We start from the raw sequence: 72089 nt of genomic DNA, 5'->3' as shown, positions 1-72089 counted from the left end.
TCTCTCTCTCTCTCTAGAATGGCTGCTGACTGAACTAAATGGTGTTTCTGAGCTGTCTTGTGTTCTGACAGGGAGAAAGTGAATGATACAGTCAATGATAGAAACAATGACATGAAAAATCTACTATGAGACATAATGCTATAATAATCTAGTATTTCTCTCCCTCTCTGGAATGGCTGCTTGCTGTCAGGATACAGTGGTGACAGTGACTGCATTCCTTTAAATGCTGTCCTGACCTTCATTATCTAATCTCTCATCAGCTACTCATCTGTTTGACAGTCAAGTTGATGTCTCTATTGTTCCATCTCCACACCTCACAACATACCCACGCATGGAATCACAACAATGTTCCAAGACTTCCTCATCAGCATAGAATACCTGTTTACCTGAATGGAAAACACAACTATTAAAGCTACCGCTTGCCAAACATAAAACTAGTTTAGTTGGTACAACTTGATCTCCTCTTGCCCTCAAGTAACCCCGTCCTCTGTAAAGGCAGCCATCTGTACAGTATATAATATCATATAACATATAATAAGCACTCAAACACCTTTTTAACATTTACGCTGAGTGGGCTTTCTATCTGCTCTATGTACATAATTATGTAGGCTAAGCTAAGTCATGAACTTCATAAAAGAGTGTCTCTATCAAGAGTCGACATGACTCCATTCTGTACTCAGCAGTCAGCAGTGAGTGGGTGGAGACACATTTCATGTTGGTGTTACAAGTAAAAGAGTGTCCCTATCAAAAGTCGTCATGACTCCATTGTATTCTCAGCAGTGAGTGGGTGGAGACATTACATTTGTATGCCTCTGCTGGCAGACAGCCATGACCAGAGGCTGCCTACCTGCCTGTCTGTCTGACTCCTTCTAAATCCTAAACTAAGTTTTCATAAAATGTTCTACTTTGTATTCAAAACATTTAAATAAATACATTCCTGTTGCTACATATCAACATCTAAAATGACACAGATGCTTTCCTGGTTTTAAAAGGTATAACATACCTTTCCCGGTCTTAATGGGTTTAAAACCTGAAGCTGATGAGTGAAACAACAGGGACGTGCAGACAGAGGAATTTGGAGAAAAGGTTTCATTGCGTTGCTTTAATGTCCTCAAAGTCAAGCCCCCAACAAGCTCTGAACCTAGTGTCCCATTGCTGTGAAAGGCCTAAGAAGAAACGCCACCCTTTTCACATTGGCCTATTATAGCGCCACCAGGAGGCCACAGTAACCTACCTGACCTGGTGGAGACCTGTGACCTACTTTTTTCTAGTTTCATGTAGTTTTTTTTGTTTTCTTTTTGTTACAGGCAGCAGGAAACCTGAGAATTAACTTATGTACGCTATAGGTGGTCAAAACATTAAAAACATAAATATGAATGTAGCCACAAGGGTCATTTAATGTGTCCTATGTGTCTTTAATACTGTGTTTGGTATGTGGGTCAGGTCAACAGAAGTATGTAATGGGTGTGGTGGTGTACAGCATGCCAGCGTGGGACTGATAGGACACTGTTTTAGTTAGGTTTTTACATTCAAACTATAGCCATGATATATGAATAATTATTATTCTATTATTATTCAAGTTGTCTGCCATTCAAACATATTCTCAGTGGTGGAAAGTAACTAATTACATTTGCGAGTACTTCCTGTAGTGGCCTTTTCATGCACTTTGTTTTTCTTCTAAAGATTCACAATATGTTTTTGTTTGTATTGATTTATAAAAAGCCATTAAAGTGTGTTTACAAAACAATCACAATTATTTATTGTTACATCCATTGATAGAAGACAATGAGAGTAAAATGATTGGGTTTTGTCTCCTCAGCATTGTAAGGAAAACATTGTATTTGTATTAAAAATGTATAATTTGGGGAACTGTAATGAGGCCCCTGATTGTTGGGGCCCTACGTTTCCTAATAAATCCTCCTCTACACTGTTCCATTCATTATGTACTGTGCAGTGAGCGGAGACACATTACATGTTGGTGTTACAAGTAAAAGAGTGTCCCTATCAAAAGTCGTCATGACTCCATTCTGTATTCAGTAGTGAGTGGGTGGAGACCAAGCCCCCCAAGCCCCCCAAGCCCCCAGAACAGTAAAGCGGCCGTCGCCTGGTGGTCAATCTGAGAATGCAACACTTCTGCATTTAAAAATGCTTCTACCGTTTGTGGTGCCTGCTCATAACTCTATGGACACGCCTTTTCCACACAATATTGGTACTTCCGGCACACAGATTCTATTAGACCCAATGGACCCAATTTTAAACTTCCGGCAGACTTCCGGGTGCTTCAAACGCCACTGAGCAACTTTCATTGAAATGAATAGGTGGGGGCGGGGTAACCCGCCCTCTAGATATATTATAACTCTATGGTGGAGACACATTACATGTTGGTGTTGCAGGTAAAAGAGTGTCCCTATCAAAACTCGTCATGACTCCATTGTATTCTCAGCAGTGAGTGAGTGGGTGGACACATTACCCCTGGGCCACGGCGGCCCAATGGCTAATACAGCCCATAGCACCGTGCTGTCGGGTCGGGACTTCTACAATACCGTCGATCAACGACCAAGCAGGTTCTATATCGATTCACCAAGTCCATCTTGTGTGAAAATGGTGAAACACATTGCAGTGTCCAAGGCACCTCTGAGACCAGGTTTTCCCCTGGAAACCACTGGCCCCAGCATACACACACATAAACATGCAAACAGATGCCATGATGCTGCATGCATGCACAAGAACAACCAAGTACATCTGCATGTAATACTTGCAGGCTTTGTGCCCTGGGTGCTTTGCCAATTCAGTTTGACTCAGGCCAGGTGTGACTCCTTCAATCGGCCATCAAACAGTATGGTTTTCACCAGAGCCATTTATTACAGAGTTACGCCACCTCGGTTCACTTCATCAGGCCAGGTCTTCTACAGCAGTGGTTCTCAACCATTTTAATTTCAAGGACCCCCAGTTTGACATGCATTAGGGCTACGGACCCCCATTTAATGGCATTTCTATCTCTGGGAACCCAATTTATATTGCAAAATCAATGTTAATATATAACTCTGAGAGTGTACAAATGGAACCAAATGGACCCTAACGGGTCCATTTGGTTCCATTTGTACACTGTCAGAGTTACAGACCCCTAAGGGTCCATTTGGTTTCTATCCATCATTTAGCTGGGGACCCCCTGGAACCCCCTCAAGTACCCCTGGGGGTCCCCGGACCCCACTTTGAGAACCAATGTTCTACAGAGCCTTCTATTGGTAAATAGTGACAAAGAGTGTTTGTCAGGAGGTTTGCGGAATGCACTGGAGTCTATGAGCGTTTGTCACTATTTAGAGTTACACAAACCATGTGACCGGTGATGTTTTCTGAGCCCGGGTTGGCGTAACTCTCTAATAAATGGCTCTGGTTTCCACTACACAGAAAGCACTGGTGTTGGTGTTCAATTTAAAGTTATTTTGGTTTTCACTTGACAGTAGAAGCACTATTATTTATGCGTTTTGTGTTTGTTGAGCTGAGGAGTCAAGACAAAGTTAATACATAGTATTAGAATATGTTAGAAATGTGAATAGAGAAGTGAATCAAAGCACGAGTAGAGAAACGGTTGTTGCCCCTTCCCTAGCCACTGTAATTAGTGTTGCCATGTCGGCTTATTATAAGCGACTTTGGGCTTCTTTTTCTGTAAAGTTGCTCGTAAAAGAATTGGTAGTTGCGGAATGCGTTTTTTTGTGTAGTTGCTTATGTGTTGCTTATTTAGGCTCGTTTCCAAATGTTTTAATTGTTATTTATATGTTTTGGGCATTTGTGTTGTTATAATGTTTCAAAAATATTACAGATATTCCACATTTTATTTCAAGACTTTTTGAAAATAGCAGAGCTTGCAGATCTGTTATTTTCAAATAGCCGATGCATATAGGTGCTCATGTGGCCTACGTTGCTTCTTATGGGCTTGTTTTCCTAGACCTGGTTGCTTATTTCTCTCACAAAATATGGCAACACTGCCTGTTTGTCGTCATTAACGTCAGCCGACAGTTTGTTCTGAACGAAATGCCAACTTTTGCCTGAAGTAGTCTGTTTGGTGGAGAGTCACCTTAACATTTTGGTTCACTGCAAGTCCCGTTTTGGGTGATAGTAGATCACGATGAGACATTATGTTATAATAACCTAGTATTTCTCTCTCTCTCTCTCCACCCTCCCTCCCTTTCTCTGGAATGGCTGCTGGCTGTCAGGATACAGTCGTGACAGTGAATGCATTCCTTTAAATGCTGTCCTGACCTTCATTATCTAATCTCTCATCAGCTACTCATCTGTTTGACAGTCAAGTTGATGTCTCTATTGTTCCATCTCCACACCTCACAACATACCTACTCATGGAATCACAACAATGTTCCAAGACTTTCTCATCAGCATAGAATACCTGTTTACCTGAATGGAAAACACAACTATTAAAGCTACCGCTTGCCAAACATAAAACTAGTTTAGTTGGTACAACTTGATCTCCTCTTGTCCTCAAAGTAACCCCGTCCTCTGTAAAGGCAGCCATCTGTACAGTATATAATATCATATAACATATAATAAGCAGTCAAACACCTTTTTAACATGTATGCTAGAGTGGGCTTTCTATCTGCTTTATGTACATAATTATGTAGGCTAAGCTAAGTCATGAACTTGATATTTGAAGAGAGGATAGACAGCTCCATACTTTATTTACTGTTGTTATTTTGGTTTTCTTTTTGTTACAGGCAGCAGGAAAAAAAAAGAGAATTAACTTATGTACGCTAGGTGGTCAAAACATTAAAAACATAAATATGAATGTAGCCACAAGGGTCATTTAATGTGTCCTATGTGTCTTTAATAGTTTGTTTGGTATGTGGGTCAGGTCAACAGAAGTATGTAATGGGTGTGGTGGTGTACAGCATGCCAGCGTGGGACTGATAGGACACTGTTTTAGTTAGGTTTTTACATTCAAACTATAGCCATGATATATGAATAATTATTATTCTATTATTATTCAAGTTGTCTGCCATTCAAACATATTCTCAGTGGTGGAAAGTAACTAACTGGCTTTTACATGCACGTTTTTTTTCCTTCTAAAGATTTCTTTTTTCTTTTTTCATGGCATATGATCGGTTATTGATTTATAAAAAGCCAAGAAAGTATGTTTACAAAAAAAAACACATCACAAACATCTATTGTTACATCCAATTATAGAGAGTAAATTATTGGGTTTCGGCTCCTCAACATTTTTTAAATTTATTTTAAAAACTAATAATTTGGGGAACTGTAATGAGGCCCCTGATTTTTGGGGCCCCAGGTGGTCACTTATGTTTACTAACGTGTAAACCCTCCTCAACACTGTTCTATTCATTATGTACTGTGTAGTGAGTGGAGACACATTACATGTTGGTGTTACAAGTAAAATAGTGTCCCTATCAAAAGTCGTCATGACTCCATTGTATTCTCAGCAGTGAGTGGGTGGACACATTACATTTTGATGCCTCTGCTGGCACACAGCCATGACCGCGGGCGGGCGGGCGGTCGGTCGGTCGGTCGGTCGGTCGGTCGGTCGGCCTGCCTGCCTGCCTGCCTTCCTGTCTGTCTGTCTGCTTAAAAACTAAAAACCAACATTAAAAGGATGATTTAACTCATTTAGACCTGAGACCGATTTTAAAAACACCTTCTAAATCCTAAACTAAGTTTTCATACAATGTTCTATTTTGTATTCAAAACATTTAAATAAATACATTCCTGTTGCTACATAGAAACATCTAAAATGACACAGATGCTTTCCTGGTTTTAAAAGGTATAACATACCTTTCCCGCTCTTAATGGGTTGAAACCTGAAGCTGATGAGTGAAACAACAGGGACGTGCAGACAGAGGGATTTGGAGAAAAGGTCTCATTGCGTTGCTTTAATGTCTTCAAAGTCACCCTGACCCAACAAGCTCTGAACCTAGTGTCCCATTGCCGTGAAAGGCCTAAGAACAAACGCCACCCTTTTCACATTGGCCTATTATAGCGCCACCAGGAGGCCACAGTAACCTACCTGACCTGGTGGAGACCTGTGCTCCGAGGGGAACTTTTTTATAGTTTCATGTAGTTTTTTGGTTTTCTTTTTGTTACAGGCAGCAGGAAACCTGAGAATTAACTTATGTACGCTATAGGTGGTCAAAACATAAAAAAAAATATATATGAATGTAGCCACAAGGGTCATTTAATGTGTCCTATGTGTCTTTAATACTGTGTTTGGTATGTGGGTCAGGTCAACAGAAGTATGTAATGGGTGTGGTGGTGTACAGCATGCCAGCGTGGGACTGATAGGACACTGTTTTAGTTAGGTTTTACTTTCAAACTATAGCCATGATATATAAATAATTATTATTCTATTATTATTCAAGTTGTCTGCTATTCAAACATATTCTCAGTGGTGGAAAGTAACTAACTGGCTTTTACATGCACGTTTTTTTTCCTTCTAAAGATTTTGTTTTCTTTTTTCATGGCATACGATCTGTTATTGATTTATAAAAAGCCAAAAAAGTATTTTCACAAAAAGAAAACATCACAAACATCTATTGTTACATCCAATTATAAAGAGTAAATTATTGGGTTTCGGCTCCTCAACATTGTAATGAAAACATTTTTATTTATTTTAAAAACTAATAATTTGGGGAACTGTAATGAGGCCCCTGATTATTGGGGCCCCAGGTGGTCACCTATGTTTCCTAATGGATAAATCCTCCTCTACACTGTTCTATTCATTATGTACTGTGCAGAGAGGAGACACATTACATGTTGGTGTTACAAGTAAAATAGTGTCCCTATCAAAAGTCGTCATGACTCCATTCTGTACTCAGCAGTCAGCAGTGAGTGGGTGGACACACATTTCATGTTGGTGTTACAAGTAAAAGAGTGTCCCTATCAAAAGTCGTCATGACTCCATTGTATTCTCAGCAGTGAGTGGGTGGACAGACATTACATTTTGATGCCTTTGCTGGCAGACAGCCATGACCAGAGGCATTATGCTGTCTGTCTGTCTGTCTGCCTGTCTGTCTGTCTACTTGCCTGACTGTCTGCCTGTCTGCCTGTCTGTCTGTCTGCCTGAAATGTACATCTTAGTTTAAAGTAGTGGGCCAACAGGGTTAAAATTAATCTAGGTTTACTGTGAAAACTAAAACCAACATTAAAAGGATGGTTAACTCATTTAGACCTGAGACCGATTTTAAAAACACCTTCTAAATCCTAAACTAAGTTTTCATAAAATGTTCTATTTTTTATTCAAAACATTTAAATAAATACATTCCTGTTGCTACATAGAAACATCTAAAATGACACAGATGTCAGGTCAGGTCAACAGAAGTATGTAATGGGTGTGGTGGTGTACAGCATGCCAGCGTGGGACTGATAGGACACTGTTTTAGTTAGGTTTTTACATTCAAACTATAGCCATGATATATGAAAAATTATTATTCTATCATTATTCAAGTTGTCTGCCATTCAAACATATTCTCAGTGGTGGAAAGTAACTGATTACATTTGCGAGTAGTTCCTGTAGTGGCTTTTTCATGCACTTTGTTTTTTTTCACAATATTTTTTTGTTCATGGCATACTATCTGTTATTGATTTATCAAAAGCCAGCAAAGTGTGTTTACAAAACAATCACAATTATTTATTGTTACATCCATTGATAGAAGACAGAATGAGAGTAAAATGATTGGGTTTCGTCTCCTCAGCATTGTAATGAAAACATTTGTATTAAAAACTAATAATTTGGGGAACTGTAATGAGGCCCCTGATTGTTGGGGCCCTACGTTTCCTAATGGATAAATCCTCCTCTACACTGTTCCATTCATTATGTACTGTGCAGTGAGCGGAGACACATTACATGTTGGTGTTACAAGTAAAAGAGTGTCCCTATCAAAAGTCGTCATGACTCCATTCTGTATTCAGTAGTGAGTGGGTGGAGACCAAGCCCCCAGAGCCGCGGTAGAACAGTGAAGCGGCCGTCGCCTGGTGGTCAATCTGAGAATGCAACACTTCTGCATTTAAAAATGCTTCTACCGTTTGTGGTGCCTGCTCATAACTCTATGGACACGCCTTTTCCACCCAATATTGGTACTTCCCTCAGACAGATTCTATTAGACCCAATGGACCCAATTTTAAACTTCCGGCAGACTTCCGGGTGCTTCAAACGCCACTGAGCAACTTTCATTGAAATGAATAGGTGGGGGCGGGGTAACCCGCCCTCTAGATATATTATAACTCTATGGTGGAGACACATTACATGTTGGTGTTACAAGTAAAAGAGTGTCCCTATCAAAACTCGTCATGACTCCATTCTGTAGTGAGTGGGTGGAGAAAGTGACACATTACATGTTGGTGTTGCAGGTAAAAGAGTGTCCCTATCAAAACTCGTCATGACTCCATTCTGTAGTGAGTGGGTGGAGAAAGTGACACATTACATGTTGGTGTTGCAGGTAAAAGAGTGTCCATATCAAAACTCGTCATGACTCCATTGTATTCTCAGCAGTGAGTGAGTGGGTGGACACATTACCCCTGGGCCACGGCGGACCAATGGCTAATACAGCCCATAGCACCGTGCTGTCGGGTCGGGACTTCTACAATACTGTCGATCAACGACCAAGCAGGTTCTATAACGATTCACCAAGTCCATCTTGTGTGAAAATGGTGAAACACATTGTAGTGTCCAAGGCACCTCTGAGACCAGGTTTTCCCCTGGAAACCACTGGCCCCAGCACGCACGCACACGCACGCACGCACGCACGCACGCACGCACGCACGCACGCACGCACGCACACGCACACGCACACGCACACGCACACGCACACACACACACGCACACACACACACAGGCCAGGTCTTCTACAGCAGTGGTTCTCAACCATTTTAATTTCAAGGACCCCCCAGTTTGACATGCATTAGGGCTACGGACCCCCATTTAATGGCATTTCTATCTCTGGGAACTCAATTTATATTGTGTACAAATGGAACCAAATGGACCCTAACGGGTCCATTTGGTTCCATTTGTACACTCTCAGAGTTACAGACCCCTAAGGGTCCATTTGGTTTCTATCCATCATTTAGCTGGGGACCCCCTGGAACCCCCTCAAGTACCCCTGGGGGTCCCCGGACCCCACTTTGAGAACCAATGTTCTACAGAGCCTTCTATTGGCAAATAGTGACAAAGAGTGTTTGTCAGGAGGTTTGCTGAATGTACTGAGTCTATGAGCGTTTGTCACTATTTAGAGTTACACAAACCATGTGACCGCTGATGTTTTCTGAGCCCGGGTTGGCGTAACTCTCTAATAAATGGCTCTGGTTTTCACTACACAGAAAGCACTGGTGTTGGTGTTCAATTTAAAGTTATTTTGGTTTTCACTTGACAGTAGAAGCACTATTATTTATGCGTTTTGTGTTTGTTGAGCTGAGGAGTCAAGACAAAGTTAATAAATAGTATTAGAATATGTTCGAAATGTGAATAGAGAAGTGAATCACAGCACGAGTAGAGAAACGGTTGTTGCCCCTTCCCTAGCCACTGTAATTAGTGTTGCCATGTCGGCTTATTATAAGCGACTTTGGGCTTCTTTTTCTGTAAAGTTGCTTGTAAAAAAATTGGTAGTTGCGGAATGCGTTTTTTTGTGTAGTTGCTTATGTGTTGCTTATTTAGGCTAGTTTCCAAATGTTTTAATTATTATTTAAACCAGTGGTTCTCAAATATATTTATGAAAATGTTTTGGGCATTTGTGTTATGTTTCAAAAATATTACAGATATTCCACATTTTATTTCAAAACTTTTTGAAAATAGCAGAGCTTGCAGATCTGTTATTTTCAAATAGCCGATGCATATAGGTGCTCATGTGGCCTACATTGCTTCTTTTGGGCTTGTTTTCCTAGACCTGGTTGCTTATTTCTCTCACAAAATATGGCAACACTGCCTGTTTGTCGTCATTAACGTCAGCCGACAGTTTGTTCTGAACGAAATGCCAACTTTTGCCTGAAGTAGTCTGTTTGGTGGAGAGTCACCTTAACATTTTGGTTCACTGCAAGTCCCGTTTTGGGTGATAGTAGATTGTCTTTTTCATGTCATTGTTTCTATGAGACATTATGTTATAATAACCTAGTATTTCTCTCTCTCCTCCCTCCCTTTCTCTCTCTGGAATGGCTGCTGGCTGTCAGGATACAGTCGTGACAGTGACTGCATTCCTTTAAATGCTGTCCTGACCTTCATTATCTAATCTCTCATCAGCTACTCATCTGTTTGACAGTCAAGTTGATGTCTCTATTGTTCCATCTCCACACCTCACAACATACCCACTCATGGAATCACAACAATGTTCCAAGACTGTTTACCTGAATGGAAAACACAACTATTAAAGCTACCGCTTGCCAAACATAAAACTAGTTTAGTTGGTACAACTTGATCTCCTCTTGTCCTCAAAGTAACCCCGTCCTCTGTAAAGGCAGCCATCTGTACAGTATATAATATCATATAATATATAATAAGCACTCAAACACCTTTTTAACATGTATGCTAGAGTGGGCTTTCTATCTGCTTTATGTACATAATTATGTAGGCTAAGCTAAGTAATTAGCTTATATTTGAAGAGAGGATTGATAGCTCCATACTTTATTTCATGTTGTTATTTTGGTTTTCTTTTTGTTACAGGCAGCAGGAAAAAAAAAGAGAATTAACTTATGTACGCTAGGTGGTCAATACATTAAAAACATAAATATGAATGTAGCCCCAAGGGTAATTTAATGTGTCCTACTGTATGTGTCTTTAATACTGTGTTTGGTATGTGGGTCAGGTCAACAGAAGTATGTAATGGGTGTGGTCAGGGGCGTAGCACCAAATTCTGGGCCCTGGGGACAAAGATTCACTGTGGGCCCCCCTATGATTTTTTTCTTTAAAAAATACAAAAAACATACTTTTTTTTTTACTTTTTTTTTTAGGGGGCCCTAGTAACTCAGTCCCACTTACACCCCCCCTGTGACGCCCCTGGGTGTGGTGGTGTACAGCATGCCAGCGTGGGACTGATAGGACACTGTTTTCAAACTATAGTTCTGTATTCAAACTATATAGCTATGATATATGAATAATTATTATTCTATCATTATTCAAGTTGTCTGCCATTCAAACATATTCTCAGTGGTGGAAAGTAACTGAGTATGTTTACAAAAAAGAAATCACAAACATCTATTGTTACATCCAACTATAGAGAGTAAATTATTGGGTTTTGGCTTCTAAACATTGTAATGAAAACATTGTATTTATATTAAAAACGAATTATTTGGTGAACTGTAATGAGGCCCCTGATTGACGGTTACCTATGTTTCCTAATGTGTAAATCCTCCTCTACACTGTTCTATTCATTATGTACTGTGCAGTGAGAGGAGACATATTTCATGTTGGTGTTACAAGTAAAAGAGTGTCCCTATCAAAAGTCGTCATGACTCCATTCTGTACTCAGCAGTGAGTGGGTGGAGACACATTTCATGTTGGTGTTACAAGTAAAAGAGTGTCCCTGTCAAAAGTCGTCATGACTCCATTGTATTATCAGCAGTGAGTGGGTGGACACATTACATTTTTATGCCTCTGCTGGCAGACAGCCATGACCGAAGGCATTATGCTGGCTGACTGAAAAGTAAATCTTAGTTTAAAGTAGTGGGGCAACAGGGTTCAAATTAATCTAGGTTTACTGTGAAAACTAAAACCAACATTAAAAGGATGGTTTAACTCATTTAGACCTGAGGCCGATTTTAAAAACACCTTCTAAATCCTAAACTAAGTTTTATAAAATGTTCTATTTTTTATTCAAAAATGATGTAATGAGGCCCCTCGTTGTTGGGGCCCCAAACGGTCACCTACTTTTCCTAATGTGTAAATCCTCCTCTACACTGTTCTATTCATTCTGTACTGTGTAGTGAGAGTAGACACATTGATTACATGTTGGTGTTACAAGTAAAACAGTGTCCCTATAAAAAGTCGTCATGAGACTCAAGATGCCATTCTGTATTCAGCAGTGAGTGGTTGCAGACACATTTCATGTTGGTGTTACAGGTAAAAGAGTGTCCCTATCAAAAGTCGTCATGAAAACATTCTGTAGTTTAGTGAGTGGAGACATATTACATGTTGGTGTTACAAGTAAAAGAGTGTCCCTATCAAAACTCGTCATGAGACTCATGACTCCATTCTGTATTCAGCAGTGAGTGGTTGCAGACACATTTCATGTTGGTGTTACAGGTAAAAGAGTGTCCCTATGTCTGTCCCTCCTATGTGAAATGGATAAGTCAATGAGGGTTCAGACAGAGTCCTTTATGCTCTCTCTCTCTCTCTCTCTCTCTCAATGAGGGTTCAGACAGAGTCCTTTATTCTCTCTCTCTCTCTCTCTCTCTCTCTCTCTCTCTCTCTCTCTCTCTCTCTCTCTCTCTCTCTCTCCTCTCTCTCTCTCTCTCTCTCTCTCTCTCTCTCTCTCTCTCTCTCTCTCTCTCTCTCTCTCTCTCTCTCTCTCTCTCTCTCTCTCTCTCTCTCTCTCTCTCTCTCTCTCTCTCTCTCTCTCTCTCTCTCTCTCTCTCTCTCTCTCATACAGTCGTGACAGTGACTGCATTCCTTTAACCCATTAAGACCTGAAGCCAATTCTAAAAAATGTCTTCTAAATCAGGGGTCTTCAACAGGGGGTCTGGGACCCCTAGAGGGTCCTCAGAGTTACTACAGGGGGTCCACCAAGTCTTTGTGTGATATGATTAATATTTTTTTTACCTTAACCACTTGAACCCTAGCATCCCTTTTCTGAGAACTTTAGCCAAAAATTGCAGATCTACAAGCTCACAACGCCTCGCGCTGCGAGGCGTTGTGAGCTTGTAGATCTGCAATTTTTTTCAAAGAGGTGTATAGGTGTAGAGGGAAAAAAGAACAGTAAAAAGAAACAAATTTAATCTGAAACACAATTGTAGGCCTACACAATATAGAGGGGGTCCCTGCTTCATCTCTGTCTCAGCTAGGGGGTCCTTGGGCTGAAAACGTTGAAGACCCCTGTTTTTTGAAAAAAAAACTATGTTTCTATGTCAGTGGTTCTCAATCTTTTTCGTGTAAAGGACCCGCAAAATGATATGTATTTGGCCGTGGACCCCCATCTCAAAATATCTAGTTCCAGGGACCCCCATGAAGCAAAGATTTGAGTAACAAATGTTCGCTTAAAAAATATATATATTCAAAGATTTGCACAAATTTTCACGATAAAAAGAAAAATAGCAGATCTACAAGCTCATAGCGCTGCACTCGGTGCCGCGCTATGAGCTTGTAGATCTGCTATTTTTAAATAGCCAAAGTATAAAATAATGGTTAAAGTGGTTACACAGATGCGTTCCCGGTTTGAATGAGTTAAATGCTGTCCTGACCTTCATTATCTAATCTCTCATCAGCTACTCATCTGTTTGACAGTCAAGTTGATGTCTCTATTGTTCCATCTCCACACCTCACAACATACCTACACATGGAATCACAACAATGTTCTAAGACTTCCTCATCAGCATAGAATACCTGTTTACCTGAATGGAAAACACAACTATTAAAGCTACCGCTTGCCAAACATAAAACTAGTTTAGTTGGTACAACTTGATCTCCTCTTGTCCTCAAGTAACCCCGTCATCTGTACAGTATACAGTATAATATCATATAACACCTTTTTAACTCAAACACCTTTTTAACGTGTACGCTAGAGTGGGCTTTCTATCTGCTTTATGTACATAATTATGTAGGGTGAGTCATGAACTTCATAAAAGAGTGTCCCTATCAAAAGTCATCATGACTCCATTGTATTCTCAGCAGTGAGTGGGTGGAGACATTACATTTTGATGCCTCTGCTGGCAGACAGCCATGACCAGAGGCTGCCTGCCTGTCTGCCTGCCTGCCTGCCTGCCTGCCTGCCTGCCTGCCTGCCTGCCTGTCTGCCTGCCTGTCTGTCTGCCTGCCTGTCTGCCTGCCTGTCTGCCTGCCTGCCTGCCTGTCTGTCTGTCTGTCTGTCTGTCTGTCTGCCTGCCTGTCTGCCTGTCTGTCTGTCTGTCTGTCTGTCTGCCTATCTGTCTGTCTGACTACCTGTCTGCCTGTCTGTCTGTCTGTCTGTCTGTCTGCCTGACTGCCTGACTACCTGTCTGCCTGCCTACATGTCTGTCTGCCTGTCTGTCTGTCTGTCTGTCTGACTACCTGTCTGCCTGTCTGTCTGACTGCCTGACTACCTGTCTGCCTGTCTGCCTGTCTGCCTGTCTGCCTGTCTGCCTGCCTTGGGGCCCTACGTTTCCTAATGGATAAATCCTCCTCTACACTGTTCCATTCATTATGTACTGTGCAGTGAGTGGAGACACATTACATGTAGGTGTTACAAGTAAAAGAGTGTCCCTATCAAAAGTCGTCATGACTCCATTCTGTATTCAGTAGTGAGTGGGTGGAGACCAAGCCCCCAGAGCCGCGGTAGAACAGTGAAGCGGCCGTCGCCTGGTGGTCAATCTGAGAATGCAACACTTCTGCATTTAAAAATGCTTCTACCGTTTGTGGCGCCTGCTCATAACTCTATGGACACGCCTTTTCCACCCAATATTGGTACTTCCGGCACACAGATTATTTTAGACCCAATGGACCCAATTTTAAACTTCCGGCAGACTTCCGGGTGCTTCAAACGCCACTGAGCAACTTTCATTGAAATGAATAGGTGGGGGCGGGGTAACCCGCCCTCTAGATATATTAACTCTATGGTGGAGACACATTACATGTTGGTGTTGCAGGTAAAAGAGTGTCCCTATTAAAAGTCGTCATGACTCCATTCTGTAGTGAGTGAGTGGGTGGAGACAGTGACACATTACATGTTGGTGTTACAAGTAAAAGAGTGTCCCTATCAAAAGTCGTCATGACTCCATTGTATTCTCAGCAGTGAGTGGGTGGACACATTACATTTGTATGCCTCTGCTGGCAGTCAGAGAGCCATGACCAGAGGCATTTTGCTTGCTGGCTGGCTGGCTGGCGGGCTGGCTGGCTGGCCTGTCTGCCTGTCTGTCTGCCTGCCTGTCTGAAATGTAAATCTTAGTTTAAAGTAGTGGGCTAAAACTAAAACCAACATTAAAAGGATGGTTTTACTCATTTAGACCTGAGGCCGATTTTAAAAAACACCTTCTAAATCCTAAACTGAGTTTTCATAAAATGTTACATTTTTTATTCAAAATAAATTAAACAAAAAACAATTACAATTTATGCCATGACCGGAGAGCGGAGGCTTTATGCTTTCAGGTTGTCTGCCTGTCTGTCTGTCAGTCAGTCTACCTGTCTGTCTGTCTGTCTGTCTGTCTGTCTGTCTGCCTGCCTGTCTGACTGCCTGCCTGTCTGTCTGAAATCTCAGTTTAAAGTAGTGGGACAAGAATCACAATATTTTTTGTTCATGGCATACTATACGTTATTGATTTATAAAAAGCCAGTAATGTATGTTTACAAAACTATCACAATTATTCATTGTCACATCCATTTATAGAAGACAGAATGAGAGTAAAATTATTGGGTTTCGGCTCCTCAACATTGTAATGAAAAAACAAAACTTTGTACTAAAAACTAATCATTTGGGGAACTGTAATGAGGCCCCTGATTGTTGGGGCCCTACGTTCAGGGGCGGTTATTTGCACTACGTAGGGGGGCCCCTGGACTGCCCCCTAAAAATCAACGATTTAGTGCCCGTTCCTTAAGCAGTTGATTTTATCCCAATTGCATGAAGTAGTTTCAACTAGGCTACCTAGCTTCTTCTATTTCCAGTAGTACGATTTCAAAATAAAACATGGGTTGAATTATCACATTACAAGTATAGAAGTATAACTCTTATTTTGAGATTTGCACCGTTTTGAAAGGAAACAGATTTCCATGGAGGCCCCTTGACGACATTCGTCAAGCCTGCGTTCTTCCGTGCATAAAAACAACACAGACATAATGGAATATAAACACAAGGCTTTGGGGCAAATGTAAAAAAGAGTACTTTTTCCACCACTGAATGCTGGCTAAAGTTGCCTACAGAAGGAACTGTTACTGTACAGTATACATTCTGCACTGCACGCAGTGATGCGCTGTTGACACGTTGTCTCAATTAAACTGTCTACCGTCACAAATGTTAAAATGCTCAAATATTGATAAGGCTTCTATTGTTGCAGAAATGTAACGTGGTCTACTGTACTCAGCACTGAAATGTTTGCAAATGCAGGCTATATATTTTGTCATGAAGGCATTAAAATATGATGACCATAGATGCTGAGCCTGTAGAAAACCATATTTCGTGAAAATCTCCTGGCAAATTCATTGGAATGTGGAATTATATTCATTTCATTGATAAGATGGGGGAGGGGGGGTGCATTTGGGGAAGGGGGAGCCCCAAACTTGAGCTTTGCTTGGAGCCCCGAACAATCCGCCCCTGCCTACGTTTCCTAAGTGTAAATCCTCCTCTGCACTGTTCCATTCATTATGTACAGTGCAGTGAGTGGAGACACATTACATGTTGGTGTTACAAGTAAAAGAGTGTCCCTATCAAAAGTCGGCAGAGACAGCCATAACCGAAGGCATTATGCTGTCTGTCTGTCTGTCTGTCTGTCTGTCTGTCTGTCTGTCTGCGTCTGTCTGTCTGAAATTGTAATAGTTTCAAGTAGTGGGGCAATTAATCCAGGTTTAATGTGAAAACTAAAACATTAAAAGGATGTTTTAAAACTAAATCTGATTAGTGAAAACTAGGTTTAAGCTTTTGTGCAGCTGGAGTTAATAGATAAACCTTGATTAACCACGTTAAAGCTTAAAGGAGGAGTTCACCCAAAAAATGACTTATTTTCTATCAATTGCACACCCTATGAAGCCTTGAATCCATGGATTCTTTTTTGTTTTTGTCGCATTCCTAAGCTAATAATTTGATTCCCGTCTCCTACCGGCTAATGTATCCGGTAGGAGACACAAAGTAGATTATTTGTGTCTACTACCGGAAATACACACGGTCATCAAATTATTGTTTTAGGAATGCCACAAAAACAAAAATAAATCCATGAAATCAAGGCTTCATGGGGTGTGTAATTGATAGAAAATAAGTATTTTTTTGGGTGAACTCCTCCTTGTTGGTGAAACCTGGCCTTAATGTCCAAGTTAGGGTGGTCACTGTGCCCACCAAGAGACTCAGCAAGGACCCCCACATTTATATGTATTTAGTCGTGGACCCCCTTCTCAAAATATTTTGTGCCAGGGACCCCTCAAGATTATTACAGATTTTTCAAAAACGTTAAGAAAATACAAACTATGAGCTTGTAGATCGGCTATTTAAAAAATATATATATATTGTCAAATAGGTTTAAAGAGGTTTAAATGTTGATGGTCTATTAACTCATTTAGCTGGGGACCCTCTTTATTTATAGAACCAAAGACCATTCATGAATGACTGTATTTTATAATATCTTTCTTAACTTGTTTTTGTTTTTTCATGTTTAGATTGTCTTTTTCTTAGGTTTTTGTTGAATTAATTGTTCCTGAGTTAAATTGTCCCAATTTAGATCTAATCCATACTGGCATATGTGAAAGAATAAAACAGAGAGAGAGAGAGGAAGAGAAGAGGAGACTCATGGACATATATGGTACTGGGTAGATCTGCTGCTGTTATTCTATCTGACAGGGTGGGAAAAAGACAAGAGGGTAGTCCTACACCTGCACTTCTCACATTGACTTATTATTGCTTGTCACTCAAAGCATGGTGTTTTATGGCACCTTTCTCTTTGCTGACTGTGTGATGTTACTCATGACTGCCCTCTACTGGCATAGCATACGAATACCCCAAAAACTAACAAGTCTTTAAAAAATAAACTGGACATGAATAGCTCCAACGCCTCTTATTGTGACAAACATTTATCAAAACAAAGAGTCAATATTAAACATCTCTGCTGCTTCTTGCAGTATACTACACACATGTTTAATGCCTCAATGTCAGATGTTTTTTTTACTCACTGTTTGATGATGTTGATTGATGATTGTCTTGATAGAATCCAAAGCAGGTTGATTTAGGAGTTTGTTTATGTGTGAAAAATCTAAGTTTCAAACAAAATGAGTAAATGAAAACAACACAAGTCATACAAAATAACTCCAAACAAATACATGTTTTCATTTGCCAATCAATCTGTGCTCTTCTGGGTTCTGCCCCCCCCCACACACACACACACACACACACACACACACACACACACACACACACACACACACACACACACACACACACACACACACACACACACACACACACCTGTAGCTTGATGAATGTAAACTATGGTGCCATCCTCCCAAGGCCACCAGTAGGGGGCAACAATGAGTAAAAAAATATGAGGTGGCTGAAGGTGTCAGGAAGGGGTTAAAGGGAGAGTGAAGGGGGGTCCAGTCAAGTCACAGTGTCCCTGACATCAGCCAAAGACAGTGGATGACAAGGATTCACAAACTTTTCAGGCCGTGACCCCCCGAAATAATATTTTAACTGGGGACCCCACAAAATAATCATATTTTAACAAGGGACCCCCCAAAATTATCATATTTTAACAAGGGACCCCCCAAAATGTTCATATTTGAACTGGGGACCCCCCAAAATTATCATATTTGAACTGGGGACCCCCCACCCTGATGAGCACTTGGAAATGTAGGTTTGACTCGGTTCAACAGATAAACATTATGAAAATAGATGATCTACAAGCTCACAACGCCTCGCAGTGCGAGGCGTTGTGAGCTTGTAGATCTGCTATTTTCACAATGTGTGACTCTTTCTTATGAAATATTTGACAATTTGGTTTTAAAAACGGTCCTTAAATTGTCACTTTATAAATGTGCAGACAGACAGACAGACAGACAGACAGACAGACAGACAGACAGACAGATAAACATATTCTTCAAGGACCAAATCCAAACCTTATTTTACTGCATGAAAATATTGTTTATAATTAAGTGCAGCATTATCTGTAGTATCTATAGTAATCTAACAACAGTAACAGAAGGGCCCACCCACAGTACAACTTTGACACAAGTCATTCAAAGGCCCAACTCAAAACCTTACTTTAACAACTACACTATAAAACAATAGAAAATAAATAACATTATTCATTTATTTATAGCATCACTAAAACTGTTTTTTCTTTATAACACACTTTACATTTGCAGATCTCAAAGTGCTACAGGGTTTAAAAACATGGCATAAAACAGCAAAGGCAACCAAACAATTAAATGGGACCCTACTAGGCTAAAGGGTCAAATTAAAAACTAGGTCAAAAACAAGGACGTATGACATAAGATGTCATGTGTAGATGGGTGACAGTGTGAAGCAGGTCAGTCCCTGTACGCCTGTAGGAGTTTTTTTTTGTTTGTTGCGAGGTCAGGAATGTAGTGGATAGTGGGATGTGTGATGCTTGTGTTTTCTGCCATGTAGTTGATTGATTTGGCCAGCATTGGTAATGCAAGACATGAGTTACAAGAATATGTAGTCAATTGTTACCTGATAAGAAGTTGTTTAGAATTTGTTATTACATTTGTAATGTTTACATTACAATTGATTGGGATTCTATTTCAATATTTAACTATTAAAGGGTCTACACCATGAAAATCACTTTTTTCTTGTTTTTTTGTATTTTTTGGGGTCCCCAGTGTCTCTTGTACCCAAAAAAATGTTTTTTTTTAAAATTCAGTCATTCCTTCTCATTTCATGGATTTCCAGAATGGGCGTGTCTGAACAGGCGATCTCAGAATGGAAATGTTGATGATGTCACAAACATTTTTGATGGCAAACCCAATGTTAAATGTAAAGTGCCCGAATCGCTCCGAAACTTGTTCGTAGACCCCTAAGTGGGGGTCTACGAACAAATACTTTGGGCTCGGATTTTGGCTCCGCCCCCCGGAAGTGGGTGAAACAGGCACCTCAAACACTTGGTGGAATTGTTCAAAAATGTTCAAAGTGTTTTTTTTTCGATTTTGTATTTTTCTTAGATGCTTCTTTCTATGCAGAATTTTTTCCTTTTTTTTTTTTTTTTTAAATAATTTTTTAATAATTTTTTATAATAAAACAGACAGAATTGCTCAGTAGCCCCCCCCTGCCCAAGAGGACGTTTTGGTATTGCAGCTGAAAGTGCTGTATAAGCCAGAGACAATTGACTTGGGATGAGTATATCTGAGTGATGATTTAGGCTCAAACCTTTTGAAAAAGGTTTGAGGGACATACACCATATGATATTAAATATCAAATATTTTTTTTAAATTCATGGTGTAGATCCTTTAAGAATTGGTACAGTAAAACATCTTGGTAATAAGCACAGATGGACTTGAGGAGGTGTGGTACCAGGCGCGTACGGTGGGTTCTAGCGTGGACCAGGCCAGATTCTTAACCCCCCCCCCCCCCACCCGCCCCGCTCGTGTGGGGGGCGGGGGCGGGTGGGGGCTCGCGCAACGATGGCTGATAAGTGACAGTCTATTGAGAATTACATGCATCAGCGTTAATGCAAGAGAGAGAAACGTGAATAAAACACCATATGCAAGTATAATCAATGTATGTTTTTTTATTCTCAAAAGTGTATTTACAACAGCAAAGTTAACAAATCAAATACAGTGCACTGAAGTGCAAACATATAGCAGCCTAGTCTGTTACAGCTTAATACGACGGGGCTTGCACAGACAAAGATGACGTCCAAAACAGCTTTGAGATGATCGCGGTTCTTCTCGAGTTTCTCAGCATAAATCCCATCAGTGTTTGTCAACTGATTTAGGACTGTGCCACGGCCACTTGCGGTTACTTCTTTGTATCCCAGGTATCTTTGTAGTCCTTCTTTATGTCCGTCACTCTTCTCATGCGTCGTAAAAGCAACGCCTGTGCCTTTCCAGGCTGAAAAGCCACCATGCGTAAATGCGTTCTCTGAATGCTCAGGCGCAAAATGCCGACAGGTCTTGCAAAACACAGCATCTCGACTAATGCTGTAATCGATGAATGAATATTTCTCATACCAGTTTTTTTAAAAGCACCTGGAGCGTCCGTTGATCGTTGTAGTTGGGAAGCGGCTTAGTTTGGGTTGAGTTGCTGGCTCGTCGATAGCAGAGAGGTCTGTAGGCGCAACTGCGCCGCTGGAATCCGGGGAGCAGGGGTGCACTGGTATGGTGCTGTTGGCCGCGGCGATGGTTGCTGGTGGTGGCGGGTCTGGCGTTGTGGTGGGCGCTGCTGGTTGTGGCCCCACTGGCCCCCCACCAGCAGCCGCTGGTGGGGCAGTCGTCACCGCTGGCACGGTGATGAGCGCTGGTGTCCTGGCACTGCTGCTGTCCTCCTTTGCTGGCGTCTTGCTGGAGCTGGCGGCGAAGTGTAGTAGCATGCTGCTCTGGACGAATCGTTTTTTGGTTGGTGGCTTGAGCTTCTTCATGTTGTAGAGTAGTAGACTAGTCACAAGTCACAACAATAATGAAATGTAGAGCTATCTCTGGACCCGCTTTATACTGTTTACCTGGCAAGAGAACCGGTTTGACAGGGAAACCGGTTTTTAATGGCCCTCATTAACAATTCGGCCGAATGCAAATAAGCCCGAATTGAAAACAAAGGCAAATTCCTGTGGTTGGCTACAAGAGAATAGGGTGTGGGGGTGCTAATGTTGTTATGTTGATTTTTTGTTTTTTTTCCCCTCGGGGAGCAGACTTTTCGTAACGCAACTACTATTTGCGGTAAGTAACTAATAACGTAACGCGTTACCTTTTCCCATTAAGTAACGCCGTTAGAGTTACTGTGATTTAAATGGGTACGTTACTTGCGTTACGTTATGTGATCCAAATGAACTGTTTTTTTGCGGAGCAGCCTTACTCTCTCTGCCTTCATTTAACAGGCAGGGAGCCCGCAGCAGCAGCCAGCAACAGCGGTCCCACTCACTCTAACTTGATGAAAAAGTGAAAGTGCTAGAGAGGTCGATGATTGGTTAACGCGGGGTAAAATTTCAGGTTAAGCCAATCAGAAACAGAGTTGGGCGGGTCTTCTCTTATGGGGAAATACACAGACACACAAACGCTTGCTAACACACACACGGCAACGCGGCCACCGGCAACACACACACACACGACAGCAGCAGCAGCAGCAGCTTTACAACTTGACGATTTAGACACTATTTTGAGTATGCAGGGATAAAAGATGCAAAAATATTACTGTTAAATGTAAACTCTGCAGGACAGAAAGCATTATCCACATCCAATAACAGCAATGCCAATTTTCTGAAGCACCTCAGTAAAGTAGCCTACATGGGGCTATAAAACTGGTTCCCAAAGACCCCACCGTCTCTACAACCAGCAGTGATCCAGATGGAACAACACCAGCTAAACAGACAAAAATCGTTTTTTTTTTATCGCCACATGTCAGTGTCACCCAGAATCAACTAAACCGTTTGATTGCCAATTTGCCAGGTATGTTATTGAGGAGATGCTGCCCATTGCAACGGCTGAGTCTGTTGCCTTCAGGCAACTAGTCAGCCATATACCAGTGAAAGGAGTGAATTCAGGGCCACAGTGCAGAAAGACGTTTTCAAAGTTGCTGCTGGACAGCAGAGATATATTAAATTAATTATTGTAATAAAATGTTATATTATAATTGCATATATTATAATATGTATTATAATGTATATGATACATTATAATATAATAAATATTGTATTAATGATGTAATCTATTATTATTAGATCTTTTTAAATATAAATTATTATTATAATGTTATATGTTGTATTATTGTATATATGATATAACATCAATTATATCATATTTATATAATATAAATATAAATAATGTTATGAGATATAAATATAAAAGTATTTATATATATTTATTTATATACATTTATAAATGTTGCAGGTCCTTGACCTGAAAAACGTTGAAGACCCTGGACCTGGACTGTATTATATTATATATATAAATTTAATTCAGTATGCTATTTTTTAATTTATTATGTTTTAAAAACATAGCAGACCTACAAGCTCACAATGCGTCGAATCCACGACGCGTTGTCAGCTTGTAGGTCTGCTATTTTAGGAATAAAGTAAGCTCATAGCCCCTCTTCTGTGGGCAGCAGACAAATAGCTGCAACAGTGAAGCGTTGTGAATCAGACTTTGTTTTAAACGCAAGCAGTACACCCAGAAACGTTATTGTGTGTGTGTGTGTGTGTGTGTGTGTGTGTGTGTGCGTGCGTGTGTATGTGTGTGTGTGGGGGCTAATAAAGCGCAGAGGCTTTCTTTAATAACAAAAATAATGATCTCAATCGCGAGGAAGACGATGCAAGTAGCACGGGTCCAAAAAATGGGATCCCAACCGAAACGGACCCGTGGGTAATTGGAGCGGTCCGAACGGAACCGAGAAAACATTCTAAATTACTGGACCCGGCCCGAAACGGGACAGAGGAAAACTGGACCCGTTCCGAAACGAACCGAGGATAATCCAAATGTACTACACCCGGTCTGACCGACAGACTGCGTCGTGTGCATTCTGCTGTGTTGCAGACAGTCAGAGAACATTTCGCCGACTTAATATCGTCTGTCCCCGCAGATTATATCCATAAACATGCTCCACAGTCACACAGACGACGTTCCAATTTCCAATCTTCCCGGTGGCTTTTTTTTTTTCACCTGCTAAAAAACCTCCAGAAGACTCGCCCCAAAACACACTCGCCCCCATTTTCTTGTATTCGTTTTACTTGAGGATAAGGTTAGAAATAAGTTTAGGGTTAGGCATAGTTTTACTGAGGTTAAGTTTAGGAATAAGGTTAGGTTTTGGCACCGTTTTACTGAGGTTACGTTTAGAAATAAGGTTAGGTTTAGGCATAGTAGGCTAGTTTACTGAGGTTACGTTGAATGCCAGTTGAATAGCCTACCGCCGGATTTGCCCGGGGCAACTGTGTTTTGGTATTTAACAGCGGTGCTGCGCATGAGATTGGTTACGTATCAATCGGCTGTTAACATTAAACTATGAGAGAACAGGCGATATGGATTTGGGAGCGTAATTACAACGCATTGGTCTCACTTTAAAACCGAAGGTTAAAGAGTATAGCCTATCTGTTATGAAAGAACACCCCCCCGCCCCCTTGGCAAAAACTCCTTAAGAAAGGGCTGTTCGCCTCTCTGCTAGAAACATGCGACCGCCTGGCTCCCTGCCTTGGAAGAAATGGGCCTGTGACGTTGAATTGTGGGCGTTCACTCCCGTTCATTAATAAAGGTGGGCAGGGCTAAGGGCACATTTTTGGAATTCCTTTAAAAGTGATTATAGAGACTGGGCGACTTCGTCACCCGTCTAAAAAAGAGGCCCATATCAATAAGCCTTTGAAGACCCAGCATGTCCATCATTACTGGTTCCATGGCCAATAGCTACAGTACTAACCTACATCATTATAGTTACAGTATAACCTACATCATTATAGCTACAGTATAACCTACATCATTATAGCTACAGTACTAACCTAAATCATTATAGCTACAGTATTAACCTACATCATTATAGCTACAGTACTAACCTACATCATTATAGCTACAGTACTAACCTACATCATTATAGCTACAGTATTAACCTACATAATTATAGCTACAGTACTAACCTACATCATTATAGCTACAGTACTAACCTACATCATTATAGCTACAGTACTAACCTACATCATTATAGCTACAGTACTAACCTACATCATTATAGCTACAGTATTAACCTACATCATTATAGCTACAGTATTAACCTACATCATTATAGCTACAGTACTAACCTACATCATTATAGCTACAGTACTAACCTACATCATTATAGCTACAGTACTAACCTACATCATTATAGCTACAGTACTAACCTACATCATTATAGCTACAGTACTAACCTACATCATTATAGCTACAGTATTAACCTACATCATTATAGCTACAGTACTAACCTACATCATTATAGCTACATTATTAACCTACATCATTATAGCTACAGTACTAACCTACATCATTATAGCTACATTATTAACCTACATCATTATAGCTACAGTACTAACCTACATCATTATAGCTACATTATTAACCTACATCATTATAGCTACAGTACTAACCTACATCATTATAGCTACAGTATTAACCTACATCATTATAGCTACAGTACTAACCTACATCATTATAGCTACAGTACTAACCTACATCATTATAGCTACAGTACTAACCTACATCATTATAGCTACAGTACTAACCTACATCATTATAGCTACAGTACTAACCTACATCATTATAGCTACAGTACTAACCTACATCATTATAGCTACAGTATTAACCTACATCATTATAGCTACAGTACTAACCTACATCATTATAGCTACAGTACTAACCTACATCATTATAGCTACAGTACTAACCTACATCATTATAGCTACAGTACTAACCTACATCATTATAGCTACAGTACTAACCTACATCATTATAGCTACAGTACTAACCTACATCATTATAGCTACAGTATTAACCTACATCATTATAGCTACAGTATTAACCTACATCATTATAGCTACATTATTAACCTACATCATTATAGCTACAGTATTAACCTACATCATTATAGCTACATTATTAACCTACATCATTATAGCTACAGTACTAACCTACATCATTATAGCTACAGTACTAACCTACATCATTATAGCTACAGTACTAACCTACATCATTATAGCTACAGTACTAACCTACATCATTATAGCTACAGTACTAACCTACATCATTATAGCTACAGTACTAACCTACATCATTATAGCTACAGTACTAACCTACATCATTATAGCTACAGTACTAACCTACATCATTATAGCTACAGTACTAACCTACATCATTATAGCTACAGTACTAACCTACATCATTATAGCTACAGTACAAACCTGCATCATTATAGCTACAGTACTAACCTACATCATTATAGCTACAGTACTAACCTACATCATTATAGCTACAGTACTAACCTACATCATTATAGCTCCAGTATTAACCTACATCGTTATGGCTACAGTACTAACCTACATCATTATAGCTCCAGTATTAACCTACATCGTTATAGCTACAGTACTAACCTACATCATTATAGCTACAACAAGTCTTCAAACAGCCAGCATTTCCATCATTACTGGTTCCAGACAGGAAGGCTGTCCTGAAGACTCTTTGTGAGGCTGAGCTGGTTGCAGACGAGCACAGGAACCACCAGGCCAGTTTGCTCCGTCTGGGAACGTTGACATGATGTCGTTTCCACAAAGAGAGGAGATCTGCCAATAAACTGACCTGATGAAGATCCATCATGGATCTAAATGTTGTCTGTGTTGTGTTTGTTAGCATAAACCATAGCATGGTGTGTGTTCTATATGTGGAAATTATGTTCTGCTCTTAACCATCCACTGTCTATAAGACCTTTGTATTCATTGAGTCTACAATGTGTCACTGGAGAAGTGACATCTATGGCATCAGAAGAAAACATCGCATCACCAGTAGATCCACAGTTATTTGTATTTGAGCAGTATAATGCCAATTATTAATTATTAAGTGTTTCAATGTATTACTGTGTATAACATGACATGGTCAATAAAATAAACAAGACAATGTTTTTCTACCACACATTTCACACAAAGACTAATCATAGTGTTTACAAACGATAACTATCTTTGGCATTAAGGGTTTAGTATTTACATAAGAAATCTAGTTGTATATCAGACTGAATACATTGAAGAATGTGAACATACTGACCAATAAACAGAATCTGTTATCAACTGCTCTGTAAACACAGTCATTTGTGACTCAGAACACAGTCGTATATAAAGTGACTTTAACCTGATTCATGCTACGGTGACAAAGTGTCATGTGACATGTGTCAATCGATAAATACAAACAGAAACTAGAAAAAGTGCTCCTCGGAGCACAAGTCTCCGCCAGGTCAGGTAGGTTATTATGGCCTCCTGGTGGCGCTATAATAGGCCAATGTGAAAAGGGTGCCATTTATTCCTAGGCTGTGCACGGCAATCGGACACTGCATGCATGATTTGAGGCATTTTGTTCTAAAAACGTGTTTTGCTAATTTTGACCTGCTGGTGGCGCTATAACATGCCGATGTTAAAAGGTTCCTCAACGTAGTGCAAATGTGCATTCAAAGTTTCACCACAATCGGACGCTGCGTTCATGATTTGCGGCATTTTGTTCAAAACGGGCCACTCCTGCAAACATTACATGTCAATGTTAGCCAATCAGGATGGAATATGAAAAATCAAACAGATCCGTCTTGATCACATGACTATAGAGATCATGTGTACCTATTTGCGTGAAATTTGGATCAAATCTGAAGGCTTAGTATCAAAAAATGTGTTTTACATAAGTCTGCCTCCTGGTGGCGCTATAAAAGGCAAATGTGAAAAATGCAGGGCAAAGGTTTTTCCTTGGCCTCTAGAGAGTGTGCATACAAAGTTTTACACTGATCGGTGTAGTTATAGGTAAAAACACGAATCGGCCTGTTACAGCGCCACCATGAGGCTGATTTGAACATTTTCAAATGGCATTTCTTCCTCGGCCTAATGGGAATGTGTGAGCAAAATTTCACGGAAATTGCATGCTGTGTTCATGATTTGAGGCATTTTGTTCGAAACGGAGTACTCCTGCAAACTTTGAAAGCCAATTTTTGCCAATCAGGATGGAATATGAAAAATCTGAAATTAGCCGTTTCTTTTAATGACTATAGAGATACTGGCCCTCATTTATCAACGCGGTGCAGCCCAAATAATGGCCGTAGGGCGAGATCACCGCACCTTTCGGCATTTATCAATATATCCTGACGTGGGCTTCATCCTACCATACGCTGAGATCTCACGTCTGGTCGAGACCAGTTGTTGACGTTGGCTGCGCCCGTTTATTCCATTCTAGACCTGCGGAGCAGCATTGTCTGACTGTCTGACAGGCATCTGGACACATAATCCACTCCTAAATGTATATCTACACACTAATAATTAATCCCTGTGAAAATATAACATTTTATAAAGTAATTTAAACAAACTGCTTTAACAGTCATTCAGTTGCATTGGCTATTTTAAAATAGCAGATCTGCAAGCTCAAAAACGGGTCGCATCGCAACGCGTTGTGAGCTTGTAGATCTGCTATTTTCAAAATATACGAGCGCTTTTGCGTCGGGACTCGGGAGTCCCGCGGTCGGGACTGCCGACGATCTTTTCATGGACAGTGAGGTGTACAAACTTACAGTAGCTTGTCCTAAGTTATGGAGTTATGTCATAGAGAGTTTTGAAGTCTACAACCTGGCTGGGTTAACGATATAAACCCGACGCTCCAATCTCTTACTAACGTGGCGGAATCACTGCCGCGGAATGACTGCCGCCCGTCCGAGTCTCACGGGGAATATCCTACATGACTGCTTGTGCACTGCTCGGTATGGGTTAAATAAATTAATATACAAACGTATTCCATTCATGGCGATGTGATTGGTATCATAATATGTCATTCATGTAGGCTACAAGCCTAAGTGACAAAGATTGTACCGCTACGGATTACATGAAAGACACAGTTGGGCGTGTGTGTGTGTGTGTGTGTGTGTGTGAGTGAGTGAGTGAGTGAGTGAGTGAGTGAGTGAGTGAGTGAGTGAGTGAGTGAGTGAGTGAGTGAGTGAGAGAGAGAGAGAGAGAGAGAGAGAGAGAGAGAGAGAGAGAGAGAGAGAGAGAGAGAGAGAGAGAGAGAGAGAGAGAGAGAGAGAGAGAGAGAGAGAGAGAGAGAGAGAGAGAGAGAGGTGAGGCGTGTGCGTGTGCGTGTGCGTGTGCGTGTGCGTGTGTGTGTGTGTGTGTGTGTGTGTGTGTGTGTGTGTGTGTGTGTGTGTGTGACTTGACAGGCAGCGAGGCGAGGCGAGGCGATCGGGGGAAACTCTTTCTTATTGGCTTTTGATGTCTTTGGTCGTATTCTGATTCTTCTTCATGTCGTAAAATCGGGGCGTTTTGAGAATATTTAAGGGCGTGTTATTTAAATGACGCTCGTTTTCAGACGTGAGATTTATCAAAGCTCCGACCTGATGTACGCCAGGATTGGCTGTGTAGGATCCGTTGATAAATGTGACTTTGACGTTGGTGTACGCCGAATATATGGAAAAATATAAGCCGGTTTATACGCTGCGTTGATAAATGAGGGCCACTGTGTACCGATTTGGGGGATTTTTGGCCAAAATCTGTAGGAGTACTGTCCAAAAATGTGTTTTGCAAAAAGCGGCCTCCTGGTGGCGCTATAACAGGCCCATGTGAAAAATGTGGGGCAGAGGTTCTGCTCTGGCATCCAGGGAGTGTGTGTGCACAGTTTCTCTGCGATCAAGCCAACGGTGCCAGAGATTAGCTGTACACAAAATGACAGAATGACGGACGGACACACGGACACACACACGGACACACGGACACACGGACGGACGGACAGGGGCGAAAACATACTCTCTCCGCGACACACGGACGGACGGACAGGGGCGAAAACATACTCTCTCGCCATGCCTTTCGGCCTGGCGGAGACAATAATGATTTTGTCACTGAATCATAAATCAGTCTTTACCGAGGGTGACAAAGACCCAAGTTGGTAGAAAACTAAGGGATCCTCCTTTGGACCCCCCCCCCCTTTCTGTGTTCAGCATCCCTTATAATGGTCATTAAAATGACCCAATGGTCTGTCTGTCTGTCTGTCTGTCTGTCTGTCTGTCTGTCTGTCTGTCTGTCTGTCTGTCTGTCTGTCTGTCTGTCTGTCTGTCTGTCTGTCTGACTGCAACAGAAGAACACATAATTATCTCTGTGTTGATCATTATTCAAGGTAAACTATAATATGAAGAAATAAACAACACATAAGCAGACCTACAATATCATCATTTTTAATCAACACAGACATGTAGCCTACAGGTAACACGATAAAAATAAACAAAGCACTTGTTCAATGCAGTCACACTTTTACTGTAAAAGGTCCATGTATGCACATTCAAATGTAATCAAATGTACTGTACAGTATGTGCCCTGGCTCTTTCAGTCCTTCTATATAAAAACAAAAAATATAAACATATACAACAATGTAATAAAATAGCAGATCTACAAGCTGACACTTTGTCAGCTTGTCTAATATAATGCCATAATCTTTGGGAGATGTCTAATATAATGTCATGCCCAAAATAGTGACAACAGATTGAAAGTGGTTAACACAGTATGCAGATCCACTGATACAGAATTATTAACAAATCCATAAACTGTGGATGTGTTGAACTGGAATGTTACAATTTATGTTGAGTTTTAACTAGTTTTCCCAAAGTATTTAATTAACACTAATGTTAAAGCAACAGATCTGTAGTCTGAGACAGGATAAACATTTTCTTTTGTAAAGCCACAATATGTTTTCTTAAAGCACTTGGACCCACACAGAGAGACAATGACAGGTTCAAATGTGTGTAAAACATTTGACAGTTTACTAGAGCAAATCTTAAGAACAGGAGAAGGGAAACCGTCTGTGGGCTTTTGACGCATTTAAACACATCAGTCTGTGTCTCTTGATGTGTTAGCTTGTTGAGTGACAGCTCTACAAGGTTTCTATGCATCATGTTCTGCTGGTTCTGAATTACACTCAGAGCAGAGATAGAACCTGTTCTACAAGGTTCTGTGCATCATGTTCTGCTGGTTCTGAATCACACTCAGAGCAGAGATAGAACCTGTTCTACAAGGTTCTGTGCATCATGTTCTGCTGGTTCTGAATCACACTCAGAGCAGAGATAGAACCTGTTCTACAAGGTTCTGTGCATCATGTTCTGCTGGTTCTGAATCACACTCAGAGCGGAGATAGAACCTGTTCTACAAGGTTCTGTGCATCATGTTCTGCTGGTTCTGAATCACACTCAGAGCGGAGATAGAACCTGTTCTACAAGGTTCTGTGCATCATGTTCTGCTGGTTCTGAATCACACTCAGAGCGGAGATAGAACCTGTTCAGTCATCTGGCAGGGAAGCTGTGGTGATGTTCATAAAACCACCTGCTTTGGGTTTGTAGTCAGTTATCACTTGTAGTCATTGCCACATGAACCTGGAATCCCTGCCGGTGTGATGATATTCGAGTGATGATATTCGAGTGCTCCTCTGTGGGCAGCTGAGTGCTGCCCACAGAGGAGCGCGGAGGTGGGAGTAGTTAGGGGTTTTGCTCAGGGACACGTTGACACATTGTTGAGAGCTGGGATCAAACCTGGGACCTCCGGAGTCCTAGGCGGGCTCACTAAACATTCAGCTATGGACGCAGCTATCAGAATGTGTTCCACCACCAGTGAAACGGACTGGGAGTTTACTTTTACCATCACACACGTTTACCACCACATCCACGTTCACAAACTTCCACATCAGTGCATCATGAGTTCAGTTCATCAGGAAACCTACTGCCCCACATGTTACCTTGCTGGTTGTTTCACACAAGTGTTCTAGTCATTTCACAGAGAAGCCGTCAGGTTGTATGGATCTGTCCAGGAGGTTAGAGGTCAGGTTGTATGGATCTGTCCAGGAGGTTAGAGGTCAGGTTGTATGGATCTGTCCAGGAGGTGAGAGGTCAGGTTGTATGGATCTGTCCAGGAGGTTAGAGGTCCCATTGGGAGATAATACAGCTTGATTATCTGCCCTGATCTTCTGCTGGAATTTGAAATTATAAAAAAGAAAAAGCATGTCACACACAACTCAAAAAGATTGGACTAAAATAAGGATTTGAAGTAGTTGGTTCTTACCCAGATCATTAAGAAGAAACTGTTCCTGCTTTTGCAGAGAATCATAGAATGCTGACGTTGCTTTTTTTCCTTTTCGACTTATAACATCAAGGAGTATTCTCATTTGCTCTTGACTGGGTTTGGCTTCCCTGATTTTGTTATACGTCTCATGTCCGAGAATGTCTTTTTCAAAGAGGTCATCTGCTATACACAGAACCTCTGTGACACGCTGAATCAGGGCACTCCAGTTCTTCTTCACAAAGTTAATTTTCATGTCTGTCAACAACAAATAAGTCAGACTATTACTGTATGATATTTGTCTTCTATCCTCAGAAATTCAAAGCTCTTGCTAAAGATTAAAGGCACTGATGGTTGAGAGAAAAAATACATCAAACATTATCTCATTGTCCATTTGATTTTGGTTTGATTTCAGGTTTGAATACACAGGTCAGAGACAAGTAAAGATCTTACCTGTTGTCTGGCTAATCTGAGGTTCTTTCACACCTGATGCACCTGAGAGAAAACAACAATCAGTTGATATTGTAACAGAAATGACTTTCATGTTTATGATGACAAGAAAACAAGCATTCTCTAAAGCCACACACACACACACACACACACACACACACACACACACACACACACACACACACACACACACACACACACACACACACACACACACACACACACACACACACATTGATTTGTAAAGTAGAAAGGTCAACTGGAATGCTTTCAGAACCATGAACAGTAAACTAATCAACCAACTATAGCTGGAATTGTGTTTCCTCACCATACGGATGCGTGGGGTTTAAATGGTTAAAGGACCACTCATTTCAACATATCTTCATATAATTGGTCCTCACTAATGCACATTATAATATGATACCCCTTTTTTTCTACTCAGTCTGTGTCTCAGAGGAGAGCTGTGGACAGTTCAGAAACCTGCCTACCAGTGACATCATCGTTAGGCAGAGATTTAAAAAAGCTTTTTTTATTTAATTTTTATTAACGACAACAATGGCTTCCATTATAGCATGCTAACTTTCCAGGAATAGAAGGGCTTCAGTTTCTTTTAAAGATTTGTTTTAGTCTTTTTCTGCCTTGGGGAGAGGGAGAGAGACACGCAGCAAAGGTCGTCGGGAACGGGACTCGAGCCTGTTACACGCTGTCAGGCTACATTGAGCCTAGGTGCCCCAACCTCTAGGCCTAGCCTGCAGTTTCTATTAGCTTGGATTCCCCATCGATGTCACTGGTAGGCAGGTTTCTGAACTGTCCAAGTCCTCCTCTGAGACACATTGGCCCTCATTTATCAACGGAGCGTATAAACCAGCGTATATTTTTCCATATATTCGGCCGTACACCAACGTCGAAGTCACATTTATCAAAGGATCCTATACAGCCGATCCTAGCGTACATCAGGTTGGACCGTTGATAAATCTCACGTCTGAAAACGAGCGTCATTTAAATAACACGCCCTTAAATATTCACAAAACGCCTCGACTTCACGACATGAAGAACCAGAATACGACACAAAAAATGCATGAAAAGCCAATAAGAAAGAGTTTCCCACACACACACACACACACACACACACACACACACACACACACACACACACACACACACACACACACACACACACACACACACACACACACACACACACACACACACACACACACCTTTGTCTTTCATGATCCGTAGCGTAGCGGTACAATCTTTGTTGTCACATAGGCAGGCTTGTAGCCTACATGAATGACATAATATGATACCAATCACATCGCCATGAATGGAATACGTTTGTATACCCATTTATTTAACCCATACCGAGCAGTGCGTGTTCGAGTTACACTAAATAAAGCAGTCATGAGACTCGGGCGGAATGCAGTGATCCCGTGCCGCCACGTTAATATTGGAGCGTCGGGTTTATATCCTTAACCCAGCCAGGTTGTGTAGCCTACATAACTCTCTATGACATAACTCCATAACATAGGACAAGCTACTGTAAGTTTGTAGACCTCACTGTCCATGAAAAGATGGTCGGGGCTCCCGAAAATTCTCTCGCAGAAGCGCTCGTATATTTTGAAAATAGCAGATCTACAAGCTCACAACGCGTCGCGATGCAACCTGTTGTGAGCTTGTAGATCTGCTATTTTCAAATAGCCAATGCAGCCAGATCTGCAAGCTTAACCGAATGACTGTTAAAGCAGTTTGTTTAAATTAGTTTATAAAATGATATATTTTCACAGCGATTATTTATTAATGTAGCTATACACATTTTGGAGTGGATTATGTGTCCAGATGCCTGTCAGACAGTCAGACAATGGAATAAACGGGCGCAGCCAAAGTCAACAACTGCTAGCGACCAGACGTGAGATTTCAGCGTACGGTAGGATGAATCCAACGTCAGGATATATTGATAAATGCCGAAAGGTGCGGTGATCTCGCCGTACGCCAATTATTTGGTCTGCACCGCGTTGATAAATGAGGGCCAGAGTGAGCAGACAGACATGGCACCATATTATAAAGACTATTAGTGAGGACCTTTATATGAAGATATTTTTTACTAAATGGGTGAAGTCGTCCTTTAAACCATTAAGACCTGAGGCCGATTCTACAAATGCCTTCTAAATCAAATCATATTTTTCAAATATGTTAATAAATAGCTGATGTACAAGTTCACAGCGCGGCACAAAGTGATGTGCTGTGAGCTTGTATATCTGCAAAAAAAATTTATAGCCAACGCAAAAATCTAAAATGACACATGCTTTCCCGGTTTTAATGGGTTAAGTAACACTGTTTTCATCTAAATGTTAAACTCTATTCCTCCAGTACAGTCAGTATGTTAAAATAAATGCTGTAATAATAGTTTGAATGATATTAGAAACAGGAAACTAACCTGCAACCTGCATTACACCTTCATTACTGAATCCAGCAGGGAGGCTTGGTAGTGATGCTGTTACACTGGACACATCACTCTGTATGTAGAACAAAGAAGACATTAACATTTTACAATCACACCATGTTATTAGTTATCATTTGTAAAATTGATAAGCATTATGTCTGGATTATGGAAGCTTTGTTCATGATAAAATCAACAATAAATACATTTAGAGGGAATGATCAATAGACTGTCCTGAACCAGATGTGTTGGAAATATACATTGATTGTACGAGTTGTCCGTTATTATAAATGTTATTGGAAAGAAGAAGAGTGTGTAAAGTCAGTCTCTTTGGCTGTCAAAAGTGTAGCTTTTGTCCCAAAGGACTGTCAATTCTCAATGAACAGCTCCCTATGAAGCTTGACCAAATGAATACATGTCAATATTATGTGAGCATAATAACTTCCTTAGAAAGTTCTACTGTATATCTGAGATAGATGAGTGTTAGACAGGTCATTAGTATTGAGTGTCTGTGTCACTACAAACTACAACTGACTCTCTCATCTCCTTTCTCTTCTTTCATTCTTCTTCTTGTCGGTTTTATTCTAAGTCAATTTATTTTATATTGTTTTTATACTATCTTTTCTTATCTCTGTACTCTTATCTGTACCTATCTTGTGTTTTACACTTACAGCTGTTGCTGCTACAACAGCTGAATTCCCCCACAGGGATTAATACATTATCATTATCATTCTTCAGCGGTAAATGTTTTCTTTCTTTTCAGTCTTTCAAACAGTGTCATGTGTCTTGTCTCATGTCCCACCTTGAAGTGTCCTGTGTCTCTGACAGAGCTGTCTTCTCTTGAGACTGAAGGTTCAAAGTGGAACAAACTGTTCCTCGTCACCATGTCTTCTGTTTTCTCCATCAACTCTGTCACTTCTGAAATGTCCAACTTGGCACCATGTAGAACATGGTACCTGTAGGCACATTTCTCCAGGATCCACCTCAGAGGTTCTCCTTCAGACTCTATGTACTCCTCAACACGTCTCCCTCCCAGCCACCATCCCCACATGAACAGAACCAGAGTGTTTCTCCAGACTCTGTCCCCCAGCAGCTCCATGTGTTCCTCAACTGATCTCCTGTCAGCTTCAGAGAAACTGGACCTGACATCAACAGTCACCAGGACAGCGTGGGGTCCAGGAGAACACAGAGTCACACCGTGTAGAAGGACGTCTTTGGTCTTCTGTGATGGAGGTGTAGTCGACCAGTCTGGACAGATCACCACACTCACATTTCTGTCATCAACTGGTCTCTGTTGTTTGACACATTGTGTCAGTTTAGTCTGGGTTTTAAACTCCTGGAATATGAGGTTTACTGTATGTTAGTCATAAAATGCAAAACCTTCATTCTATTCTGTCCTCAATGAATACATTAATATATTATTAATGACAATCCAGTAATATGATTGTAAATGGTCCATTCTGCATAATGAGTACTTTTATTTTAGTTTGGTACAGTGACTATATTATTATGACAATACTGTTCTTGGTCTTAAAGGGATAGTTCACCCCAAAAAAAGTACTTTATTTCTGTAGATTAGTCACCCCATGGAGACTTGAATTCATGGATATTTTTTAGTTTTTGTCTCATTCCTAAGACAATAATTTGATGACCAGCGGACCGGTAGGCAGCGGTTCCGGTAGGAGACACAAAGGAGAGTCTTTGTGTCTCCTACCGGAACCACTGACAGTCATCAAATTATTGTTTTAGGAATGAAACAAAAACAAAACAATATCCATGAATTCAAGTCTCCATGGGGTGACTAATCTACAGAAAGAAAGTACTTTTGGGGTGAACTATCCCTTTAAGCCCTATTTTATACTTTGGCTAAAGCTCAAAACATGTTGCTATGAGACAGGTTGTGAGCTTGTAGATCTGCTATTTTCAAACAATGCAAGAATAAATTGGGGGGGGGGTATGAAAAATGATTAACCCATTAAGACCGGGAACACACCTGTGTCATTTTTATATACAAGCTCATAGAGCGGCACTCGGTGCCGCGCTATGAGCTTGTAGATCTGCTATTTTTTTTTTTAATCGTGAAAATGTGTGCAAATCTTTGACTATATATTTTTAAAGCAAACATTTGTAACTCAAATCTTTGTTTCTGGGGGATTCTAGGTCTTCTAAATCCTAACAGTTTTTTGAAAAAACTTATGTTGTTAATCAGTGGTTTTCAAACTTTTTCATGTCAAGGACCCCCAAAATGTTATGTATTTGGCCGCGGACCCCCATCTCAAAATATGTTCTTCGAGGGACCCCCCGGAAGCAAAGATTTGAGTTACAAATGTTCGCTTTAAAAATAAAATACATATATTTTAAAATTTCCGTGATAAAAAAAAAGCCGATCTACAAGCTCGTAGCGCGGCACTCGGTGACGCGCTACGAGCTTGTAGATCTGCTATTTTTTAATTGCCAAAGAAATCTAAGTAACATAGATGATGCTTTCCCTGTCTTAAAGGGTTAAGACACCAGGGTGGAAGTGGTTAAACATTCATGACAGCAGATACTTTCACATTAACATCAGAAAACATTTATATTTGATCTCTTCACTGTTTAATTCTTTCATTATAACATTCATATCATATTACTCACCTTGAATTGAGTCCATGTAAACACACCGTCCTGCAGAATGACATTTCCAGCTCTGTTCCTGTCCTCCTGCTCTCCACCAACCAGCATCAATCTCACATCTGATAGACTCTGATGTTCTCCTGACACACACACACACACACACACACACACACACACACACACACACACACACACACACACACACACACACACACACACACACACACACACACACACACACACACACACACACACACACACACACACACACACACACACACACACACACACACACGCACGCACACACATATGGAAGTTCGTAGAGGACCCCCTGGAAACCCTCAAGGACCCTCTTTGAGAACCACTGGTGTAAAGTAACTAAGTACATTTACTCAAGTGCTGTACTTACAGTAAGTACAATTTTGAATTACTTTTACTTTACCTGAGTATTTCCATTTTTCATACTTCATACTTCTACTCCACTACAGCTTTAGTTACTAGTTACTTTGTTCAAAAATAGCTGATCTACAAGCTCACAACGTCACGATGCGACACATGTGCTGCTACACTTACACTGATACATTTACATTGATGTAAATATTTAGGATTGGTTTTAGAGATTGTGATATATGAATTATTAATAACATTAATTAACATTGAGAATAAAGACTGAAAATGAATACAATTGACAAAAAATTGCAAAATAATTATGAGCAGATGCTTTACTGGTGTTCAGTTGTGATTAAGTTTGAATTTTTGATTTTTATGTATTGCCCCTTTTTTTGGGGTTGTATTATTAATATTATTGTTAATAATAATTCACCAGCCAGATTGGAGACAGACAGACAGAAAGACAGACAGACAGACAGACAGACAGACAGACAGACAGACAGACAGACAGACAGACAGACAGACAGACAGACAGACAGACAGACAGACAGACAGACAGACAGACAGACAGACAGACAGACAGACAGACAGACAGACAGACAGACAGATCGATCACCTTTAGAGCTAGCTTTCAGAGTGGTCAGTTTCCTGGTCAGTGTCTGGACATGTTCCTCTATGTTCCTCTTCCTCTCTGACATCTTCTCACAAACATCTCCATCAGCTTCACAGTGTCCACCTCTGTTTCCTGACATCATCTCATCTATCTTCTGCAGCAGCTGTGTGACCTGAGTGTCATCTCTCTTCTCATTGTTGAAGACATGGTATCTGTTCCCACATTTGTCAACAAGCCAGCGGAGGTCTTCTCCTTCAGCCTCAATGTGCTCCTCAATGCTTCTGTCTCCCAGACGGTCTCCATGGGTGAACAGTACCATAGAGTGACTCCAGAGACTCTGTGACAGAAGTGTCATGTGTTCCTCTACTGCTACTCTCTTTGCTTTGGTGAATGCTCTATCAAGACGAACCGTCAGAAGAGCAGCATGTGGTCCAGGAGGACAGAGACACACACTGTTCTGGATCTCCAGTTTGTCCATCTCTGAGGTGTCCTGTAGTGGACTGTTGTAGAACCAGCCTGGTGAGTCCACCACTGTCACCTGTCTCCCTGCTACTTTACCCTGTCTCACCTCACACTGCCCTGACCTCAGTTCAGTTTGAAAACCACTTCCTGTCAGAATGGTGTTTCCTGCTGAACTCTTCCCGGATAACCTCTCTCCCAACAACACAATCCTGAGGTCAGTCAGTTCTGTCAGAGAAAACAAGTCCTGTCACACAACAGTGAAAATAGCAGATCTACAATTTTATTTGCAGGTGAAATGTTATTGTTTAAACATGCTAACCCGAGTGTCCCTACTCTTTAACTGCCAGAGTAATAGTGTAATAGTGTTACGCTACTGCCAGTGAAAACGAGCGATTTTATCAACCTTTGAAAAATCATGGAATATTTTGTGTGAATGCTATCCGCACGGTGATCCCCTCATTACACACACAGGGGTCTCGTAGAATGGGTGGGGGGGGGGGGGGGAAATGATCCGATAGCGGTAATCCGTTCCATAGTTGTGGCAAGTTGAAAATAGCATGTTTTGCCAAAAATATATAGTGTAAAAAAAAGGTACACAGGATCCGAGATAGAGCATTTTAAAGCAATAAGTTAACCAGGGAGTGAATGGAGCAGCACATCTTTGGATGGCGTTATCTCTGGTTCTGTGTGATTTTTTTTCTTTTTTTTCAAAACTCATCCAAACTCGTCCTTGGCAGGCTGGGCCATAGCAGAATTTGACTAATTAATTCATCCATGGCAGGCAATGAGTTAAAAAAAAGTTTTAAAAGTCTACATTATAGTGAAAATAGCAGATCTACAAGCTCACAACGCGTCTTAACACAACACGTTGTTAGCTTGTAGATCTGCTATTTTCACTATTTGGCATAAGATGAGGCATAGGGCTTTAATCACATGAAACCTAGCATCCCTATCCTGTGGAAATAGCTGATCTACAAGCTCTCAACGTGTCGCGTTGCACCGTGTTGTGAGGTTGTAGATCTGCTATTTTCACTCTATTTAAATGTTTTAAAAATAATAATAAAAAAGGAAGTGTTTTGGACATACAGCAACGATATGTTTAAAACATTGTAGTTTTGTTCCTCAACCACTAAACCACTTCAACCCTATACTTACCCCCAGGGGACTATACTAGGCCTCCTCCTGTTTTCACTCTATACTAAATTATTAGCACAAAATAGCAGATCTACAACCTCACAACACGGTGCAAGCTTGTAGATCAGCTATTTCCCCAGAATAGGGATGCTAGGCTTCATGTGGTTAAGCTCTATATACTTCATCATCATAAGACAAATAGCGAAAATAGCAGATCTATAGCTTATAGATCAGCTATTTTCACTATTTTGGGGATTATAATCCTTTTTTTATAGGGACACCCGGGTTAGCATGTTTAACTCATTAAGACCTGAGGCCGATTCTACAAATACCTTCTAAACCAGCAGTTCTAAAACTTTTTCATGTCAAGGACCCCTAATGATATGTATTTGGCTGTGGACCCCCATCTGATTTTTTTTGTGCCAGGGACCCCCAGGAGAGAAGATTTGTGTTAAAGAATGTGTCAAACACGTTCAAGATTTGTTTTAAATGTTGAAAAATAGCAGATGTAAAAGCTTGCAGCGCGGCACAAACCCTTTGATATACACTTGGCCGCGGACCCCCATCTGAAAATGTTTTGTGCCAGGGACCCCCAGAGGCAAAGATTTGAGTTAAAATGTGCTTCAAAAATGTGCTTTAAAAAATGTACATATTCAAAGACATGCACACATTTTCAAGATTTTTCAAAAATAGCAGATCTACAAGCTCATTGTAGATCTGCTATTTTTGAATAGCCAAAGCTACGTGGTTAAAATGATTGTGACGCTATGCTAACTAATTTTGCAGGGGACCCCCCTGGTAACCCCCCCCCCCACTGGACCACTGGTGGTCCCCGGACCACTGGTTGAGAACCACTGGCTTAAACAATAACATTTCACCAGCAAATAAAATTAAAACAGAACACAATTTGTTTCTTTGTCAATACAATCTCCTCACATCAGAAAAATGCAATATAGGTTAAAAATGTGCTAATTGTCACTTAAACAAAGTAAACAAAACATACCAATGTGTTTTGTAGGTCCAGTTGTTTGTTTCTGAGCGTCTGTCCTCCTTTGTTCTGCTCTTCTTCTGATAGTTCTCTCCTTCTCCTTCAGTTCCTCTGAGACGTGTTCTTCTGTCTCATAGAGACAACCATTACTAGTCACCATCTGATCTATCTTCTCCAGCAACTCTGTGACCTGACTTCTATCTCCTCTGTCACTAATGTTAAGAACATGGAAGCGACCTTCACATTTCTCAGTGAGAGATCTTAAGTCAGAGTCAGATCTAATGAGATCAGTGTTCATGTTGTTTTTATCAGCTACAGTGAACACCACCATAGTGTGTTTCCACACTCTGTCACTGAGGAGAAATCTCACATGCTCCTCTGCTGACATCCCTGTTCCTACATATGGGTCGTCCAATCTGATCACTAGGACAAAGGCATGGGGTCCTAGAGGACACAGATTCACACTCTGTTGGATTTCTAACTGAGTCAGTTTAGGGGTCAGATCTAGGGGACGATTAGACATCCATCCTGGACTGTCTACCACAGTGACCTGTCTGCCTGACACTTCCTCTTCTCTCATGACACTCTGAGATGTTATTCTGTTTGGTTTAAAAACATATCTGCCCAGGATGATGTTTCCTACTGAACTCTTTCCACTGGGTTCACCTCCATGTCTTCCCCCGATCAGAACAATTCTCAGGTCTGAGGGGTCACCGTTCTTCCCTGGTTGGAAACAGTCAAACAATACTATTATTATTGACACACACACACACACACACACACACACACACACACACACACACACACACACACACACACACACACACACACACACACACACACACACACACACACACACACACACACACACACACACACACACACACACTGCGGTGCCCTGTTGAACCCTTAGATCAGGTCTTCAACGTTTTTCGGTCCAAGGACCCCTTAGCTGAGAGACAGATGTGGGACCCCCACTACATATTGTATAACATTGCGTTATACAGATTAAACGTTCTCATAGATTTCATATTGCTTCATAGACTTAGTTAACAGCACTATCAATATGTAGCGTTGTGTTGGATTCATGTTAATATGTATGTTCAGACAGTTTACTACTTAAACCCTCAATACTTGGAAAACTTGTACTTGATCTGCTCCTTCTCTCTCTCTCTACACCAAACCTTTGTGCAGAAAAGAGCCGACAGTCGTTGTGAGCTTGTAGATCGGCTATTTTCAGCAAAGATGTCAGCAGACCAAGTATAAGTATTAAGGGTTTAAGTGGTTTAATTGTCTTAAATTACACATTAACATGAATCCAACACAACGTCAAACAAGTCTATGAAGACAATGAAAAGGTTTAAGATGCAACATCATTATATATAATATGTAGTGAGGGTCCCTGCTTCATCTCTCCTTGGTTTGAAAAACGTTGAAGACCACTGGCCTACAGTAGGTTATATTAAAAGTTTTACTTGAGTAAAAGTACAAAAATATTAGCATCAAAACATACTTGCAGTACCAAAGTAAAAGTACTCATAATGAATAGCCTACTGTTTTTTTTGGTGAAAATAGCAGATCTACGTGTGAGCTTGTAGATCGGCTATTTTGAGCGGCTGAAGTATTAAATAGTAGGGCTTAAGTGTCTTTTATTGAGGTTTTTAAATCATTCTTCTGCATTGTAGTTTTACTCTCTATTTCAGTTTTATTTTGACATATATTTTATTTCATTATATTCAAAGGTGCTTTTATAATGTGTTTATTTAGCTGTGTCTTGATGTGGTAAAGCTTGTCTTGTTGAAATGAGCTTCACATATAAAATTGTATTGCCTGTTAATGTATATTTTGTAATAATATTTTAAATTGCAATAATCAAAATCTGCTAAATAAATGGTAGCTAAGTTTTCAAATAATTGTAGTGGAGTCAAAATTGTGGTAACACTTGCTATGCATCCCATGTCTATAATGCTTTATAAACATACAATAACCATAACGATTATGAAGCATCCTATATTAAAATTGCCTAGAGGGTCAACCGACAACGGACGGACGGACGGACGGACGGACGGACGGACGGACGGACGGACGGACGGACGGACGGACGGACGGACGGACGTGTGTATCTTGTCTCATTCAAACACCAGCTGTCAGCTGTCCTATTTTCTCTGAAAGCAAATATAAACTAGAAAATGTGCTCCTCGGAGCACAGGTCTCCGCCAGTACTGTTCCTGATTAATCCTGTTTATATTACATATTGTCACGTGTCACTTGACCAATGTTAGCTTGACCAATGTTACCACTTCAAAAAACATAAATGTCTTTTTGAAGTGACACACCTATTTATAGGATTTTATTTCGTCATGCGTCTCGCTAGCCAATCAAAAGCATTGGTGACAGCATATTGTCACGTGTCACGTGACCAATGTTAGCTTGGCTAGGGGGGGGGGGGACACACAGCGGGACGGGAACGAAAACATACTCTCCACCTCTGGCGGAGACAATGAACACTAAGTGTTATTTGACCTACTGTACCAATATATCATAATTGCTTTGTCCTGCTTTTGTCTAAGGAGAAGTCTAACTCAACCATGTGACAACCTCCAGGATAGATTGACTATGTTATCAGTTGAAAATTATGATCATATAAAGTGGTATTACTTCACAGAGGGACAATGTGGTGAGTAGCCTATTAGATCATTATCACTATTGGGAATATATTGCTGATTGGAAGTAGAATCACATGATGGCTGTTGTACGTACCACGCTGCAGGCACACACTGTTTATCCTTTTAACATTAAATCAGACCAACATAGTCTAAATGGAGTTTAGTTCAGGTATAACCTTGTGTCTACAGTATGTCCTGTAAGCCCCCTGCTGATTTCTCTAATGATTGAAGCATGTGTGTATTGTGTGACATGTTCATGTGTTTGTTGTTGAAAAGTGAACGTCAAGCCATATGTTTAACATCATACTAGTAGCCTACTGTCTATGTGTGTGGAGAGAGTTGTAACAGCAACTTGTTCACACCTTTTAACAGACTGATCTCCTGACACCATTCCTCTTATAGTCTGTAGTATTCTGCTCTGCTCTGGATAACAACGTTTAGTGTGTAGGACCTTTATGGACCTGACCTGTGTCCAATGTGGAAACCCTGGTGCCACTAGAGCTCTGATTGGATATTTTTAAATGGCTTTAAACGAATTGGCACTCAACTGGAAGAGTAACATTCATGTGCAACATTTTGGACCTCACCCCCCCCCCTCCACACACACACACACACACACACACACACACACACACACACACACACACACACACACACACACACACACACACACACACACACACACACACACACACACACACACACACACACACACACACACACTTACTTGTTTTACCTGCTGATGAGCTGCTGGTCTGAATCCCACTCTGCTTTCGTTTCCTCCATTTGGAAGACATTGTAGCCAGCTGGAAACACCCTAAATGAACATGACATTAATGTAAACCACCTACAGTATCATCATTACCTTTATTTAAACTCAGAGTACAATGAGGGACAGCCGAGGTAACAATACAGTAAAAACACAACACTCATTAGCAGAGTCACTAAGAAATAACAATAATTGTAAAGAAAGCATGAATCAGTAATGACAAGACAATACTTTAAACACTCATTCCAGGCAGATGTATTAGATTATCAGATATCTTGTGTGTGAAGTTGACACTTTGGCCTGAAGGTGGCACCAGAGACAAGGTGATGGGATCACTCAAATGGTTAGGATTCATTATGGAATGTTCAGTAGGTTTTATAGGAATCCATCCATTCTTATCTATAAATAGACATTTTAACCGTCCATGTTTTTTGTTCAGAAAAACTAAATATCCGTACAAATTGGCAATATCAACATTCCTCAGTAAGTCACTGGATTGAGAGCTGTTATAGTTTATTTCATTAGTCTAATGTTGAGGAGACATAAAGTGATGGTGAGTCTGATGCTCCGGTACAGTTTGACACACTAGCAGAGAGAACAGTTCATAACTGGATGACTGTACAGTACAGTAAACTGTACATCCATCATTTACTATAATCTGATGTGTTTACCTATAAAAACACTTGTGTAACTTCATTTAATGACATTAGTAATGATATGTTGACAGATTAGTAAGCTTTGTGTCACTCAGAGTGTTTACCTTATTAAAGTGTTGAAGAGATGAGTCCAGACTGTAAACTTCACTCCTCCAGTGTCAACATGCACTGACAAGTGATACCTGTCAATCAAGAGGAAAATGTCAATCATTCATGTGCTGTGGATCAAAGTACACATTCTAGTACACACACACACACACACACACACACACACACACACACACACACACACACACACACACACACACACACACACACACACACACACACACACACATGTACAACTGATGACATCACAACGTATTGTTGATACTGAAGTACAGTTATATACATTATAATTCCTCCATATACATTTATCCTGTATCTATTTTATTTCATTACTTTCACACATGGTGGACATATGTTTATGTTATCTTATTACAGCGTGTGGATCTCAGACTTCCATGTAACTATTGAACTTAGCTTGTCTATATGTCATCAGTCATCTATGATCTATGACGTATGACTCCCACAGAAAATCGGGGTCTCATGTGTCTAGGGGTTTGAACATAATTGTCTGTGTTCGGGGGAGAGAAGCCGGGCGGTAAAGGTGATATTGTCACAAAGCACATGCTCCTACATGCTGTCAGCGGGAGACGTTGTTCTTTTCCCTCTTGTATTTTCTTACTGTCACTTTTATATTTGTGTAAGTCATGATGATGACCAGTGGTGAAAACTAACTAATTACTTGTACTCAAGTACTGTACTTAAGTACAATTTTGAGGTATTTTTTGACTTTACTGGAGTATTTCTAATTTTCAATACTTTTACTTCTACTCTACTACATCTCAGAGGCAAATATTGTACTTTTACTCCACTACAATTATTTGAAAACTTTAGTTACTAGTTACTTTGCAGATATAATTTATTGTATCATAAAACATACATTAATCACTTTAGCCTTATTTTATACGTAGGATATTTGAAAATAGCCGATCTACAAGCTCACAATGTGTTGCATCGCAACACGTTGTGAGCTTGTAGATCGGCTATTTTCAAACATTTAAATCTTTTTACTTTTGGTACTTTAAGTGTATTTTGATGCTAACACTTTTGTCATTTTACTCAAGTAACATTTTGAACACAGGCCTTTTACTTCTAACAAAGTATTTCTACACTGTGGTATCGTTACTTTTACTTAAGTAATATATCTGAGTACTTCTTCCACTACTGATGATGACCACTGCTCACTCTTTTCTCCATGCACTGGTTTACAGACACAGACACATTGTCCTGTCACACATTATATGTTAATCTGACTGCAGATACATCCTCATATACTGTACACAGGGCCTCATATACTGTACACAGGACCTCATATACTGTACACAGGACCTCATATACTGTACACATGACCTCATATACTGTACACAGGGCCGGCTGGAGAGTCAAACATTAAACCATTTACAGATACTTTTTAACTGTCTTTTCTGACACTGAGTTCCTCACAATTACTACATTGTATCTCAGAATGCTGACTTTCTCTCATTTATAATCAGTGCAGGATTAGGTGCTTGTAGCATCTCATTATGTAATAACGGCTAATAATGTAACGGTTCATAATGTCATAAACTAAATGTAATAAAAGCAGAAACGGATATATATTTATAATATATTACTGTTAAACAGTGATATATATTTATAATATATTACTGTTAAACAGTGATATATATCTATAATATATTACTGTTAAACAGTGATATATATTTATAATATATTACTGTTAAACAGTGATATATATTTATAATATATTACTGTTGAACAGTGATATATATTTATAATATATTACTGTTAAACAGTGATATATATTTATAATATATTACTGTTGAACAGTGATATATATTTATAATATATTACTGTTAAACAGTGATATATATTTATAATATATTACTGTTAAACAGTGATATATATTTATAATATATTACTGTTAAACAGTGTCAGACAAACCTTTGCCAGGGTAGATTACATCTGGTGATGGTACAGCACGTCAGTCACCACAACTGTAAAGACAATAGCAAATATTGTTATTTAGACACAAACCACACAGTGTAACTGGACACTCATTTCTTATTACTCTACATTATGTCCCAACTTACAATGAACACACACACACACACACACACACACACACACACACACACACACACACACACACACACACACACACACACACACACACACACACACACACACACACCTTGCTGTCCAACAAAGAGCAACTTGTATTAAATATCTCTGTAACATTAACAATGTACAGTTAAAGGTAGGGTAAGTGATTTACTTTGGTTAAAATAAGTGTTAAATAGCTCTATATTGTGATAGTACTCATTGCTATGTGTTTGTTCAGTAAAAGGAGTCTCCATGTCTCTCCAGCTCTTTATTAAACAAACGAACGAAAAAGCATTTTCAGTGCTCTCTCCTGATTGGCTTAAATGTTGTCACCTACCTGAAAATGTACTATATTGTGTTTACTAAAGAGCTGGAGAGACCATGTGACCGAACAAACGCTCTGTAACAATGATTACTATCAGAATATAATACTTCAACCTTTTTAACAAAAAACTAAAACTAAAAATATATATATCACTTTAAGTGCAGAATGATTCAGGCCTGACTACAATACAATTAAGAGCAGCAGGATGATTAGGCTACTGTCAACAACAACAACAACAACTACAACAACAACAACAACATAGGCTTTTGGCTACCTTAAATGATTTGGTAAATTTAACTGCACAACATGACGCACAATAATGGTTTTACATTGTTACAGCATGTGGGTCTGTCTTTATTTCGGACATATCATTTCATGGGCCTGTGACTTCCAAGGCGGGGACACATTCATACCAAACAAACCCAAATCATTTTTGATGATCACCTGCATAAGGATAATAGCCTCTTCAAATGCAATATTAAAACGTTTCCATGAACCAGAGGCAGAGCTTTATTATCCACCTGAAACTTAATAACATGCCCATAAAAAACATCTCACTACAAGTTACCGGGCAGCATAACATAAACAAACACACATGTACTTCCTCTCCAAGTTTCACAACAGGTCCCCAAGCATACACCAGCCTCCCAACCAATCACAGAGCCTCATGCTGCTGCTAGAACCCTCCCTGTGGCTGTGATTGGCCATAACCCCCCATAGAAATACTTTGAAGTCCCCATACAGGGCTAATAAATCATTGTTTTTGCCTCCAGCTAAGCTGTGAAATAAACATGTAAACTGAGAAGTAAAGTGCACTATGGGCCCTATTTTAGCCGCTGCCTAAACTTCCATGCCAATTTTCTTTTTTACTATTTTTAAAAACATTTTAATTTAAAATTTAGTTCAACCAGCCGATCTACATCGACACGTTGTGAGCTTGTAGATTGGCTTTTTAAACTGTTTGAAAATGTTTTTAAAAATAGTAAACATGGCAAGGAAGTTTAGGGATAATGGCTAAGGCACCGGCTAAAATAGGGCAGAAACCAGCATAGACACACAGAGAGGAGAGGAGAGGAGAGGAGAGGAGAGGAGAGGAGAGGGCTGTGAGGTATCAGTTATACTCCGTTACAAGTAAAAAGTCCCGAAATAAAAATGTGCTTGAGTACTACAAGTACTACAAGTACTACAAGTACTACAAATATATATAATTGTAGTGGAGTAAAAGTACAATATTTGCCTCTGAGATGTAGTGGAGTAGAAGTAAAAGTACTGAATATTGGAAATACTCCAGTAAAGTAAAAAATACCTAAAAATTGTACTTACGTACAGTACTTGACTGAGTAAATGTACTTAGTTACTTTACACAACTGCAGATAAGAAAGATGTCAAATTAAAATGTGTTGAAGGAATGAGAAGGACATTGTTTTGGTGTCATTTTGTCAACATGGTTTCCTATAAAAAGTGTCAGTTGAGCAGAAGAGCTGCAGGTTGTTGAGAAACAAAACCGAGACAAACCGGACGTGCTAGTCTACACCACAACCACTCATCACTTCCTGTTTGACTTAAAGAGTGTGCATGCATGCGTGTGTGGGCGTGTGCACATGCGTGCGTGCGTGGCAAATGACTGACACACACACACACACACACACACACACACACACACACACACACACACACACACACACACACACACACACACACACACACACACACACACACACACACACACACACGATGTGCATAGAGACAAATTCACAGAGCGCTGCCCTGTAGTTGCGCAATCATTATTGGTGTCAGAAACACAGTGGCATAACGAGCCAACAGTGGGCCCGGACGCGCAAAGCCGTCGCTGATGGTGACTAATTAATTCCAAAGATCAGACAATCAACAATTATGGAAATGCCATAGACAAAACCTATCCATAAGAAACACTTAAGATAATAATTAAATGCAGATAGCTAGGCCTATTCATTGTGCTTGCATAACACATGGTCAGAAATTAAGTAGTTATTGGAACATTAGCCCACGTTTAGGGAGATTTGGCCTTTTATAGACAGAATTGTCGGTTCTCTGTGTTTCCTTAATGTTTAAAAAGAAAGGAAAAAGTATTTGAGACAGAACAGAACACATTGAAAACTATCGAAGCGAATAGATGCAATATTTCAAATGAAATGACAAATTCAAAAAATCAATTGAAATAAGAGAAATGCATTTTAATCTTCAGGAAATTAACAAAAAAAAATTAGACAAAAATGAATATATAATACATTAGCATTTACATTTAATCTTCAGGTGTGCTCATTCTATGACATAATTAAATTAATACATAAAAGGTCATTTGATTTAACATTTTCCAAAAATACCCCGCTAAATAATGGACAATTCGCAAATGAAAAGGCTATTTTGAAAATGTAAATGCTAATGCTTTTTAATCTTCAGCTAATACATGCATTTTATGACACAAATGAATGCATAATTAAATTCATTTTAATATTGTCCATTATTTAGCGGGCATTTTTGGAAAATGTTAAATCAAATGACCTTTTACGTATTAATTACATTCTGTCATAGAATGAGCACACCTGAAGATTAAATGTTATTGCATTTTACATATATTTGTCTCAAAAAAATTGTTAATTTCCTGAAGATTAAAAAGTATTTCTGTTATTTCAATAGAATTTATGAATTTGACATTTCATTTGAATTATGTCATCTATTGGCTTCCATAGAAAACAGCTCAAACTACGCATTTGCCACGATTGTGAACAGAGCAGCAGCAGCTCAGCAGCTCAGCAGTGTTGCCAGATTCTGCGAGAGAAATAAGCAACCAGGTCTATGAAAACAAGCACAAATTATTTTCAGATGGGGGTCTGTGGACAAATACATCTTAATCTGGGGGTCCTTGCCATGAAAATGTTTGAGAACCACTGGTTTAAACAACATTAGGAAACAAGCCCAAATAAGCAACTACACGTTAGAAACAAACCCAAATAATCAACTACACTTTAGAAACAAGCCCAATCAACTGCACTTTAGAAACAAGCCCAAATAAACAACTATACTATAGAAACAAGACCAAATAAACTACACTATAGAAACAAGCCCAAATAAACAACTATACTATAGAAACAAGACCAAATAAACTACACTATAGAAACAAGCCCAAATAAACAACTATACTATAGAAACAAGACCAAATAAACTACACTATAGAAACAAGCCCAAATAATCAACTACACTTTAGAAACAAACCCAAATAAACTTTAGAAACAAGACCAAATAAACAACTGCACTTTAGAAACAAACTCAAATAAACAACTACACTTTATAAACAAGCCCAAAAAAACGCAACCCGCAACCATCAATATTTACAACAACTTTACAGAAAGAGAAGCCCAAAGTGGCTTATAATAAGCGGACATGGCAACACTGCAGCTCAGCGCAGTCGGGGGAGCCCACGGTATCCTCGCCTCTTCTGACTTCCTCCACGTTATTATCCTACCCTCACTAGAGCTGTTGGGGGGCCGCAGGTGGCAGCAGCAGCCACGGGCTCTGCCAAACTTTGGTCAACTCAACTGTCATTGCATCTCTGTCTCTGTATGTATTTATTATTTTACCGACGGCACGGGTGGGCCCCAAATGACTCTGGGCCCCAAATGACTCTGGGCCCCAAATGACTCTGGGCCCCAAATGACTCTGGGCCCCAAATTACGCAACTGCGTCGTCTGCGTCACGGTAGTTACTCCCCAGGTCAGACCCATGTGTGCATTCTGCTCACCTTGCCAGCTATTTTACTAATTAAATGCTCTGGCAGATACAAAGTGTCACTGACTTGCATCAAGTTATATCACTTGTTCTCATTGTAAAATAGTCTATGATATTCAGCTGCAACGCAATTATTAATTAATAATTCCAACCACATCATACCGACGACGGCAGACTTAAATGATAAGGGACCACACACACACACACACACACACACACACACACACACACACACACACACACATACACGCACACTACAGAGAAATATAGACTAATAACCATGCCGTTAAAAATAAAGACAAGTTAGCCTACTTGATCTAGAAGCAAATAAGGAAATACAGTTTTATGGTCTACCTTTCTTTGGTGTGAACTGTGAAGAATGATGTTTCAAACTTTGTACTGTATTCCAAAAAGTGAATATCCATTTATCTGTGTAGGCACCACTTGTATGAGCCTCATTCATTCATAACGTGTGGAGTTGCCGCTGCCATCAAATGATACAACACTGTGATCATTATTGCCGTCACCTGTGTACAACTAACATTAATTACATGTCGTCACTGTAAGAGCACATCAAAGATTGTGCAACAGGTCAACAGGCAGCTCCACAGAATGAAGGAGTCACCCCAGCATGTGAGTGTGTGTGTGTGTGTGTGTGTGTGTGTGTGTGTGTGTGTGTGTGTGTGTGTGTGTGTGTGTGTGTGTGTGTGTGTGTGTGTGTGTGTGTGTGTGTGCGTATGTGTGTGCGTGTGTGTGTTCATATTAGATCAGGTGGTGTTTGATAGACTAGTCTACATAATCCTTATCATAAGAGTCGTCCGTCGTCTGTAGGATGTGGTTGAAATCATTAATAATTGTGGTGCAGCCAAACATAATAGACTATTGACACTTCCATTGTGACCAAGTGATATAATTTGATCCACATCAGGGACACTTTGTATCTGGCAGAGCATTTAGTTAGTGAAATAGCAGGTAAAGCAAGCAGTTTCCAAACCGCAACAGGAATCTTGCCACCTACAGGGAAGCGCTCAGTGGATTTGTCTATATGTTACAGTACGATTGGAAAACCAGTCGGATTGAAAAAGGAGCTCTCGTTTTTCGGCACGCTCTCATCCTCACTGGATACAACCTCATCCTCATGGATACAACCTCATCCTCATGGATACAACCTCATCCTCATGGATACAACCTCATCCTCATGGATACAACCTCATCCTCATGGATACAAACTCATCCTCATGGATACAACCTCCTCCTCTTGGATATAACCTCATCCTCATGGATACAAACTCATCCTCACTGGAAGAACCAAGTATAGACCTATCGACATTCTCTGGTCAAAAACCTTGTAACTCCACTTAAGCTTGATTTAGGTAAAATATTGGTGACGCTGTGCAGTGTTATTATTTTACAAACACAATTTTGTAGCTTCCTGAAAAGTAGACCGTTTACATACAGCTGTTCCACCAGTCAGCAAATATACACGTTTAACCACTTACGCCCTATGTACTTCCTTGTATGACAAACAGCAAAAATATAACTAATGTTGCAACAAATTGCTTGATTTTAGATCTGCTATTTTGTTGTTTTTGAAATATTATTTAAAAAAATCTCATTATTAACTCACCTCGGATTGAGATCAAACTGATTCTTGATGGATAAATGTTGATTCTTAGAATTTAATTTAAAGAAGTTGAGCAGAAGTTGAGCAGCACTTTGTGACTCCCTCTCTGCTGGTGTGCATCGGAGGAAATAACTGACAGTAAAAAATGTCATGTGACCTTGATAACTTTCATGATTGGATAACTGAATGACCCCCATTTTAATTATGTCATTAGAGTTCAGTTCTATTTTCATGCATTGTGGGAAATGTAGTGAAATGATCTATTGCCTACAACATGTGATAAAGGGTTCAAGCACAAAGCAAGTGAAGCTGAGTCACGACACGAGGGTGTTAAAGATCCCATTCCAACCACAATCATACATTTAAATGTTCCAGTGTGGTCTGTTGGTTTATTAAGGTGTTTTATTGATCTGTTATTTTGACTAGACGGTTATGGGTGAGTGATCCTATGATGTCAGATGACGAGGGTTCTGTTAGGTTCTTCAGATGATCTTAACATAATATTATTCTTCCTAACTGAACCCCTACACCCTGAGAACCCAGGGCGTTGCTAAGCAACAACTAGAATGAACAGAAATGAAGAAGATGAAGGAATAAGGAAGTGAGACATAAACAGGAACACAGCCTGAAAAGTTTGTTTCAGGCTGTGAAGTCCATAAATAAATCAAATGTAACTCTACCTAGCAACCGACTCCTGACATTACAGTGTAATGATTTGTGTCATGGAGTCACTGTGTTACTAACTGCACTGAGTATTACATTATTTCACTCAATACCTAAATGCAAATTATTATGTCACACAGCCATAAAGATCTAGTTAAATAATTGGATTAAATGTGATGTATCTGGGTCTTTGTGAGATTATTTATACGGTGAACATTTAAATGATTTAACAGATAAGACAGATGTTAAATTAAAACGGACATGTGTTGAAGGAATTCTGTTGCAAAACACAACCGAAACGAACAGTAAGCGCTACGCCACAACCACTCATGACTTCCTGTTTGACATAGAAGGACCAAAAGTACGCAACAGTAGCTACTTCCTGTTTTCGTGTGTGTGTGTGTGTGTGTGTGTGTGTGTGTGTGTGTGTGTGTGTGTGTGTGTGTGTGTGTGTGTGTGTGTGTGTGTGTGTGTGGCCTGCAGTTACAACAGTAACTCTCCTCCTGTCTCAATCAGCCCGCCCCCCTGAAAAACTAAATCTGTCTCCTACACCCACTCCACCCATAGACATATAAAGGTAGACGCCTCATTCGGCTCTGAAGCGTCTGTATCTCGGGCGCGCTTCCTGCTTCCGCAGGGCTGCCGTGTGCGTCACACACGCGGAAGTTCGGTAGGCCAATCAGAGGCAGGTGGGGGCGGGTCTTTTTGTAACCCAGCTCTTAACCCAGCTCTTAACCCTTTGAGAGGCAGCAGCTGACAGCTGTGCGCAGCATCTAGTTGGAACTTGGCAAACTCCACACTCTATTTGTGAAATTCAAATAAGAGACTGGTCCTTTTTCATATCAAGGTCCATTATTTATTCAGCATTTGAGTCACGGAACACCGTTTGATAAGCTTTAGCCTCTCACACCCAAAACGTAGAATATGTTATCGTTCGATAAGCTGTTGTCAAAATAACAATTGTTTACGTTCTCTAATTGTGTACTTGTTTAGTAAGTAATGCAGATGTTTAACAATTTGACTCTTGACAGTGTGAAATGTTATACTCAAGATTTAAAGATCTATAAGGGTCCATTTGGTTATTATCAACTCTCCATCATTTAGCTGGGTACCACCTGGAACCCCCTCAATGACCACTGGTGGTTCCCGGACCACTGGTTGAGAACCATTGCACTGACAAGTCCCGGAAAAGACGCACTGTGATTGGCCAGTAGTCAATGCACTGTGAGCGCTGTGATTGGCCAGTAGTCACTTTGAGTGACAGGTTCCCTGCGGAAGACGGAAGAGCCGCCGTGTATTGCGATACAAGTCGCCCCAATGAACTGCAGAGGCCAATGAGGTATCTAGGTTTCTAATATCTATGACTCCACCCCCTGGTGATACACTGAACACCTCCGTCACCTCAAAGCCAAGGGCCGGCAGCTTGAACGGCTTGCTAAGAAAACCGGTCTCACTATTCACTCAGATATCTACAAAAACACACCAACAGCAACACAGAGATGACCTCAACAACCAGGGACGCAGAGAGGGGGGGGTTGGACATATCACACATCACTCAGCTCCATTGGGGGGAGGGATATCCCCCCCACTTTTGGGATGAAGAAAAAAGAAAAAGAAGAAACCTCCGACAATCTACACTTCATGGAGAACAGAATTAACAGAATTAACCGAATTAATGTAACAAAAACACCCAAAAAAGTAACAAACATGGTAAAAAAAAAATGCACATTTTTGCACACACGGTTCCAAAGCGCTCTCTGCGTCCTTGTCAACAACGCTCGCACCTCCCACTACTCCATCATACGTCATACAACCCGGCAGCAACAATCCCAAGACACTCTGATCCACCATAAGCAGACTTGTCAAACCCATAGACACCACCGGCAAATGCAAATCATTTTTTATCATTTTTTTCAAGCAAAAATGTACACCATCCACTCTGAACTGCATGCCACCTCCTCTCCTACCACCCCCCCACCCCCTGCCCCCAAACATGCCCCTCCCCCCCCCCCCCTCTACTCTCCAACCTCCCCCTCACCATCTTCACTGAAATCACCACATCGTACCTATCCTCCATAACTTCAGGCATGACAGCATGCATGCACTGGGCCTTCACAATGACTTGATACATTATTACTACTGTATCAGATTATAGAGCTATTTAACACATATTTTAACACAAAACTAAATCACTTACTGCATCTTAAAGAACATGCATTTGAATGATAATGCATTTGAATGAAAATGAATTTTACAAGCAGATATATACAATAATATACATGCATAAAAAAGGCCTACAGCACACACTAAAGCCCATTCATCATCAAAACATACAGCAGGGCTCTTCAATAGGGGGGTCCGGGACCCCTAGGGGGTCCTCAGAGTTACTACAGGGGGGCCACCAAATCTTTACATTAACCACTTGAACCCTAGCGTCCCTATTATTTATTGTTACTTCCATTTATAGAAATATGAGAGTAAAATTCTTGGGTTTCCGCTACTCAAAATTGTAATTAAAACATTTTATTTATATTAAAAACGAATAATTTGTGGAACTTTAATGAGGCCCCTGATGGTTGGGCCCCAGGTGGTCACCTATGTTTCCTAAAGTGTAAATCCTCCTCTACACTGTTCTATTCATTATGTACTGTGCAGTGAGTGGAGACACATTACATGTTGGTGTTACAAGTATAAGAGTGTCCCTATCAAAAGTCGTCATGACTCCATTCTGTCCTCAGCAGTGAGTGGGTGGAGACACATTTCATGTTGGTGTTACAAGTAAAAGAGTGTCCCTATCAAAAGTCGTCATGACTCATTCTGTACTCAGCAGTGAGTGGGTGGAGACACATTTCATGTTGGTGTTACATGTAAAAGAGTGTCCCTATCAAAAGTCGTCATGACTCCATTCTGTACTCAGCAGTGAGTGGGTGGAGACACATTTCATGTTGGTGTTACAAGTAAAAGAGTGTCCCTATCAAAAGTCGTCATGACTCATTCTGTACTCAGCAGTGAGTGGGTGGAGACACATTTCATGTTGGTGTTACATGTAAAAGAGTGTCCCTATCAAAAGTCGTCATGACTCCATTCTGTACTCAGCATAGATATGCTCAGCAGTAAGTGGAGACACATTTCATGTTGGTGTTACACGTAAAAGAGTGTCCCGATCAAAAGTCGCCAGACAGCCATAACCGGAGGCTAGCTGCCTGAAATTTTAATTTCAAAGGGCAACAGTGTTAAAAATGAATGCCTTAATGTCAAAGTGCCCCTGAGCAAGACACTTGACCCCTAACTGCTCCCCAGCTCACATAAGCAGACATACTGTCCTCCTGAACCCCCTAACCCCCCCCCCAGACATATACTGTCCCTCTGAACCCCCTACCCCCCCCAGACATATACTGTCCCTCTGAACCCCCTACCCCCCCCCAGACATATACTGTCCCTCTGAACCCCCTAACCCCCCCAGACATATACTGTCCCTCTGAACCCCCTGCCCCCCCCAGACATATACTGTCCCTCTGAACCCCCTAACCCCCCCCAGACATATACTGTCCCTCTGAACCCCCTAACCCCCCCAGACATATACTGTCCCTTTGAACCCCCTGAACCCCCCCAGACATATACTGTCCCTCTGAACCCCCTAACCCCCCCAGACATATACTGTCCCTCTGAACCCCCTAACCCCCCCCCCCCCTCAGTAGTCTACACACATTGTTAATGCCTCAATGTCAGATAATATGGATTTTAAAAACACACTTTTTAACTCACTGTTTGATGATGTTGATTGATTGTCTTGATAGAAGACAATCATATTTAAACTGGGGACCCCCCACAATTATCATATTTCAACTGGGGACCCCCCAAAATAATCATATTTAAACCGGGGACCCCCCAAAATAATCATATTTAAACCGGGGACCCCCCACCCTGACAAGCACTTGGAAATGTCTCGGTTCCACAGATAAACATTATGAAAATAGCCGATCTACAAGCTCACAACGCCTCGCAGTGCGAGGCGTTGTGAGCTTGTAGATCATCTATTTTCACGATGTGTGCCTCTTTCTTAGGAAATGTTTGACAATTAGGCAACATGCACTGTTTACAGTTGTGTTCTTTCAGTCGACCAATCACATCCTCATCACATGACACACCATGTGACACCTTGTGGCAGTAATATGCAACTGCAGTTATGCTTTATGTTTGTCCAGTTAATCACATAGTTAATCACATCACTACATAAGACCCCTGGGGGCGCTACATCAGTTAAATCGTTACATCACTACATAACACCCCTGGGGGGGGGCGCTACTCGTTACATCACTTACATCGTTACATCACTACATAACACCCCTGGGGGGGGCGCTACTCGTTACATCACTTACATCGTTACATCACTACATAACGCCCCTGGGGACCCCCCCCCCCCCCCCCCCCCAAAAAAAAATAATCATATTTGAAATGGGGACCCCCCACCTGACAAGAACTTGCGGAGATAGACGGGAACGCCCAGGAACGCCCATTCGATTTTGTCCCGGGGGAAAACAGAACAATCTGCCTCATAGAGTTACATCATACACGATCGTTTGATCACTTTCAGAGCTATTTTATGGACGATAGAGACATTGTCAGCCAAGAAAAATCCATCAGAAGGACAGCTGGAACACAATGGTCCACTCGCCCTCGGAAAAGTTGACTTATTATTAAGATATATGTGACTAAAAAGACCAAACATTGACAATCTATGAGCTCACAGCGCGTCGGAACGCGACGCGTTGTAACTGTGAGCTAGATTGGCAATGTTTGGTTTATGTTCCCCCCAGAATACGTAAACTGGGGTTCATGTGGTTTATCAGATTATCCTTATATCTTATTGCATTTAGTCAAGTTTCAGCACAAGCACCACTGAGACCGGAGATCTGTTTCCCTCGTTCCAGCTCCGTCTGAGTATCAAAACACTCGCCCCAAAACACAGTCGCCCCGGGGCAAACCCGCCGGTATTCACCTGGTATTCCTAAACTCAGTAAAACTATGCCTAAACTGCTAAACATAACCTTATTCCTAAACTGAACCTCAGTAAAACTATGCCTAACCCTGAACTTATTTCAAACCGTAAAACAAATACAAGAATACAAGAACCGCTGGTCGGTGAGAAAAATGGGGGCGAGCGTGTTTTGGTGCGAGTCTTCTGGTTACCTCTTGTCTCGCTCCTTTGTTACAAAACATGTTTACATATGCACCGTGTTTAATCGCCTGGTAGAGACACTATTACAAGATATGATCAATTAAACTTACCATAATATCAAAACCCAACAGCCATTAAGTCATCAATAATGTTTATAGTTAATTTGAAGTACAGTTTAGAGACTGTTTTGTGAACGGCACGTACCGACGCCATTATCATTTGGCGAAGTGCGCTGTGCGTCATTTAATATCATGCAGGATTTACACTCTGCTTTAGCTCCGTGTTCATTGCCAGATTTACAATTGTGTTTTCTGTAGGTTTTGAAAGAGGATAGTCTAGGGTTTGGCTTGTTTTGTGTGTAAATCGCTGCATGTTGACTGCGTTTCCAAACTGTAATGGCGTCGATGTCTCCTGTACTTGGAATTCACTAAAACGTGTTCTATAAACATCATTGATGAATGAATGGCTTTTGCTTTTTGATATCATGATAAGTCTAATTGATCATATCTATAGAAAATGTAATAGTGTCTCTTACCAGGCGATTAAATCCGATAACCTCGGGCCATTGTGTTGTGTTGGATCCTCTGTCCAGTCAGGACAACATTCCAGTCGGACTCTTGTTTAATTTGCTAATGTAGCATTCCTTGTCGAGTGGCAACAAGGTTCTGTGCCTGTGATCTGGCAAGCCATGACGACTGCTTTTAGATCAGTATACTTTTACAGCATATGAGTTTGAAAACCCCACATCCCTCCGTCTATACAAGCTGGGGGAAATCTGTGTTTTCTCCCCGAGTGCAACTCCGCCCCCCTAGGTACAACCCACTGATGACACTACGCCGTGTGGATGTATCGTAGACATGAGTTTGACTCGGTTCCACAGATAAATATTGTGAAAATAGCTGATCTACAAGCCTGTGGTTTGTCTATTTTCACAATGTTTGCCTCTTTCTAATGTAATATTTGACAATTTTTCCAATTTGGTATTAAAAAGGTCATAAAAGTCCTTAAATTGTAACTTTATAAATGTGCAGATACCCTGTATACACTTACTGTATGTTGGTTTGTTTACTGTTGAGTGAGAAAACAATGTTGTTTAATCTAATCATCTGGAGTCCCCCACTAAAATCATTTGAGGACCCCGACCCCCAGTTTGGCAACCACTGACATAGATAAGACCTTTATGAATATAAATACATCTTGATTTTATTCACCTGTTTGATTCCCATAGCTGCACATTCCTCCACTCACACCTGACTTTAATTAGGGAGACACAATTGGTCTACTACGTTCTTTATCAACTCTAAATGACGTCAGACGGTGCATTACTTGTTTTAAACTCAAACAGTACATTAAAATATGTATCTGAAAACATTGGAGGTGAGAAATAAGCAATGCAGTAGGCCTACACTAAAGAGCCCTGAGTCCCTCTCTGTCCCTCAGCTGCTCTCTGATCTGTGTGTGTGTGTGTGCGCGTGTGTGTGTGTGCGTGTGTGTGTGTGTGTGTGCGCGAGTCCAGAGGTCCCATAGCTCGGAGGGAATGGGACCGTCGGCTGACACTATGATTGGTTATATCAAAACACACCCTCGTTCCTGAGCTAAAAACTAGCAATAAAGCCAAACGAACTGCTGTCCGTCTTTAGTCAAAATAAACTAAACCACTTCGCTATTTACCGAAACAAAGGCTGTTTTGTGTTGTTGAAAGTCTATTCTCCAGGGTGGGAGGCCTTTCAGCACCACCTTCTCTGTATAATACTCTTTATGGGCAGAAAATAAAATATGTCCGCCGGATGGAAATTATTTTATTTGCTCCACTGCGCTTCCTACAGATCTGGTCAATGGTAATTTATATTGAGCAGATCTGTAGGGGGCGCAGTGGAGCAAATAGAATAATTTCCATCTGGAGGACATATTTTATTTTCTGCACAACAAGTGTATTCTACAGAGAAGGTTGGCTTCTTTTAAGCTTTAACTAGACTAAGTTTGAACTTGGTGTGAGATTATTCAATGTAATTATTTTATTCAAAAATGGGAGTAATTCATTCGTTTATCATTATTTATTATTATTATTATTATTATTATTAATATATTTATAAACGTTTCATTTATCAAACACATCTGTGTCATTGTAGTTATTATCTGACCCATTATTATAAACTTTAATGATCTTCTCCAATAGTTTGTTATTACAGTCATTTATTTATCAAATAGTTATTAGCCTGTCAGCTAACCAGCCAATCAGAGCGCGACCATCCCTGCGGCCTATGGGACGGTGGTGTGTTTTCTTCCTTGTTGTTTCCATAGATATATATGTCACAGGGAAAATGGCATTCCAGGGAAATTGACAGGGGAGCGCTTGTTTTATAGGCACGGTGCGGTGCTGCGAGGCGGGGCTTTGATGCGAGGACGACGACCACAACAACAACATACTAACGCTGGAGGGGAACGCTGAAAATAAAATGGATAATATGAGAGAAATACTCAAGTAAAGTACGAATACCTCAAAATTGTACTTGAGTAAATCTACTTTGTTACTTTGCACCACTAGTACAAGCCTCAGTGGCGCACTTCGATAATCATTGGACTCCCCACCCACTACCACTGGGATCCGGGGTTTGACTCCAGCTTGGGACATTACTTTTTCAAACAACCGCGGACTACTTTTTTTTCGCTGATAAAGTATAGTTTTGGACCATGACGGAAGGCGCTCCGACTTAGCAGACCTTGAGGCAGAGGAGTCGCGCCCGAGCGCCTCCAGGCGCGAGTGCCCGCGACGACCTGCCGATGGTCTGCTAGTCGACTTAAGCGCCGTCCGAGTTATGTACCGATAGGCACAGAATCGTAAATGATGTTGTGTGGGGACTGCGTTTGCCCCAAGTGCCACTCACTGCACTAACATAGCCCGCCAGGCCCGCCCCCTGGAGTGTGTGTGTGTGTGTGTGTGTGTGTGTGTGTGTGTGTGTGTGTGTGTGTGTGTATGTGTATGTGTGTGTACACACGCGCGTGTGCGCATGCGTGTGTGCGTGCTGGTTTGTGCATGCGTGCGTGTGTGGTGTGGGGCTCATGTCTGGCTTGCATTGCCCTCTAGCGTTGATTCTACAGAATTGCATGAGGGGCATGAAAACAAGCGTACCCCTTTCAATTTCCCTGGAATGCCATTTTCCCTGTAACATATATAAAGGCTAGATGGCTCAAGGGGACGGCGCAAGCGTAGCTCAACCGCGGCCATCTTGAAACAGTCATTCATAACATTATGTCTATGGTGCATATACTTTGAAATAACCATAGCGTGCTCAATTTTCATCCGATTTTCAAACGGGTTGGTGTGTTGTAAACACCAAAGATGTAGTTATGATACTGCATACTTATAATTATAATCATGTTTTTTTTTTTAATATAATTTTAAGTATGCAGTATCATAACTACGTCTTTTGTGTTTACAACACACCAAACCGTTTGAAAATCGGATGAAAATTGAGCACGCTATGGTTATTTTAAAGTATTTGCACCATAGACATAATGTTATGAATGACTGTTTCAAGATGGCCGCCATGTGGCAACGTCGTACTCCATTGGCCAGCAGCGCGGGTGAGTCATCTAGCCTTTATATATATCTATGGTTGTTTCTGCCAGGCTTAAAAACGAATGGTCTGTCGCGCCCTACCGACAAGTGGTTGCTATAGCAACCACACTCCGTGAGTGAGTGAGTGAGTGAGAGACTGAGAGAGTGAGAGAGTGAGAGAGTGAGAGTGAAGATATAAGGTTTACAATGGGAGGCACTACACTGTCTCTATGCATTTGATGCAGCCTATGACCTCGTGTTTACCTTGTTTACTGTAAATCACTCTGGATTAAGAGCGTATGCTAAATAACTAAATTGTAAATAAATTGTGAAGTGCTCCTTTAATATAAATTGCCAGCATAGGCAGTGAAGAGTCATTCATTCACACATTGTCCTGATTAAAGTTTAAAGGTAGGCTAAGTGATTTTCTTTGGTTAAAATAAGTGTTAAATAGCTCTATATTCTGATAGTACTCATTGCTAGAGTGTTTGTTCAGTAACAGGAGTCTCCTTGTCTCTCCAGCTCTTTATAAAACAGAAAATGCATTTTTGTTTCAGTTTCAGTTTCATTTCCAATTTTATCCAATCAGGATAGAGAACTCAATCAGGATATAGATTAAACAAGTGAAATTGGAAGTGATGACACTAAGAAATGAGCAGGCAAAATTGGAACTGGAACACTATAAAAATGAAGCTTAAAAATGGGTACTTTCTCCTGATTGGCTGAGATTTTGACACCTACCGGAAAATGTATATTCTGTTTATTAAAGAGCTGAAGAGACAGAGAGACTCCTGTTACTGAACAAACACTCTATAGTAATGATTACTATCAGAATATAATGCTTTAACCTTTTAACAAAATACTTTTTGTTTTAACCAAAGAATATCACTTACCCTACCTTTAAGTATCCTCATGTGTCTGTTCCGTTCCCATCCTGGATTAATCTAACACAGGGGTCATCACCATGCCGCCTTGTGATGGACATGTTCATAGAAATAATATGTTTTCCTGCCTCCGACATTCACTAGTGCAGTAGTTCTCAAACCTTTTCCAGAAAATGTTTTGAGATTTGTGTTGTTATTCTGTTCATAAAAGATTTGTGTTGTTAGAATGTTTTTTTTATATTCTACATTTGTCAAAAATGTAGAATCTCGTATGTAGCAGATCTCGTATGGCGATACGTCGTTGTGAACTCATATATTTTCAAACAGCCGATGTAGGTTTAAAGTGTTTAAATGATTTGGTGCAATATTATATTTTCTTTTGCTGAGGACCTCCTGGAAACCCACCAAGGACCCCTGGGGGTCCCCGGACTCCACTTTGAGAATCCTGTTAATAGTGGACTCCTAATGTGCCAATGTTTTATTATCATGTGCTTCACATTAAAGGTAGGGTAAGAGATATTTTTTGGTAATATATATTTTTTGTTGTTAAAAAGGTTAAAGTACTATGATGACTACTCTGATAGTAATTGCTACAGAGCGTTTGTTCGGTCAGAATATAAATACATTTTCAGGTAGGTGACAACATTTAAGCCAATCAGGAGAGAGCACTGAAAATGCATGTTCTGTTTAATAAAGAGTTGGAGAGACATGGGAGACTCCTTTTACTGAACAAACACTCTATAGTAATGAGTTCTATCACAATATAGAGCTATTTAACACTTATTTTAACCAAAGTAAATTACTTAGGCCTACCCTACCTTTCATTTAAGACGTGGAGGCGTGACCAATGCCTTTTTGCTATTATGGGTGTGGTAATGTGCACACTGCACCAAGGTGCTATGTAGCCTCGGTCCCAGCCTCACTCATCTGTGAAGAGAAGAGCCTGGTCACGACCTAAACCAGCGAGTGTCTCGGAAGTCCTGAGTGGACAGGATTTCCGTCGTACGTGTTTCCCCCGGAAACTATATTTTTTTGACCAATCACAACACTCGTTTCATTCACGGAGAATGTTAACAGATTTGTAAAGCATCAACGTCATTTCCTTGGGCGGTACTTCTGCCAAATTCAACCATTTCCGCCTATTCAATTCAATTCAATTCAATTTTATTAAAGTGTCAAATCACAACAAGTTGTCTCAAGACACTTTACATGTAGAGACAACCAACAGCCCAGGTCTTGCCCAGCGTGGTGGGTGCTATGCGGTAAAACTGCCCTGAATTAGTCATGGGTGTGTTTGAGCGTTACTTTAATCAATCCAATCAGAGTCCCCGCTGCCATTCCCTTTAAGATCAGCCAAGACACAGTGCTATTGTCTGTGCGTTAAGCGGTGAGAGCATAAGAGAAAGAAACCTCACATTGAAAGGAGTCCAACTGCCGTCATAACCACTGTAGCCTCTGTCTAATTATGTGACTGTTTCCAATGTCCAAAACACATAGATATCTCTTGACAAACCAATATTATTATATTAATAATAATATCCACATTATTAGTTGCTTAAGCATCTCTCCCTTCTATCTCAGCTCAATGGACACATCGGTATGTTTCACACATTTGCTCAATCCTGCTACTGCTGCCGCTGCCCAAAATATCAGATCTCCAAGCAGTGGCATCATTTTCCTAGGGTTGCTGGGTTATGAGAACCCATACACGGGACTGCCACACAAGTGGGCCCACCTGGAGGGGATTCATTAATGAATCTAAGTTTATTAATTTATGTTTTTAACAATTAAAAATAGCCCCCCATATTACACAGTAAAGGCATCTGCTACTATATTTATTTTGGTAATTTCCAATATATTATGTAGCCTATAGGATTATATCCCTATAATAGTATTCATATTATTTCTGCAAGAACTTGAGAAGCGGAGAAAAATTGGAACACTCGCCCCAAAACACACTCGCCCCATTTTTTTCCGTGGACCGAGGCCACCGGATTAGACCCGGGGCGAGGGTGTTTTAGGACGACGGTTCTTCTATTTCTGAATAGAGAGAGGCGGATGAGAAGGAGGACGGTCCGATGTTTCCTTTTCGCTTGATATTGTTTGATGGGGAGAAAATAAAATCATGACCCATACACCTAATGAAAGACCCACAGATTATAGAGATTTTTTTTTTTTAAAGTATCTACACCATGAATTTAAAAAATAATAATATTTAATATCATATTGTTTATGTCCCTCAAACGTTTTTCAAAAGGTTTGAGCCTAAATCAAGCCTCAGATATACTCATTCCAACTAACTTCTCTCTGGCTTATAAAGCACTTTCACCTGCAATACCACATTGTCCTGTTTGGCACGGGCGCTATTGAGCCAGTATGCATGTTATCTCCTGGTTCTGTGTGAAAAAAAAAAAAAAAAAAGATTATTTTTGGGTTGTAACTGAAAAACGGGAGGGATTGCACCCTGACGTGACATCACGTCAGGGTGCAAATCAGTTTGGCCTGTTTTGAGACCAATTTACAGAAAACCCCAGATTTGCTGTGAAAGCCTGAGTGCTCAAACTGGGGTATTTTGGGGGATAGAAGAGAGGTAGGGGAGACCAAAAACACACACAAAAAAAGAAAAAGTTCGAATTCATGGTGTAGACCCTTTAAGAATCGGTTCAGAATTGAATGAGTGCAGCTAGTTAAATGTGAAGCTCTTGCTGACTATATATATATCCACGCATACATCCACGTCATTGTCATAATCATCAGATTAATTAACAAAAACTTCAGAAGCTCTTTACAATGGACATTTAAAGAAACATTGTTTAATCTAATATGGACACGATTCCTGGCGTTTCATTGGAGATTTAGTAAATAAAAATACACAGCAGTTGAGCTTTTCTATTGATAGTTACCCTATATGTCATGTGATAATGATTAACACCACTATAAAAAGCGTGCCCATGTGTTACATACAGTAGTAATACATACATAAGCTTATAAGGAATGTTTTACACATACTCAGGTTATCAAGTAGATATACTGAAGTTCAGCGCTACTCAACCCGCGGGCCGCATGCGGCCCCAACGCAGCGTCTCTGCGCCCCCTCATGGTCAAACCAATGAGGGGCCGCAGGATAAGCACAGGATAAAAATATAAATTTCCGTTCAAATATATGGGTTGCTTCATTTTTTTTCAAAAACAAACAGACAGACATACATACAGGTGCGTCAATTGTTACAGGTATAATGCATAGTTTTCTATGCATTTCGGGTTTTTTGGGGGGGTTTGACCCCCAATTCTTTTCGGCTGCGCGGCTTTGCCGCACGCCCAGGATAGGTGTCCCTGATTTCAATAAGGGGAGTTGGCAACCCTAACCCTGTTATTCTCCTCCACCACAGACGTTGTGCATCTCTGTAAGTTTTGGGTGCTGGGATAAGGATAAGGATAATTCCTTTTAACAGGTCGTTCATGAAAGTCCTTGCGGTCTTGTTTCCAATGAGAACCTGTGAGCAATTGGGGTTAAGAGTCTTGCTCAGGGACAAATTTCATATCATCGGCACATATGCTGGGATAGCCTGGAATCGAACCTGGGGCAACCAGGGCCAGCTCTGGTTCCCTAGGCGGGCTCACTAACCACTCAGCTATGGCCGCCCTGGGTGCTGGGTTACCCTGGACCTCTCTATCCTGGTACTTCTTAGTGCTGTAGAAAATCTCTGTGTTTCCTGCCACCATTCCCTCTATCTTCTCTAGCAGCTGTGAAACCTGACCATCATGGCTGCTGTCCTTAATGTTGAGGAGGTGACGTCTGTTCCCACATTTCTCTACAAGCCGCTGATGTTCCTGACTGCCTGCTTTGAGAAACCCCTGAACAATCTGCTCTCTCTCACTGTCCTCATGGATGATGATACTGTGGCGCCAGCAGTCGTCTCCAAACACCTCCTGCATCTTCTCCATCATCCCTCTCACCTCTTCTACAGAAGGCTCTGCTGGTAGGACCAGGAGGAAGGCATGGGGACCTGGGGAAGACAGCTTGAGACAGAACCCAACATCCTGCCTTGTCTCCTTCAGAGAACTTCCACAGAAATCAGGAGCGTCCACCAGGACCAGATCTCTCCCGCAGACCTGCCCCACTTTCTTCCTACTCCTCTGGCTAATTTCAGAGGAGCTGGTCTCAGCACCAAACACCTCCTTGCCCAGGATAATGTTTCCTGCTGCCCTCCTCCCAGCTCCAGTCCACCCCAGTAGCACCAGTCTCAGCTCTGAAACACAATACAAAGGAAAAGGTTGGGGTATTGCTTGGGTGAAATAGGCTCTGTCTCTCCCAGGGGGTGTAGTGGAGGGGGAGTGCAAGGCAGTGACGCTCCCTCACTTCTAAAAATAGGATATTGGTTTTGGTTTTAATTCAGTTTGTTTTCATATTATATTGACACAGCAACTTGTCATCACTGCAACAAAGTCTTCGTGCAGCGGACCTGGCCAGAGCGAGACCATCGATTGGTTGTGTTATCTCTCTGACAATCAACTAATAAAACCCACAGCATATCCATCCATTGCAGTCAGTGAACATATTCAACTGACGATCCCCTCGGGCTGTAGGATCTAAACTACGCTTTCTAAGCAACTAAGCTTGGATCCAAAACTCACTGAAACAAAGAAATCATGTGCTTGTATTTCAATAATATAAGTCTTGTTGAAAGCAAAAAATGAATGACCGGTCTAAGGATAATACTTTATACAATTTAAGAGGAATCCCTTCCCCGATCTGACAAACTTGTCAGCAGTGTGATAGTGTAGTGAAAATAAATCAAATTGGCTATACACTTCTCTGACCAAAAGCTTTTTTAGCAGTTCATTCTACAGTTTTTTTTATTAAAAAACAAATGTCCTCTTGTATTAAAGGGCAAGACCACTTTGGTAGAGGTTTGGGTTGAGTAGTTACCTTGCCATGATGTAACTCCAAAGGTGGACAAGAAATACAAAATAATTGCTCCATCGAAAATTGATAATTCTAAATACTCCTCATTGACTTACATTGTACAGTGAAACAGCTCTCAAAGTCACTCTTTTAACCCGTAAACGAACACAAACAAAGCTGATTCAGACAATATAGAACATCACCAAACACAGTACTGTTTTTTTTTTAAATAAAAATGTCAACTTCCTGTTCAATTCGCTATTTTTATTAGAAAGAAAACCCGGACTGGATCCGCGGATCCGGATCTTCAAATAGTAAAATGAACAGGAAGTTCACCTTTGGAGTTACATCATGGCAAGGTAACTACACAACCCAAACCTCTACCAAAGTGGTCTTTCCCTTTAAGGTCATTTCAGACGGGAAGCGGATGACGCGGCTGTAATTAATTTTCAATCGGAGAAGTTGAGGGGCGGTGAGACAGGCAGGCGCAGTCCCGTGAAATTCTCACGCTTGTGGTCGTTTGTGCACACGCACGCGGGCGGCAAGAGCTGGATTGTGGTTAGCTTTTGTTTTCCCCGCACTGCGCAGGAGGACAAAACAACAATGATCGCATCCCCGCTGATCCGAGCAGTATCGCCCGCGTACACCGCTCCCCGTCTGTCACAACCTTTAGGCTTTTGGTAATCAGGCAGCGGCTCTGAGCCACTCCATACTTACTTACTACACTCCATACATACTCTGAGCCACTCCATACAGACTCCATACTTCACTAATCACTACTATGAAGGGAAGTAGGTTCTTGTGCCAGATTTGAATTGTATGAATCCATGAGAGAGAGAGAGAGAGAGAGAGAGAGAGAGAGAGAGAGAGAGAGAGAGAGAGAGAGAGAGAGAGAGAGAGAGAGATTATTACCTGAGGTTAACTTCAGCTGCTCACTGAGGTAAGGGTCCCGTTGATAAATCACTTCAATCATTTTTGAACACGCCTCGTCTCCCTTGGTCTTCACCGTGTCAATGAGTAGCCGTGCTTTGTCTGTCCTGAGGTTTTCTCCTCTGACTGCCTCCATTTCTCCATCATTGATCACATTATTCTGCAGAAGATCGTCCAGTAGAGAATTCAAGGTGGCCTCTGAGACTCTTTCAACGAACTCTGTTCTCACAGACTTCAGCTTCTTCGCTGCTTTGCCTTCTGTCAGACTTGGTTGATCTGTGGAAACACCTTGCAGACAAGATGGAGGATTTATTTAATTATTAATGGTATAATAATAATAATAATAATTGTAATAATAATAATAATAATAATAACTACAAAAATTGCAGTGCCTGGAGAAACTGCGTGGGCTCTAAGGCTGTCAACGAATATTCCATATTTAAATATTCCATTTTCAATATAAAAAAAAATTAAAGAACGTTCGACTATAAAAATTAAGATTCAAATTCAAACAAAATAATTAAAACGCACAAGTTCTCGTGAGATTCTGGGCACATGTAACCTTAAATGGCAGCTGGTCTCGCGAGATCACAGAGCCGTCAGTTTGAGAGGCAGACGGAAGAAGTCTCCCCTCTAGGCTTTACTTCATCGTTCAACGGTGTCCCGCACGAACGCGAGTCGATCTACAAGTCCACAATGCGTCACTGATGCAATGTGTTGTGGGCTTGTAGATTAGCTGTGTTTGCCACGGGACACCGTCACACGATGAAGGATAAATCAGCTTGTGACAAAGGCACATTATTTTATCCTGCTTGACCTATGCATGCTGTTGTATTTGATGTATATAATGTAACATGTTGTACAGCTGTTTCTGGCATTAACTCGCTTTCTTTTTTTGTGGGGGGGGGGGGGGTCTATTGGGCCGGTCTCTGGTCTAAATTATGGTAATTGGACCGGTCGGCCCCAGTTCGGGCTTAACCTTATTCAGGCTGGGCCAGGCCGGGCTGGACTTTAATTTTCAGGCCTGTTGAGAACTCTGTCAGTAACTCCTTCATGACTTCTCCTTGTGTGTGAGAAGAGTGTTAAAGGGCAAGACCACTTTGGTAGAGGTTTGGGTTGTGTAGTTACCTTGCCATGATGTAACTCCAAAGGTGGACAAGAATTAAAAAATAATTGCTCCATTTTTTAGAAATTGATAATTCTAAATGTGCTCCTCATTGACTTACATTGTACGGTAAAACAGCTCTTAAACTCACTCTTTTAGCACGTAAATGAACACGAATAAAGCTGATTCAGACAATATAGAGCATCACCGAACCGAGTACTGTTTGTTTTTTTTATAAAAATGTTAACTTCCTACGTATTTTGCTATTTGAAGATCCGGATCCGGATCCGCGAATCCAGTCCGGGTTTTCTTCTTAATAAAAATAGCAAAATCAACAGGAAGTTAACATTTTTATAAAAAATAAAAACAGTACTGGGTTTGGTGATGTTCCATATTGTCTGAATCAACTTTGTTTGTGTTTGTTTATGTGCTAAAAGAGTGACTTTGAGAGCTGTTTTACCATAGGCCTACAATGTAAGTCAATGAGGAGCAAATTTAGAATGATCAATTTCTAATCAATGGAGCAATTATTTTTTATTTCTTGTCCACCTTTGGAGTTACATCATGGCAAGGTAACTACACAACCCAAACCTCTACCAAAGTGGTCTTGCCCTTTAAACAAGGCCTCTGCTGCTGCAGCGGTGGTCACACTTTCAAAGACCCTCCTCATGCATTGTTAGGCTGTGTTCTCAGCTTGGACGTTTTCGGCCGTTTCAGGATGGAACCCTCTACTTGGCTTCCACATTCTTGACTTTACTGGCTAAAGCCCCTCAATTACTCCTCAAGAAATCCTGTTTGTCTTTATGCAAGTCAAAGGATAACATACTGTAATAAATGGTAAGCAACAACAACGTACCGTACTGTGAAGAGAATGGTCTTCTATCTGGACAAGAAAGCCTGAGGTTCATTATTCCTGTTGGTTCAATTTGTCCTGTGGATGACATGAAGTGAAAGCCTTTAACGCAGTATTTACACACATGATTAATAATATATTTAAATGTTATTCTGAATAAATATCCTCTAATTATACAAAATTATTTTACTCATCAAAGTAGTAGCTACAGTACAGTGAAAATGCAGCACTGGGCACTAACGTCAGGGGGCACCAAACGACAGGGCGAAAGTGAAAGAAGACTCTACTATCGGGTAAAGAGCGCCAACATATTGAAACAACCGGGCGTTCTCGGCCCGGGCACCCAGGCTCTGGAATGCCTTGCCAGAGGCTCTAAGACTAGCTCAGTGTCTTTTTAAATAAAGTGCCCTTTGAGATGGAACAGAGGATAGAAACAGGGCAGTTGTTGCTCGGGTCTAATTTGCCTCTTTTTTTGTGATGTGACACTGCCTGATGGACAAGTTGGAAATATGGGAAACAATGGGGGAAATGGTGACAGCTGTGTCTCTGAGGAACCTGGTGGGGATATTATCATGGCCGGTGGCCTTGGATGGTTGCAGAGCGCTGAGTTTTTTTTTCTTTCTGTGAACTTAAGTCATCCTTTGTACACCCAGGTTTTCGTAGAAGGATCAGACATGATGATCTCGTAAATTCAAATGGAATTAATTGCGGAATAAGGGGTTTGTCCCGGCATCGGAAGGAGAAACACGGCCCAGGAGAAACCCGGACAAAAGGTAGCCTATGTGCAAATGTAAACAGGAATGAAAAGTTATCCAAATACAATTCATTCAAACAACTGTACCTTTAATACTCAGGTTAAGTGAGTATGTCCACACTGGCTTCTTCTCAGGGTCCTTAAGGTCTCGTAGCTCCAATGAGACGACTTTTGTATTGAGATCCATCATCACCTCAAATGTTGGATGGTAATTTGGTCCATAGTTCCATAGCTCCGAAGCCTGAAGACACATGACACTGTTTTACTATTGCATTGATGTATTGCTGTAGTGTGCTAGCAGTGGTAGAAGTTGTACAGTAGTAGTTGAAGTAGTAATAGAAGTATTTATTATTATTATTATTATTATTATTATTATT

The 72089-nt window shown here is 40.7% G+C and overlaps 2 protein-coding genes across 3 annotated transcripts in view; both read right to left on the bottom strand.

Moving 5' to 3' along the window:
• Nucleotides 1-29893: 29893 nt before the first annotated feature.
• Nucleotides 29894-52982, bottom strand: LOC308081044 (GTPase IMAP family member 8-like). 2 transcript variants are annotated; one of them, XM_080457450.1, is made up of 12 exons: nt 52883-52982; nt 47004-47056; nt 45062-45139; nt 44260-44349; nt 40882-41589; nt 38286-38969; nt 37301-37419; nt 35469-36002; nt 34664-34742; nt 32230-32271; nt 31780-32034; nt 29894-31687 (listed from the first exon to the last, which is right to left on the bottom strand). In XM_080457450.1, exons 4-12 carry the CDS (start codon nt 44327-44329, stop codon nt 31668-31670), a joined length of 2511 nt encoding a protein of 836 aa, XP_080313576.1. In that variant the 5' UTR covers nt 44330-44349; nt 45062-45139; nt 47004-47056; nt 52883-52982; the 3' UTR covers nt 29894-31667. The 2 variants fall into 2 exon arrangements, with proteins under 2 accessions (XP_080313576.1, XP_080313577.1); XM_080457451.1 differs by having other exon boundaries at nt 44269-44349.
• Nucleotides 52983-66286: 13304 nt separating this feature from the next.
• Nucleotides 66287-72089, bottom strand: part of LOC308081043 (uncharacterized protein) — a 71551-nt gene continuing 65748 nt past the window's right edge. Inside the window, exons 23-26 of the mRNA XM_080457449.1 lie at nt 71800-71953; nt 70962-71036; nt 68983-69288; nt 66287-67414 (exon numbers count right to left, since the gene is read on the bottom strand). Coding sequence (XP_080313575.1) covers nt 66675-67414; nt 68983-69288; nt 70962-71036; nt 71800-71953 — 1275 coding nt within the window. The 3' untranslated portion in view covers nt 66287-66674. The remainder of the gene's footprint in view (nt 67415-68982; nt 69289-70961; nt 71037-71799; nt 71954-72089) is intronic.

This window comes from Gymnoscopelus braueri, assembly GCF_963280865.1.
Source record: "Gymnoscopelus braueri genome assembly, contig: SCAFFOLD_143, whole genome shotgun sequence".
NCBI lineage: Eukaryota > Metazoa > Chordata > Actinopteri > Myctophiformes > Myctophidae > Gymnoscopelus > Gymnoscopelus braueri.
The sequence above is the reverse complement of the archived record's forward strand: the minus strand, read 5'-3'. Positions and strand labels throughout refer to the sequence as shown.

Excerpts from the sequence above, each read along its gene's own strand:
- LOC308081044 (XM_080457450.1), bottom strand. The coding sequence starts at position 44,329 with ATGTCTTCCAAATGGAGGAAACGAAAGCAGAGTGGGATTCAGACCAGC. Across the intron at positions 41,590-44,259 it reads CTCATCAGCAGGTAAAACAA|GGAAGAACGGTGACCCCTCA; the intron begins GTAAGTGTGTGT and ends GTTTCCAACCAG. Across the intron at positions 38,970-40,881 it reads TGGACCTACAAAACACATTG|AACTGACTGACCTCAGGATT; the intron begins GTATGTTTTGTT and ends TTTCTCTGACAG.